We start from the raw sequence: 71010 nt of genomic DNA, 5'->3' as shown, positions 1-71010 counted from the left end.
GATATACTTGTGTGTGTGTGTATATATATATATAAGTACAATCATGAGGTACTTCCCTAGCGGTCCAGTGGTTAGGACTCCGTGCTTCCAATCATGACTTTGAAACCATAGTTCTGTCCAAGGGAAAAGAAGCCATAAGAAAGACATCATCAGCGTTTGGAAGCGGCTGCCTGGGCCTCTTCCCAAGCCCTCAGGCCTCCAGGTCCTTCTGTGGCTTTGGGAGGTCGCGGAACAAGATGGGGCTCCCAGGGTACCAGCGACCTCAGAACAGCCCTGGGAACCTCTCCTTAGACCCTCCTCCAACCTCCCCTAACAAAGCTTCCTTTTTTAAAAAAAACTTTTTAATTAATTAATTTTTATTTTTTTGTGATTGGCTGCGTTGGGTCTTTGTTGCTGCACGCGGGCTTTCTCTAGTTGCGGTGAGCAGGGGCTACTCTTCGTTGCAGTGCATGGGCTTCTCATTGTGGCTTCTCTTGTTGCGGAGCACAGGTTCTAGGTGCATGGGCTTCAGTAGTTGTGGCACTTGGGCTCAGTAGTTGTGGCTCTCAGGCTCTAGTGTGTAGGCTCAGTAGTTGTGGTGCACGGACTTAGTTTCTCCGTGGCATGTGGGGTCTTCCCAGACCAGGGATTGAACCCATGTCCCCTGCACTGGCAGGCGGATTCTTAACCACTGTGGCACCAGGGAAGGCCCCCTAACAAAGCTTCTTTGCTTTTAAGAAACTTAAGAGTTTCCTGACAAGGAAAGGCTCACCTGTGTCTTCTGGAAGCAGATATTTACTAGCCAGGCACAGGCTGCCCTGTATCTGGGCATAGACAGTTACCAGGGAACGTGTAAAGTTCCATCCCAAGTTCATTATTTTAGAGCCAGTCTTTGAACAAAAGAATTCCATTGGCTTCAGGTAATTTTATTTTCTATCTTCTGGGGGAAACTGTCAATAATTTACATTGTGCAGCTTTGGGTTATCTAATAACTCTGGATTTTCTGCTCTAAGGAAAGGGAGTAGCAAAGTGGCTTTTTTTTTTTTCTTAAAAGACAAAAAAATTCACTGTTTCTCTTGGTTGGAGGTAGAGGCATCGGATGCTGGCCTGGCCATCCCTGGGGGTTAGGTGGAGGGAGGGGTGGGTGGGTGAGCGGGCCTGATGTGCAGAAGTGCTGGAATTCTCCCTCTTCCGAGAGCGTTACTCCGTGCACAGACGGCCAGACAAAGGGAGGGCAGAGCCCACTGGTGGCTGAGGGGCAGACGTCCCGCCCCCTCCCAAAGGCAGGGGATTATACTTGTCTCTCAAAAGGAACTTAAAATGCTCCATTTTGAGTGACTCACACCAGCCTGGTGTATTTGTAAACATCTTTCCTTGGACAGATTTAAACAGGAGACATGGAAGGTCTGGTCGCCGGCACATGACTCTAGTGGTTGAATTCTGCTTTGGGGGCAAAGCAAAACAGGCACCGATTTCCAGTCTTATTCGAGGTGCTACCCCAAACCATCATGTTGGCTGTGAAGGAGGCCCCAAAGTGAAATTCGGAGAGCGGCCCTGCTTGACCGAGGTGAATTACAAAGAAAGCATTCTCGCCCAGGGGTCCATGACCACCTCCTGTGCAGCCCCTTTCCTTAGTCTTAACGCTACGCCTCATCCTATCCCGTGATGCTTGGGCCAGTTTTCAACCTCAGGGTACTTCTGGAGACCCTTTCATTGACAGAAATGAAATGTCAGTGAACAAAGCATCACCCCAAACACCCCAAATGGAGTCAGGCAGCCTTACTTTGCCTTCTCACCTTCTCTTTCAGGCTTGTCCTGTTAATCCCCCTTGTATATACTGTGCACAGGCGCTCATATTGTGTTTTTCTCCCTCTCTCTGATTCTTTAACACATTTTCCCTGTGAGTCATGTCGGTGGCAGGTAAGTCAGACCAGTCATCCTGCGGAGGGTCCAGCGGGCGGTGGTGGTCGGGGTGTGCCCAGGCCTGGAGAAGCCTCTAGTGGGGGGCGAGTCAGCCGGGTGGGTGGGAAGCAGACCCCAGCGGGCAACCCGCGCGAATGGCTTGGTTGCAGAATCTTTTCTTTCTCTCTCAGCTGTCTTTTCCCAAGTGCCAACATGGTTTAGGTTATACTGTGTGTCAGGCAAGGCTGTGGTTTCTCCCGATTCCTCTCGTGATTCCCAGGACAGGATGGTCCTTCTCATGGTGGCGCGGTGGTTTTCCTTCATGAGACTACTGGATTGAGTGAACTCCTACTTTCAAAGAGTGAGAAAGAAAGAAAGAAAGAAGGAAAGAGAAAGAAAGGAAGGAGGGAAGGAAGGAAGGACAGAGGGAAGAAAGAAAGAAAGAAAGAAAGAAAAGAGCAAGGAAGAAGAGGGAAAAACGAAGTTTGTGAGATGTGTGTATGATGCTTATCTGTGGAAATGCTCTGTTTCCATATGGAGTTGTTTTAAGTCAGAGAGGAAGCAAGGACAGTTTCTCTCCTCTTCCTCTCCTCTTCCACTTCTTCCTCCCCCTCTCTTCTCCTCTCCTCTCTTCTCCTCCCCTCCCCTCTTCTCTCTCCCTCTCTCTCCTCTTTCCACTTGAGAGAATTGGATGCGTGCCCATGCAGACGAAGCTGGCTTAGGGAGGGAGAGCTCAGGCAGGAAGCGATGTGAGGAGTGGAAACAGCAAGAATCCGCACGCACTTTGATTCCCTGCCCTAAAGTGGGAGAGGAAGAAGCTGTTTTCCTGCTCCTGGCCGGGGTCTGGTGGAAGGTGGTGCCCCCCGGCCCCTGGCTCTCGGGTGGCCCAGTAGGCGTGCAGGAGGCCGTGAGGGCCCTGCACACGGCAGCTGGCAGAGCCCGTGCCCCGCCTGCCTGCAGGAACACAGCCCTGCGCGGTTAGGGATTAGGTGGACCATATGCACGTAAGATGCTTAGGGCTTTTTCCAGACACAAGGCCACTTTCCAGCAGCAGCTTGGAGGAAACAGGGTAATTAGATGTCTCCTGCTGGGAGGGAGGGAAAGCCAAGTGCCCTACGGAAACTGAAGGTTTTAATCTCCTGCCCTTCCTCTGCCGTCTTCCTGCTTCTCAGCCTTTTCTTCTTCCTCTTTTCCTACTTTTACATTTCACCATCTACTTCCTACTCACGTTTTCCCTTCTTTATTTGCCCCAAATTTCTTTTCCTTATTCCTTTTCCCCGTTTGCTTTCCCACTTTTTGCGTTCCTCTCATCCCTTCTTTTCCTCCTCACCTTCTTCACTGTGCTCTCCCTGCTTGTTCAGGTTTATCACAACTTTGGGTTTTGACTCCTTTGTCAGCTGAAATGGATTAAAACTCTCAGGGAGAGAAAGTATAAGCGGTGTTATTGGAAACCAATGCCTGCCTTCCTGTGGCTACGAGAGGCGGTGGTGTTAGAACACAAAAGTAACGAGTACCACCGTGCAGCATCGGGTGCTGTTCAGTTTTGTAACAGCCCAGCTGAGCAGCCTGATGGTTTCTGGTTTACACATGGGGAGACCCAGCCCCAGACACCAGTCTTGCACAAGGTCATCCTACACGTTGGAGTGTGGAGTTGAACCCAACTCTGTCCAATTCTGCAGTCCGCCTTGCTCCATGCAGCCTTTAGGATGGTGGATACGAGTGCTGAGTGGGGGCAGGGCTTCTGGCTCAGGTCAAACGTCTAAAGCCACCCCCCCAGCTCTTGCCTGCAGCAGCGTCACCTGCTTGGCCCCATTCCCGACTTTCCAATTCAGACCCGGGAGGCGGCCTGAAAATGTGCATTTCTAACAAGTTCCCAGGTGGTGCTGATACCTGCAGGCTGACGACCACACTTGGAAAACTGGTGGTGTAAAAGGTATCAACTTTAGACCTAGGTGGCTGGTCAGAACTCTCCCCCAGGTGGCAGGAAGCACTTTCCAGACCCTGGCATGAGTCCAGGGTGGGTGTAGATGGAAGTACTTAAGTGGTTCGACCTGCCTCATTTCACAAAGGACTTGAGGTTGCCTTATAAAATAGAAAAATATAAATATGATAAACGGTAGAGGTAGTCAAATGAAGGGAAAATATAGGAGTTTAGTAAAAATGGTTGACGTCCAATAAGTATAATTTTCCTTCTTTGTTGCCAGAGTTACACGCACATCCCTTTCTTTTCCTGGTTGACCATGTCCTTTTCATTTTGGGAAGAAGTCCTTTGAATTTTTTAAGTTAATTAATTAATTCATTAATTGGCTGTGTTGGGTCTTCATTGCTGCACGCCTGCAGGCTTTCTGTAGTTGTGGCGAGTGGGGGCTACTCTTCGTTGAGGTACGTGGGTTTCTCATTGTGGTGGCTTCTCTTGTTGCAGAGCACCGGCTCTAGGTGCATGGGCTTCAGTAGTTGCGGCACACGGGCTCAGTAGTTGTGGCTCACGGGTTCTACAGCACAGGCTCAGTATTTGTGGTGCACGGGCTTAGTATCTCTGCGGCATGTGGGATCTTCCCGGCCCAGGGCTCGAACCTGTGTCCCCTGCATTGGCAGGAGGATTCTTAACCACTGTGCTACCAGGGAAGCCCAGGACCTTTGAATTTCATCTCTTGAATCCAATTCTCCTTTTCCAAACTGCCTTGCCAAGAATTGTTCTTACTTGGACAATTTAGAAGGTATGAGCAGGTTGATCTTTATCTTTTTTTATAACCTGTGAACTTTGGCAAAATGGCAGTTGTGCAAGGTGTGTTAATTGTGCAGCCGTATTTGTTAAATATCTTACTAGCTTGTAAGAGAAAAGAACCCTAAGAACCATAATAGGGAGACCACAAGAAAGCTAAAATAGGATTCCTGTCTTCAAGGCACTTACAACTTAGTCTGGAGAAAGAATGTGCATATGAACAGTAGGAGAATAATTACATCCTTTAACAGATTCCAGTGATTCTAAGTGTAGCAATTTGCAGAAAGGAGAGGTCAGAGCAGGTTGTGGAGGCACAAAAGAATGACATTTAATTTGATAGATAAAGAGGAAGAATAAATTGAGAAAATTTAAAAGAATTTTAGATATTAAAGTTAGTATAGCTTTGCAAAAACGAAAACCCAGCAACTTTATATGACACACACACAACTGTGGGGTGGTGAAAGAGAACTGAGTGTGTCATCAGAAAGCGCGTTGTGGATTTGCCACTTACGACGATGTGATCTGTGCCAGTCATTTGAGCTTCTTGAGTCTTGGTTTCTGCACATATAAAGTGGGCATTTCCTGTATCGATCTGTATCAAGTGAGTTTCAGTCAGGAAACAGAAGCCAGTATTTGAAGCGAAAGGGCATTTAAACTGGGAATTAGGTGCTTTAAAGACCGTAGGACAGACTAGGAGAACACAAGTTGGGAGACCTTCCACCAGCTCTCGAGTTTGCTGGTGCAGCTGTGAGGGTCGGCAGGTGCTGCTTCCACCCAGAGTCAGGGATGGGCTGGTGCTGGCTGGCCGCGCAGAGGCCCTGGGCCCGGCAGCGGCACACATGTACCGCAGCCCCTGCGTGATGGCTGCCGCTGCCAAGGAAGCATGCCTTCCGCCGCCTCCTGCTGTCCAAATCTTGCTCAAGGGCATGACATTGGTGGAAATTAGACTGGAACGCTGTCAGCCAGGCACTGGAGAGAGTGCGGTTTCTGGGCTTTTAGCCCTGAGAATTCAGAAAAGAGTGTAGAAAAAGGCGTGGAGAGGCGTGTAGGTGTCCACAGACCGCATTCAGCTCTGACGAAGAGGGCCACGGAAAGCTGCGGGTGGCAACCATTGGCAGGTTGTGAAATCAGTTTTGAAGGTGGTGCCCAGCATTAAAAAAATCAGATAAAGTGGAAAATAGCATTGCATTGTGTGGAGTCATAGTAGAGTGTGCGTGTGTGTGGGTGTGTGTGACATACATGCTGGGTCATGATGTATAAAGGTCCAAAAGGTTTGAAAAGCACAGAATAAAGAATCAACGACATGAAATGATTTGTGGGCTTTGAAACTTCTAAAGTGCAAAGCAAATTATGAGTTAATAGCACCTTTGCCTCTCCTGGGCCTCATGTTGCGTTTCTCCTCAACCTCGGCACCTCCCGCTGCCTGTCACGTGGAGACGCCAGCTGTCTGCCCAGGCAGGTGCATTCAGGAGCCCCCCACGCTCACAGAGGCTCACGCAGTAAACCCAGGGGGAACAGAAAATGGAGATGAGTGCGTTAAAGAGAAAAAGAGGAAACGCGTCCTTGGTGCTTGATTTCTTCAAGGCCCAGCCTGACTTTCTGATTGAAGACGTGCTTAGTCAGCAGACTTGGCTGCTGGCATTTAGTTGGGGAGAAAAGAAGCTGAGTGATACGCGAAACAGCTTTTAACAGATACACCAAGCACCTTGCTCACAATAGCAGTCCATTTCCAGACTGAAGGATGTCCTCCCTCAGACAGCAGCAGGTTCCTGGGGACCCTCATTACTGACACCTGGGAACTGAAAGGATACTCCAGCGTCAGTCTCACACTTCAGCGAAAGCCGGCTTTGACGTTTTATTAACTGAAAAACCATCGTGGGCTCCTTCCTCTAGGACCACATTATTTCAAAGGATTCGCACATCTTTGGGAACGGGTTGAATTTCGTTTTGCTCAAGGGTACCTGAAATTTTAAACTGGGTACAAACTTAATCATTTATTTTTCTCTAGTCCAGAAATTCCTCCTTATCTCGCCTTCCCTGTACTTCCTCCTTTTTAAATTGCTTGTCGGGGGGCAGCTCATGATATAATAACTGGTTTTTCCTGGAAGAGCAAATATATAATAAAAAAGAGTGCCATTCATTCCTAACAATTTACTGGTTGTTCTCCGAGGCCCCGGGGAGGTGGGTGAATGTTGTGATTTTTCTCTTGAGAGCAAAGGATGTGTGACAAGGTGATAGGATCCAGGTCAATGCCAAGTAGGAATTCAAAACCGAGACGTGTTTGCTCTGTAAAGAGCAGTATTTTCTGCCTGCCCCTGAACGCAGGTGAATGGGGAGCTGCTATCAGACCAGAGCTGTGCTTATCAAAATGTCCCTGTGCTTTATATGCTAGTGTTTGTCCCCAGGTGGCAGGGAGGTCAGGAAATGAGAAGGTGCTCTTGCCACCCAGGAGAGAATTAAGGGAGGTGTGGCTTGGGGAGCTGGGGGTGGTAGGATGGGCTTCTTTGGGGAGGGTGTGAGATGGGTAAGAATGATTGGGAGCATTGACAAAAGTGAGTTTAGGATGCAGGCGGAGAAACAAAAGAAGTCAGAAAACCTCCCTTGAATATTTGTGTGGGTTTAGAATATAGGCCAGGAAAGGGGGATTCTGATCAAATGAGAATATCCTGTGTCCTGCATAGTTTTCGGGGTTGTCCAAGAATGGATTTAAAGCGTTTGGGGATTAGAGAAAAAATGATCTTAAATCCAGAGGGCCTCAGAGAGCTGCCTTTTGAAGTGAGAGTAAAAGGAGACAGAGGAAGAAAGTTCCCATTTCTGACAGCACTTCAGAGACTGTGCTAGGTGCTCAGAAGGAAGGTGCATCCTTTCTTCCCTTCCTTCTTTCCCCTCCCTCCCTTCCTTTCTTTTCTTTTCTTTCTTTTTTCTTTTTTTTTTTTAAATAAATTTATTTATTTATTTATTGGCTGCATTGGGTCTTTGTTGCTGTGCATGGGCTTCCTCTAGTTACAGCAAGTGGGGGCTACTCTTCATTGCGGTGCTTGGGCTTCTCATTGCAGTGGCTTCTCTTGTTGCAGAGCACAGGCTCTAGGCGTGCGGGCTTCAGTAGTTGTGTCACGTGGGCTCAATAGTTGTGGCTCGCGGGCTTAGTTGCTCCACGGCACGTGGGATCTTCCCAGACCAAGGCTCGAACCCGTGTCCCCTGAATTGGCAGGCGGATTCTTAACCACTGTGCCACCAGGGAAGTCCTTCTCTTTTCCTTTCTCAAAAAAAAAAATCTCAAATTACTTCTCGCAGCACACTTATGATTGTTCCTACTTTAAAGATGAAATTTTAATGTTCCAAGAAATCAAGCGATGTGCCCAAATTTATACAACTAAATGAAAAAGGAAGATCCAAATTGAGCTGCACCTAACTCTCAAACCCACATGCTTTCCAAAACATTACACCAGTTCTCTTCCAGAGAAGGGGGTGGAAAATGTCTGCAGAGACCCAATGACTGTTCCAAGTTGTGTTGCACAGGGAGACTGCGCTCAGGTTATCTTCGTGCCTGAGGTCTGTGTCCAAAATTTCCGCAAAGTTTGCTCTCTGCACAGCTGGTTATGTGCTCCTAGCCGAGCGAGGACTTGGTGGAGTTGCAGAAGTGAAAAGGAGAGGCCATGATCCGAAGGGCACTGTCCTCGGAATAGAAATTCCTTGGCCACTAAAAGCTGTCATTGTGAATGCCGGCCATCCTGTAGGTCAGTGGTGAGATTTCAGTTTCTTTGCGTTTCTTGTAGGTATGTCCTGCATAATTGATGCTGGGGCTGGCCAGGACCAACGCACAATGAAAATGTGGGCCCTTTTGTTGAAACGTTATAAAGGAATTTCGAGATGGTGAAGGCAGAACGTTCACAAGTGCAGAGACCTCTGAGTGTGTGGGGCCTGCATGACCGCACGGGACAGTCGCCCACGAAGCTGACCCTGGAGGTAGCTGATCCACAGTGCTTTGGTCCAACAAAGATATTCACTGAAGGTCTGCAGTTCTCTGTGTGTTATGCCAAGGTTACTAACACAACATCTGGCAGGGTGGAAATGAGATTCTGTAAAAAAGCAAGTTGTCAATAGCAGCTTTCGTAAACTCAGTTATTTGTCTTTCCTTCATGAAGTCATCAATTCACAAGGCACTTGTCAACCTTACCGTGTGCAGGCACCCTGCTAGGTGTGGAGGATGTGAACGTCCCACGAAGCATGACCTATGTGTTCTTACCTCTCCCACATAGGCCACAGTCCTGGGGACAGAGCAGCTTAGACACTGGACGTGAAAGTAGGTGCCACTGAATCTCTCAGCCCAGGTGTCTGTTCACTGAGCAGGCTCTCCACCCTCCCCCAGGGACCCACTCGCTGAGGACTTATTGGGTTCTTCGGTGGCAAGTAACAGAAGCTGACTCTGCTGCCTTAATGGACAAAAATAGGTATTATTGGAAAGACATGGGGAGCTCCCAGAATTGGTGGAAATAGGGATAGCCACACCTTGGGGGGAACAGAAGCCAGGCAGGGTTAGGCAGTCTGGGCAGAATGCAGTAATGTCTCATCTGAATGCTGCTGCAGGAGTGAATCAACTTGGCTTTGAAAATTTAAAACATGATTTTTTTTGGTAAACTTGGATAGATGCAGAGAAAGCCTCCTCTGCCTGAGGCACCCTGACCCCACGGGTCTGGGCAAGGCCCCTGCCTTGTTTTTTTATACATTTTCCTTATTTGATCCGTGAGTCCCTCTCTCCTCCCCACAGACAGCTGCCCTGAATGTGCTCGATTTTTGTTCTGGATTTGTAGGTACATACGTGGACAGAAAACACACAGAGTCTTTGGTATGTGCGTGTATGCGTGTTGAAAATTTATGTAATGACTTTATGTGGCAGGCAGTGTTCTGATGCTTACATCTGATCAATAAAAGTGTTTCTCTAGGCCTCTCCCGGCTGTACCCTTGGTTCACGGTTCTAGGCTGCGTGTTGTGTTTCATAGAATCGTCCTCCAAGTTTCTCAGTCCATCTCCCTGGAGACGGTCCCCTGGCTTTGTCCCCAGCCTCCCACTTACGGGCCAGCTGTGATGAGCGGTCTCACGTGTGTCTCCTGTTGACATGGTGAGACTTCTTCGAGGACCGAAGACTTGCCTGGCTGTAAGAATCCCCTTGTGGGGACACACAGGGAGGGGTTGTTGCTTATTAAACATGCAGATTCTTGGACCTTCCTCTGCAGATTCTGATTCTGTAGGTTTAACAAGTGCCTCGGGTGGTTCTTATTATCGCACACCTTTTGGTGGAAGCTGATCGGCGATATACACCCGAGAACGGGATGCCTGCTGTAGGGTGTACACACTCTTCACTTCGCCATTCTCCTCGAGACCAGGCCCTTCGGCTCTTCACTCCATCTACTGCCTCCTTGTTTTTAACACCCAGTGTCTCTGCTTGCTTCCCTTTTATGCCGACAGTTGACCCTTGAACAACGCGGGGGTTAGGGGTGCCCACCCTTCCCCCATTTGAAAATCCACCTGGAGCTTTATAGTGGGTTCTCCTCCGTATCCGCGGTTCTGCATCCATGGAACGTGTAGTTCCGTAGAATTTACTCCTGAGAAAACATCCACATATATGTGGATCCTCACAGTTCAAACCCGTTTTGTTCAAGGGTCAACGGTACTTACTTACATGGCCAAATTCTCCGTTATCTATTTGAGGGAAAGCATGACGCTTATTTTTAGTTCTCTTTTCCCCGGCTCACTATTGTGAATTAAACTAGCATGGATATTTCCGTTTAGTGCAGTCATGTCCCCCTGTGACTGTTCCCTTCAAAACGGTACTTTTGCCTTTGCTGGTGACATGAACCTCAGGAGAGGGTCTTTAGCTCAGGCCCTAGAATGTGCCTTTCCTGGGGCTAGAGGAAATGGGCATGTGTGACTCTGGGGCGCGATGGAGTCCGGGGGAAGCCTCAGGGGGAGAGCAGGAGCCTCGGTGGTTAATTCGGGTTTATCCCTCTTAGACTCCTGCCTGGCTGTCTGCTTTCTAAGAAGCAGCTTGTCTCCCTTGGTTGCGACCCCTTAACGCTTGAGAAGTGACGAGAGGGGTGGAAAGAAGGACACTGGGTGACCAGAGGACCTGTCTGCCTCTGCTGTCCTTTCTGATGTAGTTCCGGCATCCTGTTGTCTGCAGCCAGGCCTGGGGTAGCTGGGTTTTTCCCCCGTGTGAACATGTAGGGGCAGGTAGGGATGGAAGGACACGTGAATAAAAACACGTGCCCATCCGTGTGCCCAGCCGACTTCTGCCTGTGGTGCTGTCCGCCCATCTCCCTCTGCTGCGTAGAACCTGACCAGGGGCGTCTCACCGATTTCATGTCAGTTTCTCGGGTCCTTCAAGCTCCCTGTGGCATCTCCAGGGCTGAGCTCCAGGCAGGAAGGGAGTAGCCAGTCACTGCGCCCTCTTTTCCAGCCTCAGTCAGTTTCCAAGCTCCTGCTTCTCTGTTCAGTATTCGCAGGAGAGGGTCGTCGGGGCCCGGTCCCTGTGGCTGCCCCGCAGCCCGGGCAGCACGTCTTGATGGATTGATGAGTACTCACGAGATTGTAGGGGGAGGGGAAACGCGGTAACGCTGAGACGATGCCACCGTCTAGACATTCGCCTGTTAGGGGGACGTCAGGGAAGGCTTGTGCCGCTCATTAGGCAAGGCTCAAAGCCAACCCACCGTGTCTGTGCTACACTTGGAGGGTGACTCTTTTTCGAGACAGTGATTCTCTCTGAGGGGCTGGTGCTCCCTCTCAGTCCCATGCGGAAAGCCCAGCCACCCCTTCCAGCCCCGGTGTGGTGGGTGATCCTTGCTCTGCCTGACCCTGCCTACGGCCGTGACAAGCTGACCTTCAGAGGCGTTATCACACACGTCCAAACAGCAGTTTCTCACGCGCGGCGGCTACGTTGCGTGAGCTCAGTTTAGGACTGCTGTTGACTCTGCAGTTCCATGAGGCGAGAAGGCCATGCGTTTAAAGTTTCCGATTTTGAATGAAATGTATTCAAATGTTCTACGTCTGATACCTACCAAAGATGAAGCGGTAGGAGACTCTTAGGAGGTGTGGCAATAGCAAGCAGTGCAGTGCAGTGGTTAAAGACACAGGCGCTGGGCGAGGCCTTCTTCGTGTTCAGGTCAAGGCTCCATCCGCATGTTTTATCTGTGTTACTTTGGGCAAGTTACTTGGGCTCTCTGTGCCAGGTAAATTCTTTAGGTCACACATTCAGAGTACTTATTCATTACACACCTGTAGAGTACTTAATCATCATATTATTAAATATTAATATTTGATGGAACTAAAAACAAAAAGAAACATCAAGTTGTTTTTCCTGCTCTCATCATCTTAAAAATGCCAATACTGGGACATCCCTGGTGGTCCAGTGGTTAAGACCCTGTGCTTCCAATGAAGGGGGTGTGGGTTCGACCCCTGGTTGGGAACTAAGATCCTGCATGCTGTGTGATGTGGCAAAAAAAAAAAATATGCCAATACCGCTGGTTTTCTCACTGCTTGAGGAAAGTGATGCAGTCCCAATATACCCGACGTACCTCCTCCAGGAAAATGAGCGTTGAGCCACAGACCTTCCTGGGGCTACTTGATTTCTTCCTCCCACTGCTTAAAATTGGCAGCTCTAACAAATCCACTCTGTCACCTGCTGCAGTGGAAACTTTACACTGAGCGCAAACATGTAAAATGCACAAAAGCCCTGCAATGAAAGATGCCCAGGTGGGTCAAATCATCACTGATTGTCAGAAGATACTTGTTTTTGTGGAATCATTGATATGCTTCCGCGGAGAACCAGACCTTTGGAACCCCATGTGAAAACCTCTACAGCGTAAGGCAGTCAGAAAACATTAGCTATAAGACACACACCCCCCCCACACGTACACACACACACGAGCCTCGCAAAGCGCTGGGGTGTGTGTTAAGGTTTTCTCCCCTTGATGACTGAGGCTCAGTGGAGCAGCCTGGAGCTTTTTTTCTTTTGTTGAATAACTCCAAGCCGTGTGTGAAGGCCTCTTCTGTCCCCCTCCTGTACTGACGGCACCTCTTCCTCCCCATGTTCCCATGCGATGCAGCCCTGGGACATCCTCTGGTGGCTCCTCGGAGGCCCCATTTCCTTCCTCCTGATGACAGAGAGAAACGAGTTAGGAAGCAGCAAAGCCATGGTTGCCGAGGAGGGTGGGGCGGCCCCCATGACGCCCCCTCCTGCACAACCACGGCTGTAGCAGAGGTTGTCAGGGCCCAGCCTCGCCCTGTAACCTCAGATACTTCGTTGTGCCTCCCAGGTAACCTCCTGGCCTGGTGACCCTTGTCTCAGCGCAGCTCCTGGGGGATCCCAGCAAGATGCCCCCTTGGCTTCATTCTCCTCCCTCTCTGCAGCCCCTCACCCTGTGTCCAAGCTCTGAGGCTGAGCGCTTGGTGCCAGGTCTGTGCCAGAGAAGCCTGTCCTGTCCTCCTGAACCTGATGGACCGGGGGAGAGACCAGCTGGGCCCGTCAGAGTCCCTTCCCTTGGCTGGGATGGACGATGGGTTGGAGGAGGGGAGAGGAGAAGAGAGAGGAGAGAGAGAGAGGAGAGAGAGAGAGAAGAGAGAGAGAGGAGAGGGAGAGAGAGGAGAGAAAGAGAGGAGAGAGAGGAGAGGGAGAGAGAGGAGAGAGAGAGAGGAGAGAGAGAGGAGAGGGAGAGGGAGGAGAGAGGAGAGAGAGGAGAGAGAGAGAGAGGAGAGAGAGAGGAGAGAGAGAGGAGAGAGAAGAGAGAGAGGAGAGAGAGAGGAGAGGGAGAGAGAGGAGAGAGAGAGAGAGGAGAGGGAGAGAGAGGAGAGAGAGAGGAGAGGGAGAGAGAGGAGAGAGAGAGAGGAGAGGGAGAGAGAGGAGAGAGAGAGAGGAGAGGGAGAGAGAGGAGAGAGAGATTCTTTCCCCAGCTGAGGACTGAGGCACATTCTCGGGAGCTCTGACACCTTCTGCCGTGTGTTCTGGGGAGCAGAGGCAGCTCAGCTAGTCTGCCGAGAGCAGAGGAAACCCGTGTGCGAGGCAAAGCGTTGGTGGGGGACCCAGAAATCCTACCGTGGCCTTGGCAGCCTTCCAAGACTTGTCCCAATCTTTTCGGAAGCCTGGCTCCATATTTTTGACAAGATACCCATTTTCTTAAGAAAAATGCCCACTTTGCGTTTAACCTAGGATGGCTTGGTTTCTTTTTCTCGAAGCCAAAACATCAACAAATACACACTTGATATCATACGTAATTCTTATAAAAAATAAATTGTGCTTTTTTAGGGCTGTTGCCTTCTCAGCGCTGGAGTGGAGATATTTCATTTTCTGTCGCCTTCTCCCCCTCAGGAGACGTGCTGGCATGACAGAGGTGGTTTCTCCTTCTCCGTAAGGAAAACCCGGGAGCCCTCCTTGTGCAGGTGTGTTCTCTGCGCTCTGGGTCCCTGAAGGCAGATCCCTCTCATGTCGTGAGGTCACGCAGGGGCAAGACGGTGGATTCCCTGGAGAGGTGTGGGCTGTGTGTGCAGGAGGCCGAGGAAACACCAGGGAGGAGGACGCCAGGATTCTCGGGTCCTGGGCCCGGGCGTCCCGTGCCTTGCTGGCCCTCATGAGGACCTTGGGTGGACGTGACAGCAAGTTTGGCCACCAGGCGCCCTGGCTTTGGGAACGTTGGCGAAGGCAAAGAGGGCTTAGGGGCATCTTTGCAGGTTGCCCAGGGAACAAGGCATGACGGAGGGGGAGCACCCGCCCCTGGGCAGCAGAGAAGGAACTGGGATCATTTAGGATTGAAGCACAGGTTCTTTCCCGTCTTCCTGAAGCCGGTGACCCCTGGGATTACTATGCACTATAGGGTGGTAGGGAGTGACTATTGTCCAACACTGGCCGTTCTAACCAGCCTTGGCAAGTGGGGTGTCTCATGTGTAACACACGTGCCAGAGACGGGGAGGGGGTGACTGCAACAACACAGTCATCCTTACGGTTCTGGAGGCTGGAAGTCCAAGATCAAGGTCCCATGGTCTGGTGATAACCTCTCTTCCTGGTGTGTAGACAGCCACTTTCTTGCTTTATCCTTACCTGGGGGGTGGGGGGTGAAGGGAGACAGAGAGAGGGGCCCTGCGGCGGGGGATGGGCAGCGGGCTCTCTGGAGCCCACGTCCCCTACTTCCCCATACTGCTCCCCTATGCAGGTGGTCTCCATGGGACCAGCACAGTCCCCTGAGGGTGTCGTGGGAGAACAACTTCCGAACTTCTGTTTCTGAGAGTAGCATAGACATACATACGCTACCAACTGTAAAATAGCCAGTGGGAAGTTGCTGTATAACAAAGGGAGATCAACTCGATGATGGGGGATGCCTTAGAGGGCCGGGACGGGGAGGGTGGGGGGAAGTCGAGGGAGGGAGGGAATATGGGGATATGTGTATAAATACAGCTGATTCACTTTGGTGTACCTCAAAAAAAATTAATAAATATGTTTAATTGGAAAATAAAAACTGCTATGTTTTCACAGGCAAAAAAAAAAAAGAACTTCTATTTCTATGTATTTTAAACTAAAATGATGCAATACGTTAGGACTGACTGATATGAAATACATGGAGCAGCACAGGCAGCCTCACTGGGTCTGTGAGCTGTCACGGCTGCGCACGGGACCCCAGGCACCTGCGAGGGGAGGGGAACGCGATGGTTCAACAGGTTGACAGTGACAGCTGCACTCATGTTTGCTGTCAGACATCAATGCAGCTAAATGCTAAGATTGGCTTCTAAAAAGCAGCATCTTTATGGTACTTTTAATGAAATGAGAACTGGATGTGAAATATTTATCCTAAAGAGGTTTGTTCAGGCGAAGAGCTGGCTGTTGATCCTGGAGATAAATGGTGCGAAATTTCCGACCTTTTGTGTCTGTAAGTGGCTCTGTTACAAGCTGTGTAGAAAATAATCTTGAGAAATTAAGAACATTCTAATCTGTACTTTCAAAATAAAAGGGACACTTTAACAACGAGGGAAAGCATAATTGATTTCCAAATGTTGTGGAGACAGCATGTTAAAAACAGATTTTTGAGAACAATTTCCAATACTTGCAGTTTTCTTTTTTCTTCTTTCCTCCCTCCCTCCCTTCCTCTTCTCTCCCTCCTTCCTTTTTTTCTTCTAGCTAGAAATGACATGTGTTAAATATAAAACCTCATACCTGCATTCTTTAAAAATATGGAAAAAGAATTTTTATTCTGCCCCATTTTTTTTCCAAATGAGAAATCTCAATGGGTTTTGAGGCCATTTGTTAAAAGTATAAAGTGCAATAACTTCTGATTAATTTCTAATAACAGTCAATCAGCATGAGGAAACACTGATGCTTACCAGCCGAATTTCAATAAAACCTTTGCCTAGGAGGTCGATAGGATTAAAAATGAGTACCGAGATCCCCATTTGGTCATTAAAATCAAGTGTCAAAAGAGGATATTCAAATTACTGTGTTATAAAATGCTAAGCCAAGGTGTCAAAGAAATTAAGATTATTCAATCACATTGCTCTCATAAAGAATATATGACTTATACAATTTTTAATATGGTTGATAAATAAAAAACATTTAATATGGTTGATTTTCTATTTTTAAATCTCATGTTTCTAATAAATTAATGTGGAGGCAAGTATATAAAATTTATCAACGCAGTATTATTCTACTTATTTAACATTTTTTTCTTGACAAAAAGTTTGGGGATTACTGCTCAATACTATGAATACTACCATATTTATTATTGTTATTTGCCACTTAGAATACTTTCAATTTGCAAAATGCTTATTTCTACTAACTTTCTGGAATAAAAAAAATATTGCTCTTATTGAATATTCTTGTTTTTTATTTCTTTTGCTCACACATATATGTGTGTGTGTGTATATGTATATTTTTTATTTTATGTATATATACACATACATATACACGTGTATATATGCAGATCTTCCTTGACTTGCAGTGGGGTTACATCCCGATAAACCCATTGTAAATTGAAAATATCGTTAAGTCAAAAATGCATTTAAATACCCCTAACCTACTGAAAATCATAGCTTAGCCTCACCTATCTTAAACGTGCTCAGAATACTTACATTAGCCTGCACTTTGGCAGAATCATCTAACACATAGCCAACTTGATAATACAGTGTTGAGTATCTCATGTAATTTGAGGAGAACAGCACTGGAGGTGAAGAGCCGAAGGGCTGTCTGGGTCCACAACGGTGGTCCGCGTCTCAGCTGTTTGCCCTCGTGACCGCGGGGCTGGCTGGTGGCCACGGCTGCCGCTGCCCAGCATCACAAGAGAGCATCCGATCGCATGTTGCTACCCGGTTTCTGTTGAATTCACATTGCGTTAGCACCATCACCAGGTCAAAAAATCGGTAAGGTGAACCATCAAAGGTTGGGGACTGTAAGGCCTTGTTCTCAACTGGCCCATTTCTTTTTCCTTCAGCTTTTCAATCTTTTCCCACTTTCTTCTAAATCTTTTTTTAAAATTGAGATTTATCCGACTTTGTGTTTTCTGTTGTTCCCTACGCACATCCCGATGGGCTCCTGCCTTGTGGCCACCCCCCCGCCTCCCCTCCAAGTCCCCGTTGTGCTGTCCTGTCTCCGGAGGCCCCCCTTTTCTCTCCCCTCTGTTATCCCAGCGCTCCTCTGCAGGGCCATCCGTTCTCAGGGGAGCATCGGGGGTGATGCGGGAATCACAGAGAAGTAGTGGGGGCCCACTGGCTTTCACTTCCGTGGTTGGAGCAGAAGTAGATGCTGCAGAGGGGAAATGAACTGCACATCAGGGCTCCCAGGACAACTTACAGGCAGGACCTTTGTGTGGGGGGGGGTTGTCTGTGGTGGGGGCGATTCCACCCACAGTGGCCTCTGGATCTCACCATCGGGGCTGGCTCTCATCCTCTGCTGAGAGCTTGTGAATTCCTACAAGTGATATCAGAGAAAAACAAAAATCATTAGTTATGTGGGAGGGTGCACAGCTGTCCTGGAACAGGCAGAAGAGGGTGGGCATTCGGGTCTCCCAGGTGAAGCCTGAGATTAGCGCCTCCCAGGGGAGTTGTACTCGGGTGGATTAGGAGGGATGTAGAGGCACCTACCTACAATGCCGCTTGTTATGGGGCAGAAGTCAGCGTACGTCAGGCCGGCCCTGGCTCTCGGCCAAAGGGTTTTATTTCCTGACTCACCAAAACCATTTCCCTTTGCAAGATGCCCCATGGCCCCAACCCCCAGCACAGAATTGCAAACAGTGAGGCTCCAAAGTCACTGCCCTTCTGGTCACCCTGGCCGGTGTGGACCGTGTCCCAGTTAGGGCCTTCCCGACGCCGGCTTCAGATCACCCCTGATTGCCCTGGACTAGCCTTCCCCAGTTAGCAGCAGCCTCCGGTGCTGCCGCATCAGCGCCTGTCCAGTGCCCGGCAGGTGGGGCCTGGAGTCACGTCCCAGGGCAGCTGGCTGCCCATGTGCTGCAAGGCCTACAGCCATGCAGCGTGGAGGCCGCCTCCTTGGGGACCCTGGGGGAGGACAGGGTGCCACGGTAGGTGGTGTGTCCCTTTGGAGATTTCCATCCTGCAGTCTCCGGAGCTCGCACTGTTGGATTCCTTGACCTGCTGCACCCCAAGTGGGTAACCCGAGTCTCTGCAGGGCTTGGGAGCTGCAGCCACTAAGCCAGGGCAGCTCTGTTTTTTCTCAACGGTGAACATGTCCCAGCTCTTCTTCAGTGTCAAATTGTTTGCCCATGAACCCCAGGGGCAGCGTTTCCCCACCTGCCTTACCAGTGCTAGCAGCCAGAAGCCTGGTTTCCAGGAAAGCCGCCGCTAGAGCCAACCTGGAGAAACCCACTCCCCAGCCTGGCCACGGCCATGGCATGCACGAGCCAGGACTCCACAGCAGGGGGTTGTTTTATCTGTGGCCACACGACATCACTTCCAACCAGCCAGCTTTCCTCCTCTTCCCCCACGCAGCCTCATCCCCAGCCCTTCTCCTCCCCAAGGTCCAGGCTGTCGTTTTTGGAGTGATGGGAATGCTTCAGGCTTTTGGTTGGGGTTGGGGGGGGGGGGCGGGCTTGGTGCTAATTCCTTTTGTTTCTGAAAATATCCCAGGCCCTGGCTGCTCCAACCGCTTCCCTGGGCGAGGTTCCGGGAATGCCACCTGCTCGCTGAGTGGCCGGACTGGGTGGCCCTGGGGAAGACCCTCCCCTTCAGTGGGGCACCTTCCTCCCTGGGGCCACATGGAACGCTGTGTCTCTGTACCCCACATCCTGTGAAGTACTTGTGAAAAATAACCATGATGCTGACATGCGATCAGTAGGTACTTCCTGAACCTGGCAACCGTCCTGAGTAAGTTCCGTGGTGCCTTGGTGAACTATGGAAAAGCAGGGCTGCTGTGTCTTATGATATGAATAGGTTCTTTTTCTAACCATGTGTGTCTCCCTGGGAGAACCAGTAAATAATGTGGTGACTCTGGCTGGGTTGTCATTCCATAGCTGCCCCGGGAGCCCTCTGGCCCTGCTAGCTGCGTCTCCTGTTTCACTTTCCATGTCCTCTCCGTTTTGTAACTCAAGGAGCATCTCGGGCTTAAGAACAGCTGACACCCCGGCAGGCAGCTCCCAGCCATGGCTCCTGGGGAAGGGGCGAGGGGCACTGGCTCGCAGCTGGGCTCCAGGTTAACCCGTCCCCGGGGCTGTGAGTCACTGGAAAGTGAACGAGGATGTGTGCTGGGGGGGTGGGGACCTGGCAAGGCCGCACGAGTGAGTAATGAGATGGGAGACATGGATGAGCGCTTCTCACGGGGTGGGGGGGAGACCCCACAGACGCCCTCGCGTCACATCCTCATCCTCCGCATCAGCGCCCACCAGAAAGGGGGCCCTCCGCTCCTTCGGGGGCGTGCGAGGCTAGACTCTGCCCACACTGCTGCATTGAGGAGCTCAAAGGACCTTTGCAAACCCATCCCACCGGAGCCTTGCGTTTTACAGATGAAGAAACTAAAGACATGACTTGTCCCAAGTTGGGACAGAGCAGGGCTTGAACCCAGAGACTTTAGTCCTCATACCGGGAAGCTCAGGGGCTGCCAGCTGCGCCCCCTGCCCCTGCCTTATGTGTTTGCTTTGCTCCCAGGGAGGTGAGTGCACCCCCGGGCAAGTGGAGAGGGGAGCTGGAAGAGCCATGGGCTCCATCCCTGAGTCTGGTCCCTGCACCCCTAGCTCTGCCGCTGGGCCTGCTCGCTGCGCCCCCAGACCCCCTCCAAAAGTGACGGCTTTTCCTTCTGCCTCAAAGTAAATCCTCCACCCCCATCGCCCCGGGGAAGGACAGGTGGAGTGCCAGGTTAGGGCGCCTGGGAAGAACACCCAGGGCCGGTCCCCGCCTCCGGCTGTTCTTTTACTATTGAGCACATGCAGCGAAGGAGCCAGGAGAGGGAAGCAAGTGGCGGAGGTGCTGGGACCGGAGGCTGCGCGCAGAGGCAGAGGGAAGTCCTGGGCTCTGGCTCACCCGGTCGCTGTGTGCTGGAGTGGGAGCTCCTGAGAACGGCCCTGAAGATGACAATGCGGACAGGGCCGCCGCGGGCTTGGAGGGCCGCCTTCCCTCAGAGCTCTGGAATGCCACGCATGTGTTTATCTGCACAGAGTCGTGCCCGCCCACTCTGTCCACCTCTGCTTTCTCCAGGGGTTCGCATGCCATTGGCCTTTAATAAATGTTAAAAAATAGCAGCATCTGAGCCGCTGACCTTCACGTAAAGGCCCTGGAGACCACGGACAGAGGGCTCTTCCTTCGTGGGACCAGGCAGCCAAGGCCCGGAAGGGGGAGAGAGAAACACAGCCCCAGCTCAGGGCCAGGGATGCCGGGGTCCAGGAGTGGCGTGGAGTTGGCCCCGAACCCAGCCGGGCTCCAAGGGCGTGCTAAGCGGGACAGGGCCAGAGGCTCTTCGGAGGTGCTGGGCCGTCTGGCCCACCTCACGCCAGCCCTGCAGACACTGCTGGCGGGGGTCTCAGACACTGCGCTGAGGCCGGGGGCACTTCTGCCAGCTCCCTCTGTCACCTGCCCCTCCCTCACAGAGTCCTTTCCACCACTGCTCGGCCGAGACTTCCTTGTCTGGTGGCGAAGGACAGCCGGGACTGGGGTTTTCCAGCCAGTCTGAGTCTTAGGTTCTCATCTCTTTCTTTAAAAAAAGAAAAAGGATGCAGCCTTTACCCGCAAGTCCTGGTCGGCAGAGTCCAGGCCAAGTCTTCTTTTTGGGCCAGCCCTCTCCTTCCTCTTTTTCTTCTTCCTTAAGACTGGGGAAATGTGAATGTGGAGAGGGGAGGGGAGCTGTGTCTCCCGAGGGCCTGGCCCTGGAAGGAAGGTTATGTCACTTACCTACCTCCCCGGTGAACCAAGTGCACAGGCAAGGCAGCGGGGGTTGGGGGAGGCAGTGAGGGGCTGGGTGGGCACCGGGGTAAGCAGCCGGCGTGGACAGCGCGGCATCTCAGGCCGGTGTGTGGAGCCTGGAGCCCCTCCAGGGCTTGAAGTCGACACCTGTGAGAGGCTCACGGTGTGACGGGCATGGCTCAAGGGGCGTGATACGTTTGATACCTTTTCTTCTCAATGATGGTCTTGTGAGGAGGTCTTTCCCATTTTACGGATGAGGAGAACAAGGCTCAGAGACATTAAGTACCTTCCAAAAATGGTCACTTTAGTTTCAGAGCCACTGTTACGGCAGCAGTAGGTTCCTCTGGGGTCCTGGACGCTATGGGTGACTGGACTGTTGGAGTGACCAGTGTTCCTGTTTGCCAGGGACTCTCCCAGGCTTAGCGATGAAAATGTCCCGGGAAGCCCTTAGTCTCGGTCAAGGTCACCCCATTAAATGCACATCCGTCTCCCCCTCTTTCTTTCCTGTGGCATATCTATTGCTTTTTTAAAAAAAATTTTTATCGCAGTCTAGTTGATTTACACTGTTGTGTTAGTTTTGCATGTACAGCAAAGTGGATCAGTTATACATCTACATACATCCACTCTTTTTTCTTTTTAAATTCTTTCCCCATATAGGTACATCTATTGCTTTTGATCTTCATAGCAACACACTATTAACTTCACCTGTTTCCTTGGGAAAGCCAGAGAGGGGCCCTGGGTGTAGAGAGCAGGTCCCACGTCCAGGGGTTGTTTGCAGATGACAGGGAGAGACGTTCTTAGCACAGAGCTGGGAAGCCAACGAATGCCCATTCAGTGGCCACTCTCGTTGTCCCCCTAACACGATGTGGGGGGCAGAAGAAGGGGGAGGGACAGTGGAGTGACAGCAAAACGGGGGAGTGTCCGAGTGCTGAGTTCCTGCCGGGCGGCATTTCCACCCTTCACCATGTCCTGGAGGCTGGGACTGGTCTGCGGGGCGCTCCCCGGGGGGCGGGTGAGGAAGTCAGGTGGAGGAAGGCCAGCACTGGCCAAGCAAGGATGTGGGGAGTGAGGATTTCATCCAAGCCCAGCAGCCTCCGAAGCCCCATCGTGAGGCGGGGCTCTCTTAGCAGGAAGGAGATGTGAGGGTGATGCTCTCACAGCGGGGTGAGGGGTGGGTGGGAGGCAGGAAGAAGCAGAGAAGCGGAATCTTGGGAAGCTGGGAGTGGAAGGGGTTTCCGGCCAGAGTCTGTAAGAGCGGTCTCAGTGTACCGGGCCTTCCTACGTGCCAGGCGGTTCTCTTTGCTTCCCCACATTTAGCCGGGTCAAGCCCCCCGAATCCTAGGAGGTCCGTGTCATCATCATCATCTCCGTTTTACACATGAGGAGAGTAAAGGCACAGAAGAGTAAAGAAACTTGCTCAAGGTCACACAGCTAGTAAGTGTCGTAGCTGGGATTCAAATTTGTCTGATGGTTAAAGAGGAGAGGAGTTTTTTCCTTCCTTTCTTTCCCTCCCTCCCTCTTTTCTTCCTTCCTTTCTCTCCTTCCTCTTCTTCTCCTTCTGCTTTCCTCTTCCTCCTCCTCCCCCTCCCCTCCTCCTGCTCCTTTTTCTTTTTAAATTATGCAGTCTTTTCTTTACCCACAAGGCCAGGTCGGTGGAGTCCAGGCAGTCTTTTTCAGCCAGCTTCACCCCCTTCCTCTTTTATTTTCTTCCCTAAAGGGTGGGAAAGGGGACTATTTTAGACCCCACCCCCTTTTCTGCCTCAGGCCCCATCAAGGAGTAGGGCTGACAGTGGAGGGAGTTGGTGATTGGTAATCGGGGTGTGTGTGAGTGCAGCGCAGAGTTGCTCCAGGGAAACATCTGGATCCTGGACCTTGCGGAGCCCCCTGCCCCCTGCTAGTTCACGCCTAAACCCTTATCAGGACTTCCTGCCTGGTCTCCTTTCAGGAGCTTGGGGAAAGCACCCGTCCTGAGATCACCTGTTGGGTTCGTCCCAATGTGCTGCTCGGGAAGCAGCCTCCGTGCACCCCTCGCACCTGTGTCTGATGGGAAATCGGGGGTGGGAGGAGCAGATCAGGAAAGGACATGTGCTGGGTGTGGGTTCCAAGCCCCGGGCAAGCTCTCCCTCCGCTCCACCCCTCTTGACAAAGGGAAGCCCGTGAGTCACTGGCTCAGGCACCACCTCACCTGTTCAGCCCTCTTCCCAGCACCAGCCCTGCCACCTCCTCACCCCTGACCATGACTCACCCATCTCCATCTGTTCCCCATCACTGAGTCTGCATGGGGCTTGTCCAGGGACAACCCCTGCTTGGGAACCACATAATTGTGACTGGCCTGCATGTCAATACGTTGAAATGAATGAACAATACAAGCCCAATACCAGTCATGGCAGATGGTCCTTGTAAGGAAATAGAGCATCCACTTCTGCATGGTGGGGAGTGTTGGTTCAGGTAGCTTTCACACTGGAAGTTCTCTTTTTGCCAATGAGCTAGGGAATTAGACATACCAGAGCTACAGAGAAGCCTTTTCTAGGTAGAAAGAATTTTGCAGAGCTACCAGTAGAACAGCAGGAAGTGCCTTAAACTACAGCGTTGCGGGGGTATCTGTGAATTATGGTTCACCACAGCTGGAGTATCGACAAGACTGAAATCAACCTTTCTGTGTCAACAGAGATTTTATTAAATACATGAATACAAACTCCATTTTTAGGTCTGATGTTTGAGCAAGTGTAGACTGAGAATTGTCTGTAATCAGAACATCAATACTGATACAAAAAATGTGATTATTCCAGTCTAATCTGGCTTGAAAGGTGGAGCAGGTTGAGACCAGAAATCGATCATGAAACCAGGATGATGAGAGAAAAGAATCAGTGACTGTGATACATCTCTTTGCAGTACTTGGCTAAAGGCAGGGTTGCACAGGTTGTGTACTGCACGGCTCTGGAAGGCATTCTTCCTAGCGACCACAATATGCAGTGTGTTTGGCAAAGTGATGGCCCTGGATGAGGGTTTTCCCAGTCCTTTAGTGAGGGGTATGTGAAAAAAGTTAGTATCAAAGCAAAACAGTGCATATTATTTGGAGTTCATCTATGCATCTATTTATGCTTGCCTTAACTGCTCAGCAAATTGCATATATAATTCACTCATGTGGACTCAGTCATTCAAGAAATGTTTGTTATGAAATAATTATAGGTTTATAGGAAGTTGTAAAACAATATACAAGAAGGTCCCGTGAACACATTATCCGATTTTGCTCAATGACAATGTCTTGCAGAACTAGATATAATATCAAGACCAGGAACTTGACAATGGTACAGTCCACAGAACTTATTCAGATTTCACATGCAATCGTGTGTGTGTGTGTGTGTGCTTCAATGCAGTGTGGGGTGTTTTTTTTTTTTTGGTTTTTTTTCGCTGCATTGGGTCTTTGTTGCTGCCCGCGGGCTTTCTCTACTTAAGGCAAGTGGGGGCTACTCTTCGTTGCAGTGTGGTGGCTTCTCTTGTTGCGGAGCACGGGCTCTAGGCTCATGGACTCAGTAGTTGTGGCTCTTGGGCTCTAGAGCACGGGCTTAGTTGCTCCACGGCATGTGGGATCTTCCTGGACCAGGGATCGAACCTGTGTCCCCTGCACTGGCAGGTGGATTCTTAACCACCGTGCCACCGGGGAAGTCCCTTCAATGCAGTTTTATCATAATAAACTGGCTGTAGATTCTTGCAACTATCTCCACAATGAAGATACAGAACTGTTCCATCCCCAAGGACATCTTCCATCTTCCACCTACTATACTCTGCTCCATCCCTAACCTCTGGTAACCACTAATCTGTCCTCTGGCTCTATAATTTCATTTCAAGATTATTATATACATGGGGATTTAACCTTTTTTTAAAAATTGCCAATCATTTTTAAACTAATTCTTTCACTGCAAAGTTCTGAGTTAAGGATTTCTACGTAAGTATTCTTCAGGGGAGGTGCTTGAACGAGGGAGCCCCAGCTAATGGGGGTCACCAGTATGGTGCCCGGAGGGACAGGCCAGGGAGCGGAGGAGCACTTGTACTTTTTACGCAGTTGCTGTGTGCCAGGCCCTGTGCTCAGGGTTTCCGTCAGCTGCTGACACACGGTGCTTCGAGAGGCGAACTTTATTATTTTTTTCCATCTGTTAGGTTTTTTATTTTAATAACTATAATGGCATTTCTAGAAAGTATATTTAATTCTGCCTTTTGATTTTGTCTGTATTTTTTAACAATTTTATTTATTTATTATTTTGGGGGGGTACACCAAGTTCAATCATCTGTTTTTACACACATATCCCCGTTATCCCTCCCTCCCTCGACTCCTCCCCCCCCCCCCCCCCCCCCCCGCCCCGTCCCAGTCCTCTAAGGCATCTTCCATCCTCGAGTTGAACTCCCTTTGTTATACAGCAAATTCCCACTGGCTATCTATTTAGCAGTTGGTAGTAATATATATATCTGTGCTACTCTCTCGCTTCGTCTCAGCTTCCCCTTCACCCCCCGCCCCCCGCAAACCTCAAGTTCTCCAGTCCATTCTCTGCATCTGCATCCTTGTTCTTGTCACTGAGTTCATCAGTACCATTTTTAGATTCCGTATATGTGAGTTAGCATACGATATTTGTCTTTCTCTTTCTGACTTACTTCACTCTGTATGATAGACTCTAGGTCTATCCACCTCATTACATATAGCTCCATCTCATCCCTTTTTATAGCTGAGTAATATTCCATTGTATATATATGCCACATCTTCTTTATCCATTCATTTGTTGATGGGCATTTCGGTTGCTTCCATGTCCTGGCTATTGTAAATAGTGCTGCAGTAAACATTATGGTACATGTTTCTTTGGGGATTATCCGGCACACACTCTTTACATCCTTTGCACACGAGCTTCTCATTGTGTCACCATCACCCCGAGAGCAGGGGTACCTCTCGCTCCTCAGGGAGTAGGTGTGAACCAGGGCCGCTGGCCACCGAGTGTTTCAGCTGGAGCCCCCTCCCCTTGGCGCGAGGGGCTCTGGCTGCCCAGGGGCCGCACGTGGCTCCTCAGTTGCCCTTGCCGCCACCTCCCAGCTGCTAGGACCAAACGTCACCTGGGAGCTGGATGCAGGTGGCCTTCACCGTTGGTATCACTTCCTGTAACCGTGTGGCTGCCTCAGGTTCTCAGTTCTGAAGATCTAGAGAGAAACCACTCGCAACCACTATTGCCAGCCTCAGCATTTTCGGGAATTAAACATTAATGGAGAGGAACTTATTGTCCTACATCCCCAGCTGCATATGACTTTAGGAAATTCCCTTCTTGAGGTTATTACGGCTCACTGGCCTGGTGAGGCCGGGTCTCCAGGGACATAATGTTATTGGCCCGGTATCTGGGCACTTTGGGCTGAATTGACACAAACTGGTGAACAGGGACTTTAAACCCAGGGGCGGATTACAGGTACCACCGAGCAGTGAACATGATGGGTCTGACCAGTTAGGCTCAGTGTTACCTGAAGTAAAGGCATCCGCTAACGATTATTTTAGAGCCTATGTTGCACTTTGGTTTTGTGAAATCTCTGCCTCTCTCTGTCGATGGAACTTGGCCTGATGCAGAAAAGATACAGTCTTGGTGTTTCAACTTTGCCCGAACATCAGTGAGTGTACTACAGCCAGTCTGCAGGCAGAATCTTCTGGCATGATATGCCGATGGTATAAAGATTGAATATTTATACCTGCCTTGAAGGTGGGACGCCTGGCGTTGTTTGATCAGCATTGTGGCCACGTAGGCCATGCTGCCGAACATGTATACTTCATTTATTAAAGCAAATAACCACCGTGTCGCTGGGATTTTGTTGGACTAAGAAAACTGGAGGCCCTTGAACATTGCGAGAGGAGATAATTTGCATTTAACCATTCCTTCTAAGTGAGAACCTGAGGCCATAAATCCAAAAGTCAGAAAGACTGATATTTGGTTCTGAGAAGCTCGTATAAGGAGAGAGACAGTCACCGTGTCATTGTCACTGGGCACGCGGACAACTATGCGATTACACTCACCCAGAATGGCAGATGCTTTGGTGACTGTAGAAGTTTACTGATGACTCATTAAACCTTTGTTCTTCAACCCTTTGTCTCGAGAACCCCATCTTTCTCAGGCCCCTCCTCACTACAGTTAAAATAGTCTAAAGTTCTTGTGAGTCCTTCAAGGGCAACAACGGATAGATTTCCCTTTAGTGGATTCCACATCAAAACAAACAACGTTAAAGCAAAGTCCAAAGTCAGTTGATCCTAAAAGAAACACTGGAAAATTTTTGTTCACAAATAAGAGCACCGTGGTGCACTGGAGATGGGGTTTTTCCGTAGAAAAGTTCTTAGATCTATCACACAGGCTCACTGCCCACCCTTTCCTCTTCGTAGCAAGCATCTTTCTGTGAGAGACACATTAAAGACGACCCTCTCTTATCTACAATCCTGACATCCAGAAAGCTGTGAAAACCAACAGAGCTTTGTATGTCTGATGCCACTTGGCAGCAAAATCTGACCTGAACTGACTTAAAACTATTTATAGGACTTATTTATCTCGCCTACCGTGAACCTGCATATTTCATTGCAAAAATGATAACGTTTGAATACGGGGCAGTGCCCCGGGTCCCCTGCGAGCTGTGTTACATACATTATGGTAGATGCACTGCATTATCTTTCTAAAACTCTGAAAAACTCTGAATCCTGTACCACAGCTGCCCCCAGGATTCTGGATAAGGGATTGTGGACCTAAAACACAACCTTTTTATTTTCCTGCTACACAAACACCCGATGCCTTTTTTGATAGGCGAGGGGACCCAACCAGATGGCTCGGCTTATCAAGGCTTTAGTCCCGTCCCTGACAAAGTCTAAGGCGACATGATCCCGCATTAAACCCCAGACTCCATTGCTTCCTCTGCTCTGCCCAGCGTCCGAGCAGCGCAGCCTTCAGGCTGGCTGAGCACACAGGTGACCGCAGCACTGACCCTCCTGTGGTTTCTCCACGTGGGCGAGGCAGGCAGGATGGCAAGCACTGAGCCCATCGGTGCCCAGGCTTCCGTTGGGTGTGTAAGACCTTATGGTAAATCCACTGAATCATTCACTCGTTAACTTGTCCACCTTTCATTTACTCAGTTACCACTTACGTGTACCCTTTGTGATCTAGGTATGTCTTATGGAAATCCTCGTACAAAGTGAGAGGGAAAGTGTCGAGCCTGGACTAAATCAGGATTTTTCCAGACAGTGTTTTATAGAATCCAAGAGAGGTTCATGGAATTTAGAGGAAAAAGATTTCCATGATCAAGTAAGTCTTGAAAATAACACATTAGAGTCCAACAGGTTTCTTCACTACAGCACATTTCTTTTTTTTTTCTTTTCTTTTTTAGAGTGTACATGACAGCACACTTCTGAGTCCTTAATAACGTAATATGCATGGCCGGCATCCAAAAGGGGGCATTAGCGTTGCCCAAGGAAGGCTTGCCCAAGGACCTCTGGGTCTCTTCCAGCTCACACGAGTTTCGTATTCTATGGCAGCGGTGCGAGTGAATTACGTGGAAGGTGGCAGGGCGGAATGACTCTAAGGCGAAGGGAACATGTCCACACAGCTCAGTCTCCTGTCGTCCAGGGCTGTAGGCTATTGCTGCCTCTTCCAGCTACCCTGAAACCATGTGCAAATGCAGGCGGCCACCCGGGGCTATGGGAGCGAAGAGAGTGCTCTTCCGGCTCCGCTCACCCTGGAAAGTAATAGCCCCTTGCGAGCAATTTCTAACCATGTTTCTTTGAAGCTCTTCTCCTCCCTGAACAGCTTGCCTTCCACAGCACTGTGCCAGACACAGCAGAGAACATCACTGTCCTCTGACCTGTTAGCATTTTAAGAACCAAGATTGGTCCTGAGCCAAGAATATGAGGAGGGTAAGAGGAGTCCTATTTTCATGACCGATTTTACAGTTAAGTTCTCACCTAGGAAAACCAACACACAGGGTCCAGTGTGGTAGTTAAATACACTTTTCCATAGTCAGAATGATTTACCTACAGAGATTCAACACCACTTTATGACTAATTCACGGGACAACGTTTTGTTGGAGATCTTGAACTAGGATGGGGGTAGATGGTGTCTTTAGTATTTGCTTCCTTAAATAATGATTTGAGTTCAATTTCTGAGTTGAACTTGGGTGGTTTTTTTTTTTAACTGCGTTTATGGTTGCAGCTGTTGTTGTTATAATTATTATTTCTACCATGGACTTGCTCTCTGACAGGAATTATGTCACTTGATTTCTATTTGATTTAGTAGTGTCTCAGTTTTACCAGAGGAAAATGGGAATTTGTAAGTATTTATGAAGAAACGCCTGTGAAACTGGGAACACTCCTGGAGAGAGAAATTGTAGGTGTTAAGAAATGACTTTATGTTTTTCCGTGATCGCTGTGTGGTAGGCGCTCAACGCAGGTATGATGAGGTGTGAAGGATGACAGCCCCGTGAGGGCAGGGCCTCTTCCGTCTCCTCGTCTGTGGACCCCCAGTGGCCAGTGGAGATGCCCAGGGCTTGCTGAGGGCACGAATGGCTGATTAATGACTGTCAGAAGGGAGGTGGGTGGAGGAAGGGAGGGACCCATCTTCTGAGCTAGCGAGTAACAGACCCTTGTTCTTTTCTTGTCTGGAGCCCAGGAGATGGGTTTTCTTCACATAATATTTTTCAATATTCCGAATTTCCTGAGATGTGTCCCTTCCCCTCCTCGTGTGGGCGAGTGAGTCATCTCATTGATCAGGACTTTGGAGATTGGTTAGTGGAGCAAGCGTGCTTCACTGCTTTTCCCTTTCTTCCATTTTTATGCGTCCATCCGTGAGGTGAGCCCACATTTGGACGATGTGCTAGCATGCTACTAATGTTTGAATCACTTGATGCTTTCAGAACAGTCTATGCAAACCCAAGGGACCCTCAGCCCAACAGACGTTTCTCTTCCCTAATTGTGGAAGAGTCCACTTTGCCCCTGGACCTTCCTCCCCATACCTGCGACGTTTCCTTCTTCCCAAGGTGCTGTGGCACACAAGGCCAAGGGCGCATGGTCCAGGGGATAGAACCCTGGGCCTGGAGCCAGGAGACCAGGATGGGGTCCCCACCTCGCTTCCCATCCATCATGGGGGCTTGGGCAAATCTCTCAGCTTTTCTAGCCTCACATTACCCTGCAGGGCTGTCCTGGAATGCCACAAGCTCAGTGTAGAACGCTTGCTTTTCCCTGGTCAATGCCGCAGCCGTGATTTTTTCTGGACTCCTTTCAATAACCTCATTATACTATCCTTGGAATCAGCCGAGGCCCATCTATCATCTATCTATCTATCTATCTATTATCAATCTATCATCTATCTGTCTTTCTATCATCTATCTATCTATCTGTCTATCTATCTATCTATCTATCTATCTATCATCTATCATCGATTATCAATCTATTACTTTCTATCTGTCTATCATTATCTATCTATCCATCTATATCTATCATTTATCACCTATTATCAATCAATCTATCCATCTGTCTATCTATCTACTACCTCTCTGTCATCTGTGTACTTAATTTTTGTGGCGAGGCATCTACTGTCCCCTTTCCTGAAGCTGTGAGATGGCGTGGCAGCGAGGACAGAGGATAGAGGGGTCACGTCTGTTGCTGGCAGGGGAGAGGGTGTTGGGCAGTGACGTCCCTGAACTGGGCAGTGCGTGCCAGGCAGCCTGACCCCAGGTCCTCTCCTGCCAGAAATCCCTGCACACCTTAACTGGGGAGAAGCTGCCTGGTTGCTGACCTACCAGTTAAGACCTCAGGGCCTACCAGTAGAGCCCCGTCTGCCTGGCGGGGCTTCTCCCACCCCTGGTTCCTGCACCAGCTCCTCCCCCACCTGCAGGCTCTCCCTGCCCCCGGCACCTCTCCCCCCTCACCTGGCCTTCCCGGGGACATGTGTTGATGATGTGTGTCTCTCCCGTCATCACAGAGAGAGCTGGCGTTCTCAGATGCTGCTTTCTTGTCAGTGTGTCTGTGAGAAATAGCTTTACTGAGTGATTTACACATCACACAATTCACCCACTTACAGTTTACAAATCCGTCTTTTTTAGTATATTCACAGAGTTGTACGACCACTGCTATGATCAATTTTAGAATATTTTTATTATGTCAAAAAGAAAAGAACCCTCTTTAACTTCCCTTTAGCTACCACTCTTCTGTCTCCTCGTCCCCCTCCCCACCAGCCATAAGCAACCGCGTATCTAAGTTCTGTTTTGATTTACCAAGCAGATGAGGGATTAAATAAAAACCTCTTCTCTCGCAGTGAAAACTGAGCTCATGAACTGCCAATAGGGTAGGGATTGTTCCCCAAAGAGTCGGCTCAGCAAGATGGGGGAGGCTCCAGTGTGTGAACACCGGCAGGTCAGAGGTCACCGAAGGCTGAGGGTCGTGCTTCCTTTCTCTGCCCGTGTGCTGGGGGACTCAGGAGACATTTCTTTCCCCAAACTACGCACCTCATCACTAAAGTGAAGGGCTGTTGCCAAGAAGCCAGTTACAGTGCAGACACAGGGACCTCCAGGCAGAAATGGAAACTACATTGTGTGATGCCAATGCTTGGAACTCCTGCAGTGCCCATCCAGGCCCCATTCTGTGGGTCTGGGAACGGAGGTTCAGACAGCCGAAGACAGGACTGGACTCCAGGAACCCGTAAATCCTGGATTTCCGTTCTCTCAGCAGAACAAAGAGCATTTTTTCAGAGTGTACAGCAAGTCGCCCCAGGCTAGAAGGGTCACAAGGGAACCTGCAGAAGATGCGAGCCAGCTAAGCATGAAGAAAAGGCACCGTTGTCTCCTGATTAGAACACAGAGCATCTTCTGGGAGCATCCCCCTGAAGCTGTGTTAGCAGTGGAGAGCGTGGCCTGATTTTCCCGTGGAGAAACCTGGCTGGTCACCTGGTCAGGTGACCAAGGGTAACAACCCCACAGCTGGGAGGTGTAGGCCCAGTGCCCCAGCGGTGGTGCGCTGAGCCTGGAATCACCCCTGAGTGCCCGGTCTGAGGGTGTGGCCTGAGACTGGGCTTGAGACAAGATTGGGCTGCCCAGCTGAGGGTCAGCTACAGAAGGAAAGGTCGTGCTCTTAAGATTGCCCAGGACACAGGAGACAAAGGAAGGCTGTGTAGCTTTGGTATTGAAGGAGACTAAATGCAAGGCATGATCCTGGATTGGGTTTTGGACCAGAAAGAAAAAGGTGACATTGATGGGACTGTGGGTGGGATTTGAATGGGGTTTCTGGTTTGGATGGTAGTGTTGTATCAGAGCCGTTTTCCTGATGTAGATGATTGTATTGTGGTTATGCAGGAGACTGTCTTTGTTTTTGAGAAATACATCCTGGAAAATGTACCCTGGAGTATGTAGGAGTGATGGGGCTTCAGGGTTACAACTTGCTCTCAAACAGCTCAGAAAAGAAGTGATGGGAATGAAAGAGAGACAGAGAGAGGGAGAGAGAGGGAGAGAGAGAGACGGGGGTGGGTGGGGAGAGAGAAGGGGGGAGGGGAAGCACACGGGGCAAAATTACTAAAAAAAGGAAAGAAAGGAAACCAACGAGTCTCTCCCTCACACCCCAGTCCAAAGCAAAGCACCTTCTCAGCAGGCCATCTAGTGCCTCCTCTTAGTCATTAGAAAGATTTCCAGAAAGGAATTTTTAAAAGTTCTTATTCCTTTTTATTCTCGTAATATAGTTCTTATTTGTATTACTTAAAAGTTCTTAGCATTAAAAATGTCTCGTATTTAAAGTCTCTGGAGGAAGAGGTTCTCTTGAATATTCTCGGAATGAAAAGAGTATTGGGACTTGTATTCCCTGGAATATACTGTCACTCAGATTGTGTTTAATATTAAAAACCTCGGGAACTGGGAGTGACATGTGGCCTGTTCACGTACTGGGAGCACACGGAGCCCTCACGCTTGACCTGCCACAAGCCGCTGGGGGGCCCAGGAAGGATCCGACCCCCATCCCCTCCCTGGGTCTCTTGTTAATGAGCAGTGATTGCTAGACGGAGGCCACAGCCTCCTGGCTGTTAAGGTGCTGTGATCTAGCCCAGTGGCCTCACTGAAGCCGTTGTTTTGAGATGTGTCAAGACTGAATGGGGGACATTTTACTTTAATGATAATCCCTTGCCTCTCAGATATAGGAGTGTGTGTGTGTGTGTGTGTGTGTATGTGTGTGTGTCCACCTTTACTTATGCCTGCAGACACCCATGCACGCACACCTGTGACTTAGAACACGACACGCCCACACGCTGGACGTGCCCCCCGTAACTGCCCAGCTCTCTCCGTTGCCACCCTTTCACGCTCTCTTCTGTTGAGCAAGGAGCTGCAAGTTTGCAAACTACATTGCCCAGAGTCCCTTGTCACTTCAGTGGTGGCCAATGGCAGGCACTCTCAGGGGATTGGAAGGAGACAGGAGTGGTCCTGTTTCCTCTGGAAGTGGCCGTGGCAGCAGTGGTAGCAAAGTTTGGCCTTTTCGGTCCCTGCTCAGGTGGCCTGGTTTCCACACTGCACTAGCAGAGGGCCTTCGGCAGCCTCAGGAGGTGAATAGGGGGCTCTGGCCTCCTGCGGCGTGATGCTAGCACCAGCAGCCTAGGGGCAGCCCTGGCGGGTGGGGCAGAGACAGTTCCTGTGTGGCAGCAGAGTCCTAACATTACTTAATCTCTGGATAATCTTACTGCCCACCCCCCTTCTCAGCCCTTCCAATAATTTGTGATCTACTCCCTGAATTAAATCCCCTCGGTCTGAAACACCTAGGGTGGTCTCTGACTCCTCAGGTTTTGAAGAATGGATGGGAAATCCAGGTAGGCTTCTTGTCCGACACCTTGGTGATTCCCAAAGAGTTCGTGGTTACAGGAGCAAGACAGGAAAGGAAATGGCCTGTTCTTGTGCTTAGTTTGAAAGTGAGAACTTCATGGGCACGTAGAGAAGGTCTACAGTATTTGTCTCCAATATTCTCGTGTCCTTAAGACATTTGATGCAATTAAACACTTTTGTTTCTCTTGTCACCCAAGTTCGTCCCAGTAGGGGTGCTACCCTGCAGGGCAGGAGGTGAATCCGGACCCTCCCAGAGTAACTTCGTTGGGATGACAGGCGATGGTGGCTTAGGATAGAGGCACTGTGATCTGCGTGCAGGAGTTTCTTTCAGAGTTTTCATAAATTTAGTTCTGATACTTTCAGTGTTGGAGAAGTCTTTTAATTTTCCTTGGACACTCAGATGAGCTTGCAAAACAACATTTTCAGTGTAAAAGAATCAGACACATGCAGGTCATTTCACTCCCCCCACTCCAAAAGAAGTGGGTTTACAATTTTTAGAAAACTGGTGCTTGGCAACCAGCCATACCCATATAAAATATCTCTGAAGAGTGAGTTGTTGGTGCTTTGACTCTCAAAACCAATTCTCAAAAGTTAAGAATAGGAAACATATTTGGGCTCAAATTCTACATGAAATGAAACAGCATGCTTGTTGAATGACTATCTTGCCCCCAGAAAAATCCTTGTGGGGAGGACAGGATGAAAATAAAAGTAAATGAGGCCTGGGCTTCCTAGGTGGTGCAGTGGTTAAGAATCTGCCTGCCAATGCAGGGGACACGGGTTCGATCCCTGCTCCAGGAAGATCCCACATGCCGCGGGGCAGCTAAGCCCGTGTGCCACAACTATTGAGCCTGCGCTTTAGAGCCCATGAGCCACAACTATTGAGCCCATGTGCTGCAACTACTGAAGCCCGTGCGCCTAGGGCCCGTGCTCCGCAACAAGAGAAGCCACGGTAATGAGGAGCCCGCGCCCCACGATGAAGAGTAGCCCCCACTCACTGCAACTAAAGAAAGCCTGCACACAGTAAAAAAAAAAAAAAAAAAAAAAAAAAAAAAGTAAATGAGGCCTGATTCCTGCCCTGTGCAATTTGTAATGAAGTTGGATAAGGAAATGACATACATTGTACTATTCATTATGCAATGAAGCGTTAGGGGTACTGTTCCTGGCTTGAAATAAAGTACTACTTTATGGCCAACCGGGAGCTGAGTAGCTTGGAGTTGGCTGGAGGAGGTGGGCTGGCAGTAGCTCGGAAGGGCTGCAGAGGTAGAGAATAGGGACGGGCAGGCCCGCCGACCACGGGCCGGGGGCACACAGGGCTGGGCGTGAGGGGACCACCCTGCAGGCTCTGGCCCAGCCCAGCGTTCGCTCCCAATAGAGCTGCAGTGCACAAAGATGTGCAAAGATTGCAGGCTTAACGGAGCCCCAAGTCCCTTTTCTTAAGCAAAGAGCTTGCTCTTTTGAGTGATGACTCTGCGTCCTTCTTGAAGTGTTTAATTCTCCTGGGCCCAGGCTTTGGCCCGGAAATGCAGCCCTGGTCTTGGCAGGCTTTCACAGAAAAAGGGAGGCTTGTGCGGGGGCTCGCCTGCTCCCCAAGGAGGAGGAGCCCCTCTTCCCATCCTCATGGGCGTCCAGAGCCACTGCAAAGGGACCTATTCTTTTCCCACGAGCTGTGCTGCTTCCAGACGGGCTGAGGATGTTAAGGAGGAATGGATTTGTTTCCCTTTTCCCAGCTCTCTCCACCCACGGGTGCGTGTGGGGTGGGGTTTCCTCGTGGAGTTGGAGGACAGCACGAGATGTGGTCATTGCCTTTATTGGATCCCTTGTCTCTTCCTAAGTATAAAACTATGAATTCCCTATAGGTTAAAAAAAAAATCTTTTCAAACCCATTTTGATGCGTCTGAATGTCTAACTGACTGTCACTTGGGGCCCTGGAAAGGGCCATGTGACAGCCTGGAAACTACTTGGCACGGGACTATAAGCCCGGAAACGAAGCGCACCCTTGGCTTTAATCTCGAAGCCTTTTCGGAACCCTCGCTGTGAGGCTTCAGTCAAGTAGACACACCCTTCCCCAGGGTCTCTGGGTTGTCAGAATTTGAGAAGATCTCTGATATTTAATAAAACTGCCTTCCATTTGTCTCCTTTGAAAACAAATCAAAATAAGCCCAAATCTCTGAACCCGACTTGCCCATTGAATGCGTGTTAGTCAAGATGGGCTGGGTTATCCTGCGGTAAACAAACACCCCCAAGTCTCAGTGGCTCAAAACCCAAAAGGTTTACTTCTCTTTCTCGCTACACATCCACTATGAGTGGACCGGGGCCCCTCTCCATGCCAGCCTCACCCCAGGACTGGGGCAGCCAGACCAAGCACCATCCCCAGGTCTGCTGGTCCCCAGGTCAGATGTAAAGAGATGCCTGGTGAATCACCACTGCTTTCTAAAGCTCCTCTCAGGACACACATCACCTCTGTGTGCGCTGCTTTGATCTCAGCTGGATCCCAGACCACTTCTAACTTTAAAGAGGCAGGAGAGGCGGTCCCTGGTGTAAGGAGAGCTGGAAATTCAGTGCCTCCCAAACCTTGTGACCTCTGAAGGGTGGGGATGAGGTGATGACGCCATCTGATTTCACGGCCTGGAAGCCAGAAGGCCAGTGATTTTCTCTCATTAGCTCCTGCTTGTAGACAAATCACGTAACTTGCAAGCAATCTCATTTCCTTGTCCTTTAAACAAGGAATTGGGTAGGAAGGGGCGGAGAAGGGAAAGCAATAGTCACACCTGTCTGACCTGCCTCGTAGGAATGCCGTGTGCATGAAAATCAGGCAACACCAGTGAAAGTGAAATGGGAAGGAAAAGGATTAGATGGGCCAGAGAAGGAAGGCCCCAGGGAACTGCAGCCCAGAGGTGGTCCCCACATGCAGCTGCGTGTCTTAGGAGAAGCTTGCAGGCAGCAGAAAATCCAAAAGAGCTGTGGCTTAAATAGACTAGACATTGGTTTCTCACATACGAAGCTGAGGGACACGTGGTCCAGGATGGGTGTGACCTCCAGATTCTCAGGGCTCTGGCTCCCCCCACCTTGTCTCTTTGCCATCCTCCAAGTGTCTCCTTGTTTCAGCCCAGGTTCCCTGGAAACCAGAGCTTGAGGCCAAAGCTCTGATTTAGTGGCGAGTGTGACCCCAGGAAGCAAGAGGGAGCTGAGGCCAAGGAGGAGTGAGGGAGACATGAAGAGCTGGTGGCGGTGCTGGCCCAGCTTTCAACAGACACCGCCAGTGGTTTCCTTCAGTGGGGGCTTTCCAGAAAGGCCCCCTGGGACTTGGACCAGCGTAAGAGGAGAGAAGAATCTGCCCGGCTCCCATTGGTCTACGTGGGCTTCACAGGGCAGTCAGGCACCCACCTTCCAGGCAAATTCCTTCCAGGGTCTTAAGATGGGGATTCACCCCATAAGCCTGGCCTCAACTCCCGATCCTCTGTGGCCCCCCTGTACCCCAAAATGGCCCTTTCTCTGTCTAAGAAGCTTCTGGGGAGATCATAGGAGTATCAGATCTGCTGGAAATTACCGCCAAACCATGAATCCCCACCCACTTCGGGCCATTAGAGCTCCTACGCAAGCAGACCCTTCAGAGACACGGTTTCATCGGGGTGGCCTGGCTTCAGCCTCCCCTACGTGCATCATGACCAAGGGGCCTGTGAAGAGAAGCCCCCTGCCTACCTGGCAGCTCCTGACCTGAAACTGCCCCAGACCTGCCTGAACCGAAACCGCCCGATTTCCTGCCAGCCCAGCCTCTGCTGGTCTTGGGACGTCTTCCTTCCTCCCTGGGAGGATCAGGCTCCGCGAGAGCCTCGGCACCAGGGCGGTGGGATGCTTTCACAAAAGAGGCACCCACTCAGCCCCAGGCCCTGTGGTGGGGCGTGTCCTGAACCAGGAAAGGATTCTGCACTTTCTGGGTTCCCTGCCCGAGGTGCTGGGAATCGGGGAGGGGCTTGGAGGAAGTGACTTTAGGTACCTAGTCATTGAATCACCCCGGGGCCGCCTGCTCAGCTCCTGGAGGGCAGCGCCGGCAGCATGATGAGGAGGGGTTCAGATTGGGCTGCCCTGGTTACTGCGCAGCCTCCACGCGTCACAGCCTCTCTGAGCCTCGGTTTCCACGTCTGCAAAAGAAGGATGTGGCCCTGGCTTGTCCTGAGTAACTGGTTCTTGCCGTCCCCTCGGCTGATTCCTGGCGGCCAGGTGGCTTGCTGTGCACGGACCCCAGCGACCCCCGCACGGGCTGCCCCTGGAGCTGTGGTCCATGAGCTGCCAGCGGGCAGGGCCACAGGCCTTCCAGGCGCTCCGCAGGGCCGGCGGCTGGCAGCATCCTTCTGTTTGTCCACGTGGCCCCAGGCCCCAGCGGCTGGGTGGGCAGGCATGCTGGACAGGAGAAGGGGGCTTGGTACGGCTGTCCCTGTCCAGGGCCTTTGCTCCTCTTCAGATGCTGTGGGACCTTGGCTGGTGCCTGAGAGGCTGCCTGCTTCCACAGCGGAAAAGGGCTGCTCTGACCTCCCCCTGTGTCCCCATCCTCATGTACCACCCCCTCCCTTGGCATTCCCTCAAATCTTTTCCCTTTAAACTTTTCATTAAAGAATAATATCCCTCAACCATTTCCCCAGCGAAGACCGAGCTCATGGCCAGTAGAAAGGGCACCCCGAGCCTGTAGGTAGTGATGACAGCTCTGTCGCCAGCTTGCTGGTGGCCCTGAGGACCTCGCGGCCTCCCGGGGTGGCTTCCCTACTCATCCTGGGAGGTGGCAGGGCGGCTGTCCTGAGGGGAGGGCGTGTGTGGCGCTGTGGCGCTGGAGGGGGAGGAAGGAGAGGGGGAGGAAGGAGAGGTGGGGGAGCACAGCAGTTTGATGCCGGCTGGGCTGCGTGGAGAAGGGCTTACAGAGGGAGCGATGGGGTGAGGAGAGACAGTGAAGTCACCCCATCCCAGGTGTGTGTGTGGGGGGGGGGGGCGGGGTAATGAGGCTGCGGTTGAGTCAGTCTGCTGGGAGTAGGAGGGGACCCGAGTAGGTGGCCGGAAGGGCTGTGAGACGCAGGGAGGGGCTCTGTGGTCGAGTCTGGGCCGCCTGGACCTGGCCAGTCACGTCTGTGTGGTGTGTGCACGGCCGCAGCCTCAGCTCATGCACGGCCCCACCCACCTGCACGACACACTTCATCCCATAGTTTTCAGATGGATAAACGGAGGCAGGAGGCACCCAGGCCGAGGGGGCAGGACGCCGGGATTGTAACCCCCCCCAGTCATTCATTCATTCGTTCACACCTACCCTGTGGTTGGCTGGGTCCTGGTGGCAGCTGTGTGCTGATGCTTTTCTAGTTCCTTCCCTGACCCTTCCTGGCCCCTCATCGTGCTCAGACCCGTCCTGGCCCCACTACATCCTCACTGCCCCGCCTGGACTGCAGGAACACACTGGTGCCTTTGTGCAGCGTATCTTCTTTTCTTTTTTCCTGTGCTGCTCCTGGCCAGATGCTGGGAGGAGGCAGCAGCCGCTGTCTTGTGGAGCCAGACCAGAGGCATCAAACGGCCTCTTTCCCTTTCTCTGCCCTGGAGAGCAGGGATCTCCCATGTGTCGTGACTGAGCACAGCTCAGCTGTCCAAACTGCGGACAGGATTGAAAGCAGCAGACCTGAGGGTGGGGGACAGGCCAGAGCAGCACCCCCATCCTGCCAAGGCCCAGGGTCTCGGAGCTCACCGGTGTCAGAGGGAAGTGATGCTACCCTGTTCTGATCTCTTTTTCCTGTTATACTAGTTGAATCTTGAGACTGGACAGGACCGGAAAACTTGAAATATTCACTTCTGCTTTTTAAATGGAAAACCCAACAGAAACCATTGTCCAGTGAACTCCCAGCCAATCAGAGAGCAAAGCCAGGGCCTGGGCCCAAGTCCTGGCCTGGCCACCAACAGGCTGAGTGGCCACGGTCAGGTCACCGCATCTTTCACGGCCTCGGTTTCCACACTTGTAAACTGGTCGGGGTGGATGACGTTTCTCCAAGGCTCCTCTGGTTTTCAACGTGATGCTGCCCAGTCCCCGGAACATTACTGTGAGCAAGTTATGTGGTTGTAAATTGCCAAAGGTGCAGCTGTGCTGATCTTTTTAATGCAAGTGTTTTATTCTCAAAGGTGACTTGGGGAATGCAGTTGTCCCAAAGGGGAGGAATATTTTGTGCCATAAAAGGGGTCAGGACCAGTGTGGCTTAAACTCATTTATATTTCAGATCAAATTGGAAACTCGCTCTCCCCTTTAAGCACTGGAGGGAATTAGTCACACTTCCTTGTGGAAGTGGAGGACAGATCCTCTGTGCTACTCAAAGGGTCTTTCAGAAATTTCTGGGGACAAGCACTGCTGTGTGTGTGAGAGAGAGAGAGACAGAGACAAAGAGATGGAGAGACAGAGAGAAATGGGGAGGCAGAGAGAGGGACAGAGAGAGAGACTGGAGAGGGTGAAGGTGTGTGGATGGGGAAGAAGAAACAAAGTGATGAAGACATAGTCACTGACCTGAAGGGTTTGCTGTCCATGATGACATGATGACAAATATAACAAAATGCAGAGTAGAATGGAGTACTAGGGAGAATGATGGGAAGCGTGGTTAATTCTTGCTGGAAGAGTCCATGGAAGACCTCCCGGAGGAGGTGGCATGGGCATGTGAGTTTTCTCTTAAGGGTAAGCTGCATATCTGTGGGTTCAGAGACTGGGGAGGCATCTGGGCAGAGGAAACAGCAGCTGCAGAGGCAGGTTGGTGGCTCCTGTCTCCCTCTCCAAGCCCTGGGGCTCCATCCCTGGCCCTTTTCACACCACCATGCCTTTTACCCTGGGTGGGGCAAAATGCACAGCAGGTCAGTGCCCTGGTGCTGGGCTGGGGCTCCTCCTCCTCTCTCGGGGCGGCACAGGGGAAGTTGTTGGCAGTCTGCAGGCAGCGGTGAGAGGGCTTTCACTTTGCTGCAAAATGTTTCCTTAGAATCACAGTTGGTTCTTGCAAAACTTTCCTGTCACATGAAAGCCAAGGAGCCGGTTTTTGAAAAGCTTTACATGCAGGAAAGGAATATCCAAGGGAAAATGCTGTATTATTGATGAGACTATTCCTGTCTCCATGTCCCTGTAGAGTTGGAATGGCGAGGGGACAGGTAAAGATGAGGCCATGGAACGGCTGTGAGCAGAGCCACGTCCTTGAGTGAACAAACGTTTTCACCAATGGTGAGCTCTGCCATGCAGCCAGCCCTTATCCGTCTGTCCAGCTTCCAGGATCTTCTCTGACCAGCCTCAGTGCTGTGAGTTTTGAATGACAGGGTGGGGAGAGGGTGAGGATTCCAAGGAGGAATAAAGTGAATTCTCTTTTTTTAAAAAGTCGCGAGTGAACGATTATACAACAACCCAGGCTGTTCCAAGATACAGCGAGTTAGTCCTGTGTCTTGGGGACTTGAGGAGGATTTCTTTGTGCCTGATCTGGAGGGTCAATACTTCACCCCCCAGAGACAAGCAAGAAGGATGTTTGAAAAAGTGAAGCACTAGAAGCCCCAGGTCCTAGCATGTTCCAGCTGCTGACTCCGCCTCCTGGGACCAAGCAGAGCTCTGGCTGCTACACTGTGTCAGGTGGAAAGGAGCACAGTGCTCTGCTCAGAACAGATGCTCTACATCTATTACTACTGTGTCCGTGAGCTTTTACTCTTCTAAATAAATATGCATTAAATACATCTTAACTATAATGTTTGAATGTTAGTAAGCCTTCAGTGCATAGAACTGAACACATTTTTAAAATTAGGCATAGTTACCATGATTTTAGTGGCTGTTTATTGAGTCGGGATAAGGGAATTTGCACACTAGTTTTTCTAACTGTTCTCAGTTGCTTTAATTTTTCCTCCCAACCTCCCGTGTCATCTCTGGAGGCTTTCTGGGGTGGAATCCCTGGACTTGAAGCAAACATCTAGAAGAGCAATGTGGGGCTCCGGGCCTGCACACAGTGAAGGAAAGCAAGCCAGCTGGGTGCAAAAAGGGGCAGGAATGGCGGGGGGAGAGTGAGCCTGGTGGGGATGAGTCTGGGGGGGCGGGGGGAGGCTGAGCAGCCAGGAGCAGCCAGGAGACAGAGAGGAAGGGGTGAAATTGACTAGAGAGCAAACCCGGGAGTGAGGCACCCTGTGGGTTTCATGCTTAGTCTTCATTTTTTTCCCTTCTAGAAATGAGACCAAAAGGGAAGGCTGTGGACCCTTTCAGGCCAGATCGGCCCCCAAATGATGGTATCTGGGGGGACCTTCTGTTGCTAGAGAGGCCCACTGGGGTAGTGATAAGGCAGGTGGGTCCTAGAGTCTGCCCGCCTGGGAGCAAATCCTGCTGTTCGCCCTGACGGCTGTGTGACCTTGGGAATTGATTTTACTTCTCAGTGCATTAGTTTCCTCTCCTGTAGAAGCCTCAGGAAGACCTCCTGTCCCATAGAATGCTGTGAGGACCACGGGAGGTTAAGCACATACAGGGGTTAGCATAGTGCCTGATGCACACACACTAGTGAGCATCACTGATGTCCTGTGGCTCCTACATCTCACCTTCTCCCACATCTCACCATCCAAAACACACTCTGGACTTCCCTGGCGGTCCAGTGGTTAAGCCCCCAGGCTTCCACTGCCGGGGGCCTGGGTTCAATCCCTGGTCGGGGAACTAAGATCCCACATGCTGCGTGGTGCGGCCAGAAACAAAAAACAAAACAAACAACAAAACAGACTCTGTGGCCTCAGCCTGACTTCCAGTTATAAAACTACCTGGTGTTGTGTCTGTTAGGATGTTTCCAGCTGCAAATAATAAAAAGTGGCTTCTCTTGTAAGAATGCCTATTTTCACCTAACAGGAAGTTCAGCGATAGATGTCCATCCTGATGTTTCTGTATCTCCCAACCCTTTTGCCTGATTTTGAGTCACTAAGGTGAGCCAGCCTGCCAAGGTTGAGCAGAGAACAGAGAGATGGTCAAAACCAAATGGGTCCACTTATGAGCGTTGGCCACAAAAGGGAGGAACCACATTAAAAAAAAACAAAACATTTCAGGGCATATGTTTCCACGTGAGCGCTCAAATGTTTTTGAATCCTTCTACTGGAATCTTCCTCAGAGATGAATTATTGAGACAGGCTGGGACCTGGGACCTGGGACCCTTTGCTGCAGTGCTTACATCTGGACAAATGTTTCCTTCTCCAGCAATAGAATAAAAGAAACTATAAGGGACTAAAAATAAATGCACGCACTGCTCAGTTGGGGCAAATTATGAACGACAGGATACAAAAAGGCCAAAACCCAGCTACCACTTCTCAGGTGCAGGGGAAAAAAGCAGGGTCCTGGGCATGACCCCTGCACACAGCACCACTGAGGAGGTGGGCAGACCACCTAAGCCATCCCTCCAGCCGGACCCACGGATCCACCCCCACCCTTACCCCATGTAAGAGACAGCTCCCCTGGGGAGGAAGCAAGGGCACCTGTTACTAGTTTTCCCTCCCTTGTGCTGCAGCACCAGCCCTAGTACAGCATTGTCTGAATTTCTTGGCTGGCCTCTTATCAATTTCTATTGATTAAAGAGTCCAGAAACCCAGGCTGGTAACCTTATGAATCACATACAGATATTAATTTTATAGTGAGATCCCATGTTGGGCCCCCAAAACTCACTCGTGAGGTTCTCCGTTGGACAGATGTTTGGTGAGTGTCCACAGTGTGCCAGCAATGAAGGAAATGACCACTTTGTCGATCAATGACCACAGCCCAGGGACTTTGCACGCCTGATCTCGCTCACCTCCCCACAGCCCCGAGCAGCCGGTACTGTGTTCTCCAGTTTAGAGAGGAATGCGTGAAGTTTTCCTAGAGTCACACGGAAGAGAACCATGCTTGAGTCCTGTGTTACGTGACTCCATCTTTACCCACTTGCTCCATAGGCAAGGTGGTTGCTCTTAAGGGTTTGTAATTAGGGGGGTATATAGGACATGCACAAAATACCACGTGATGATACAGATGGTAGTAAGTGTCCTGAGAATGTTTAAATGTTTCAATAAAAGGATTTCAGAGTCAGGAGAGAGTCATCCTAGCTGAGAGCACTGGAAGGCTTCTCGGAGGTGGGCTGGAACGTATGGGCACAGCATGGGGGGGTGGGGTTAACAGGGTGAGGGGCCTTGTGTGGGATGCACGGTGGGTGTGGGTGGGGCCGTGGGAAAGGGCTGGGAGCGCAGGTCGAAGCTGGTCTTCAGAAGTCAAAGACTGCCTATTGTATTTCATTGTCATTGCAAAGTCCTTGAAGATTTCAACAAGGAAATAATATGTTCAAAAACATTCTAGAGAGATTAACTTGACAGCGGTGTCCAAGATAGATGGGGAAGAGATCTTGAAAGTAGAGAGACCATTTTGGAAGCTATTAAAATAGCCAAGACGTGGTATAATGTTTCTATGACATTTGGATTTTTATGGACCAGCGAAGTTTGCCCTCGAATTTAAGGGACTGACATAGGTGTCCCAACATTGTATTTTGCTAAATAATGGTACAAACAACAACAGCCATTTAAGCCACTATCATTTCATAAGTGAAAAGACAAGTCATCCTCCCTAAGCAGAAAGGTCATTGTCTCTGTGTCTTTCCCACAAAGGACATCAGGCACCTTGTATCAAGATACGATCCTTCCTCCCAACACACACACACGCACACACACACACACACGCACACGCGCACACACGCACGCACACGCATGCACACACACACGCACACAACACACACGCGCACATGCGTGCACACACACACACACGCACATGCACATGCACACACGCACACACACCCCTGTTATTTTCCTCGTTTCGTAACAGGTAAAACCTGCTTCTGGACATGCCACTAGCACTCCCCCCACTTCTAGGAACGGCTGCTGTAGAATATTGGGGGGTGCCTCCCTCACAGCCCTGCTGTCTGGGGATGAAGGAGCATGCCCGGGGTCTCTGTTAACACCCACGACTCCACCTGGACTAACCCAGATGCTGGCACCAAAGCTGGCTTCCTGGCAAGGCTGGTCCAAGCTACCAGCTGGCCGGCGGTCCGTCAAGCCTCTCTCTCCAGACTTTAAACCAAATAAGAGGCTGTGTTTAGACTGCAGAGCATATGAGGGGTTGGGATAATCATTTTGAAACATAAACAGTCGAGGTAGAGAAGAGCAGGAGGACGGGACCAAGACGAAAGCCCAGATGGCCCCAGAGCGGGGAAACTGAGCTGCAGCCTTATCCCCAAAGCCTTTTCAGGTCTAACCTCATTTCCCAGGAGGCGCGGCTGCATTTCCATTTCTGTGTCAGTGACACACCCTCGAGCCTTTGAGGAACCCCCTCAGGTTGATGGGTCATTTCTTTCCCGCAACCAAAGAGCCTTAGCTAGGACTGAAGTCAAGACGAAAACAAAGATCATGATGTCCATGAAAGGGACAGGTAGAGAGAAGCAGACAAGGGGCAGGGAGTAAAATGTGGTAAGGGATTGAGTGTGGGAGGAGGAGGATGTCAGAGGTCTTGATCCAGGGAGGAGAGGCGTGCCAGGGACAGAGGGCAGGGGCACACAGGGGCAGGGGAGCTGCTGGCGAGGGTGAGTCGTGTCTCCGTGAGCTGAGTTTGAGGTGCTGGTGGAGCCACTCACACCACAGGGTCTGAGGCAGGAGGCAAGGGGAGCTTTGGCAAAGGGCCTCCCCCTCCTGCACCTCTCGCATCAGGGAAAGAGATCTTTCTTGGAGGCGGGCCCTGGTCACATGTAAAGCCCTGGACCACCACTGCACAGGGGAGATGCCCACCGACGAGGAGCAGCCACCACCAGACACAAGGGCTCTGCTAGCCACTGCGGGGCTGGCGTGGACAGACGTCACATGGTAGGTTCCCTGTGGGGAATGAGCCTTAACAGATACCCACTTCAAAGGGCTTTGTTTTCTCCAATTGCAGCACGGCATCTAGTGGAGGAGCCTGTGTAGCCAGAGAGCAGCACGGGGTGAAATCAGAACCTTCCCTTCTCCACGTCACCCGGGTCTTCAATCCTGCCGACACCACCTGGAAAAGCACGTGCTGTGAAGCCCCTGGTAGAGCATTGTCAATAGAGCCTTTCCAATGGACCTTCCTGCCCTGAAGGTCTATTCCCACTTGGTTCCTGACCATCACAAAAGAGTCTGCAAAGTGGTGAGTGCAGAGAACTTTGTATTCAGGCTGGGGTGAGGCTTCAAGGTGAAGGGTGGGTCCCAGAAGCTCCACATGCAAAACAGGATTAAGAAGGCCTGCGAGCAGCCTCAGGGATGGGGAGGTGGGGGCTGCAGGGAGGGAGCTGGAAAGAGCTGGGCAGGGAGTCTGACTGCAAGGTCCAGGTCAAGGTGAAACCTTGAGAAACAAATCACAGGCCCTTGAATTTGTCCTGTTCCATCAAACAAGGAGAGAGGCAGAAAGCACCCCCTCCCATCCACCGAATTCTCATGGACACCAGACTGTGTTAGATGCTGAGGGTTCAGGAGAAGCTATCTAACACAGACTTTTATAAAGATATTTGCTGCCTTTTATCGGCTTTAAGACTCTCTCCCTCTCTCTACATCTCTGTGTGTCCCTTCCTCGTGAGCTGGGGGCTCCACCAAATGCTTCCTGCTCATCAGCTCATTCAAATCTCCCCCCCCCCCCCCACCCTGAGGCGGGATGATTATCTTGTTTTACAGCTGAGACAGTTGAAACCCAGAGAGGTGACAGGACTTGTCCCATAGCTAGATTCAAATGGTAAAGCTGGTGCATTTTTCTTCGCCCTTATGCCTACTTTTATTTTTGTGTATGTGTGTGTTTTCAATATTTTATTCATTTTTATATCTTAATCAAGTAATATAAACAAATATTTTAAAAGTCTAATGCGTCTTAGAGAACAAACGTATGGACACCAAGGGGTGAAAGGGGGTGGGATGAACTGGGAGACTGGGATCGACATATCCACACTATTGATACTATGTATAAAATAGATGACAAATGAGAACCTACTGTACAGCACAGGGAACTCTACTCAGTGCTCTGTGGTGACCTAAATAGGAAGGAAACCCAAAAAAGAGGGGATGTATGTATATGTATAGCTGATTCACTTTGCTGTACAGCAGAAACTAACACAACACTGTAAAGCAACTGTGCTCCAATAAAGATTAATTAAAAGAAAAGTTGAATGCTTCTAAGCTTGAACATGAAAACAGTGTTGTCTGGTACACCTTCTGCCATCTCTTCCTGCTTTCCAGAGGCAATAGCTTTCAAACACTGGCTACCTCAGTTCTAAAAAATAGACTAGTGGTGCTATTTTTCAGTGGTGCTATTTTTTGATGGGTTAATTTTAGGCATCATTACTGTCTTCCAGTCGTGACGTTTTAGCTCTCTCTGCTGGACGCTGTGTATCTGCAGCTTCCAGATGTTTTCTCCTTAACCCTGGGTGTTCCTGGGGAGGCTGACCTTCGTGGAGAAGGTGGATGGGCTCCCTTATCCCCGGCTTTGCGTTGGGTCTGGTGAGTGGAGGCATCAGCGAGAGACTGGCTTGGAGAGGGCTGGAAGGGGTGTTTATCCTCCTAGATGGGACCCCTTCTCCTCTCCTGGTAGGCTGCCCTATCAGCTGCTCTCTGAGGTCTGATAATTGCTCCTCTCCCTGTGCTTGAACTATCAGGTCTGGAGGTGGCAATGACTCCCTGCTATTCTTAGCTCTGCTACTTCACTGTTTTCCTGAACCCTGTTCACACTTTTGTAAATAGTTCCTGTATTGCATTTTTTTTTTTTCTCATTAAACTTTTTTTAATGGGTCTCAAATTCTGTGACAGAGTTTTGGTCAAGTTGTTTCCATTAAAAAGTACTGATTTTAAAAACTAATAACTTAAAACTGCCACACACAAAACAAATGGTCCACAAAACATTCTCCTTTCCTTCTGAAGGTTTTACGATGCATTGTTATCATTAACCAGTCTTTTACTATTAAACTTAAATGGCCAATTGAGACAAACAGTTCTGAGACCGTTCTTCCACCACTGATTAAGACTGGGGTGGCAGGTATTGGGGGGAATATTCATTTAGCCTTCTGAGCTTTCTGGGCAGACTTGGTGACCTTGCCAGCTCCAGCTGCCTTCTTGTCCACTGCTTTGATGACACCCACAGCAACTGTCTGTCTCATGTCACGAACAGCAAAACGGCCCAGAGGAGGATAGTCGGAGAAGCTCTCAACACACATGGGCTTGCCAGGAACCATGTCAACGATGGCAGCATCACCCGATTTCAAGAATTTGGGGCCATCTTCCAGCTTTTTCCCAGAACGACGATCAATCTTTTCCTTCAGCTCAGCAAATTTGCAAGCAATGTGAGCTGTGTGACAATCCAACACAGGTGCATACCCAGCACTGATTTGGCCTGGATGGTTCAAGATAATCACCTGAGCTGTGAAGCCAGCTGCTTCCATCGGTGGGTCATTTTTGCTGTCACCAGCCACATTGCCACGACGAACATCTTTGACAGACACGTTCTTGACATTGAAGCCTACATTATCCCCAGGAAGAGCTTCACTCAAAGCTTCGTGGTGCATTTCAACAGACTTCACTTCAGTTGTTACGTTGACAGGCGCAAAGGTGACCACCCTGCCAGGTTTGAGAACACCAGTCTCCACTCGACCCACAGGGACAGTACCAATACCACCAATTTTGTAGACGTCCTGGAGGGGCAAACACAAGGGCTTGTCAGTTGGACGAGTTGGTGGCAGGATGCAATCCAGAGCTTCAAGCAGCGTGGTTCCACTGGCATTGCCATCTTTACGGGTAACTTTCCATCCCTTGAACCAGGGCATGTTAGCACTCGGCTCCAACATGTTGTCACCATTCCAGCCAGAAATTGGCACAAATGCTACTGTGTCAGGGTTGTAGCCAATTTTCTTAATGTAGGTGCTGACTTCTTTAACAATTTCCTCGTATCTCTTCTGGCTGTAGGGTGGCTCCGTGGAATCCATTTTGTTAACTCCAACAATTAGTTGTTTCACACCCAGAGTGTAAGCCAGAAGGGCATGCTCACGGGTCTGCCCGTTCTTGGAGATACCTGCTTCAAATTCACCAACACCAGCAGCAACAATCAGGACAGCACAGTCGGCCTGGGATGTGCCTGTAATCATGTTTTTGATGAAGTCTCTGTGTCCTGGGGCATCAATGATGGTCACATAGTATTTGCTGGTCTCGAATTTCCACAGGGAGATATCAAGGGTGATACCACGCTCACGTTCAGCTTTCAGTTTGTCCAAGACCCAGGCATACTTGAAGGAGCCCTTTCCCATCTCGGCAGCCTCCTTCTTGAATTTTTCAATGGTTCTCTTGTCGATCCCACCACATTTGTAGATCAAATGGCCAGTAGTGGTTGACTTCCCCGAATCTACATGTCCAATGACAACGATGTTGATGTGGGTCTTCTCCTTTCCCATTTTTGCTTAGGATTAGCGGTGGTTTTCACGACACCTGTGTCCTGGCGGCAAACCCGTTGCGAAAAAGCTGTGTTGCATTTTAATACCATTTACTCCTACCTAACCCCCATACAATATATTGTTTGTGTTGTTAGTGAGTACAATGCTTACATTACCAAACTAACTAAATATTGCTGACTGCATAGCCAAGTAGTCAATTATGGTTATATTTTCTTTCCTGAACAAATTTTTGTTTTTTACTGCATTTAACTGTCTACTTTTAAAAAATGCCTGTTTCCTATATATCTGCCTTTAATTCTTTTCACATGCTTCATCAGATCTGTTAAATGCCTTTAAATATTGTCTTCCACAGGCTCAAACGTTATCAGTTCTCTATATCTTTTTCTTGGAGGGTGGAGATCCCACATCAGTTTGCATAATAAATCAGTCTACATAATGAACAGAACTTGTTGCCACACATTCTCAAATTGGAATCATAACTAACAAACCAACAAAGCGAGGAAAACAGGAGTTTAATTCCCCAGGATCCCTTCATTGGTTTTAAAGATTTTACTCTCCTTGGCAAATATGGTGACCATTTATAAACCCGAAGTGTGTTACTCAACAAATACCATGACCTCTTTCAAATGTGTCTTATCCTCACCTCTTGCAAATAGCACATTTTAAGTTTGCTAACTTTTAGTAATAGGGTCTCCTTTCTCCTTTCTCGCTAAGGACCAAGCGTTTCATCTTCAGTGCTCAATCATCTCAAGATCCAGTGAGCCCACAAGGCAATTTTTAGATGTACTTGCCTGTAAAAGAAAGTCAGGAGATTTTATGTGTTCAGGAATTGGTGTGTAACAAGCCCCAGTCTCTGACTGATGAACACATTCTTTTTGCAACGTAGTTCTTATAAACAGAAGATCTCTATTTGAAATTCTGAGACTGTGGTTTTATCCTTCACAACCCTTTCCTAGAGACTCTTGCCTGGAGCCCTCTGCCATGTGCTGGGACTTTCTTTCAACACCAGCTGGTACTTCCCTTAGTCCCTTCTGAGCTGGACTTCCTGTTTCCTGGGGTTCATGCCTTCCAAATTCTTGACTTACTCCCTTGTTTTGCTGCAGCGTCATAAGAAAGAATACATAGAAGGTAAATTTTCTTGTGTTCTTACATGTCTAACAATGTATTTATCCTACTTTTCACTTGATTTGTAGTTGGACAAGTATAAAATCTTAGATGACAGATTATTTTTCCTCAGAAATGAGAAAGCATTGCTCCATGGTCTTCTCGCATCCGGTGTTGCCGGAGAGATGTCTGAAGCCATTTGATCCCTGTTGCTTGGTTTGTGATGTGTTCCCTTTTAGAATTTTCTTTTTAACCTGGCTTTCTGAAATTTTATGACGTGACTTTGTTTTGGGTCATTTTTAATTTATTGTGCTGGGCATGCAGTGGTCTTTTTCAACTTGGAGGATGTTAGCTTTCAGCTATAGGAACTTTTCTTGTATAGTTCAAGTCCCTATAGTCTGGTGTATACATACACACATATACACATGTACATTTCTTTCCTTCCAATGTACATTTTGCCTCAGGAATTCCTACAATTTTGTTTGAAACTTGTGGACTGTCCTTAAGTCTTTTATCTCTTTCCTGTCTCTCTTGTTCTGTCTCCTGGGACATTTCTTTGACTTTATCTTCTAATTGTTTACTACAATTGTAATGATCATATTTCTTGTTTTCTGATTGTTTCATCTTAAAAACACTTCGTTCTGGTTTTACATATTTAACAGCCTCTCTTTTTCTAAGGAGATGATCAGTTTTTAAAAAATTTTTTTAAAAATTATTTAAAAAGTTTTCATCTGTTTCCTGCATTGTCTCTGTTTCTTTGGGGTTCCTATTTTGTGTGTGTGTGTGTGTGTTTCAGTTTCTCACACCTTGGAGGCTGACCTCAAATGCCTGGAACCCCTAGCTGACTGGAGCCTCTGTTTTTAAGGTTGGGTTTTTAACGGATGGGCATTCAGAGCAGCGTGGGTGGTGAGCTGGACATTTTTCCTGGGGACGTCTTGTTTCAATATCTAAAGATTTTTTTCTTCTAGTTTCTGCAGAAAATGTTGTTACCTGCTGGAAAAGCGCTTGCAGTGGTGGGGTGGCTGCGTGGGGATGCCCGACGTGGCTCCGTGGGCCTGTGGGCACGTACCCCCACCCCTGATTTTCATTTTCCCTGCCTTGCACGGTGCCTGCTGTCCCCAGGTCTGGAGAATCTCAGGTTAATTTTCTCCAGAGCATAGCCTCCCTGACAGGGTTGGGGTGAGAGTGCAGTAGTGGGACTGGGGTCGGGGGGACTTGCTGGCAGGAAGAGGTAGGAAAGGGCACGTGGAGATCCAGCCCGCCTATATTCAAACTTCAGCCAGCCCTGCTGTTTCAGGCCTGAGAGTCACAACTGTCTTTCTGGGTGTCTGTGCCTGAAAAGCTGAAAGGTCTGTGGGTTCTGGAGGAGAACTGGTCGCATTTTTTCCTCTTTTTACCTTTTCACTCCCTTGCTTGCAGATTACTGCTAAATCTTTACCATTTTTCTGTCTGCATTCCATCTTCCAAAAAACTGGTAAAACCTTTCATTTGCTGGAGTTTCCTTTTCTGATCTCTTTTAATCCCTTCCTTGTCATTTTAGTGGAGTCTCTGGAGGGCAGGGGTTTAGTGAGAAGTCCCATAAGCCACACCTTGAACCGTAAGGTGGTCCTGCTGGCTGGGAGGTAACCTCCGTATCTGCTTTGAGGGTTTTTTCCTCCAGGTGTCATAACAAAATGATCTCTGTCTTTCTGTTGACCACAGCTGGTGACAAGGACTCTTTCCTTGACCAAACTTTAGTCGGGCTCCCCTGAGCCCTCTTCTTAGTGAGGTCTCCACCTTGGCCCTGTCCTGTCCTTGGCCTGCCTGACCCCGTCTTTAGCAAGAATTCTGCTAAACCCGTTTAGTGAGAATCTCCTCCTTTGGTGTCTGATCAAGTTTCTCACCCCCACCGTCGATGTCCGTGTCCTTGGCCTTCAGCAAGAACCCTGTTAGGTCAGACTAGCGAGAGCCTCCACCCCTGGTGACCCGCCTAGTGATTTTCCATCCACGGACTCCTTCGCTCTGCTCCTTGGCTGTAAATCCCCACGTGTCCTGATTGTACGTGGAGCTGAGCTCCATTTTCTCCTCTGTTGTGTTACTCCTATTACAAGAGTCTTGAATAAAGTCTCCTTTACCGTTTTAACAAGTGTCAGCATAATTTTTTCTTTGACACTGTCCTTTGGGAGATGGTGTTCAACCAGTGGCTGAAGTTGGCATAAGAAAGCTGGCCTGTGCCTCAAGAACGCTTTGTGTGACCTACGTAGCACAGAAGGTGCTTTTCTAGGGCATGGTTTTTTAAACTGTGAGCTGCAACCCATTTGCTTAGTCACAGCCAACATTTAAAACACGAACTCAGGTAGGTTAGAAAACACCACTGTGCGTTGCCTGTAGGTGGGGCGAGAGCTGACTCATGAGACCTTTGTTTCAGTTTATGTGTCTGGGTACTGGGTCAAGGTGTAAATATATTTCTTACTGTGGAAACTGGTAAAATCTGAAAAGTGCTGGTCTAGGAAGTAGGTTTGGACGCTTTGATTTCTTTTTCTAAGAATAGTTCTACTAGTCAGACTGATACTGTCATATCTATCTTAGAGAAGATGGATTTGGTTAGGTAAGTTTTCAGCTACTGAGCCCTAAGACATTGATTTCTCAGTTTCTATTTTACCATAACCTTTTCAGCATTCTCTCTTTTTTTCTATATAGCATCTCCATTTTTATTTTTTATTTTTTAAAAATTTTTATTGGAGTATGGTTGATTTACAATGTTGTTTGTGTTAGTTTCTGCTGTACAGCAAAGTGAATCAGTTATACGTATACATATACCCACTCTTTTTTAGATTCCTTTCCTGTTACAGAGGATTGAGTGGAGTTCCCTGTGCCACCCAGTAGGTCCTTGTTGGTTGTCTGTTTTATATAGTAGTGTGTGTATGTCAATCCCAATCTCCCAATTTATCCCTCCTCCCCTCAGAGTACTCCTTTGCTTAAAGCATTTCCTTAATTTCATCTTGCTTAAGAAAGTCAGGATGCATAAGAACTTTGTTTCTGAGTTTGATGAGAAGATGAGGAGGAAAACTCATGTATCGGTATTAGGAGTTAGATCGAAAGCAACAACGAAACCCACCCACACGTTTCTGTCTGGGGTAAAACTAAGCCTTTGTGAGTAATATGTTATTAGCTCTTGGAAACCTAAAGAAGGAGAACCTGACTCAACATTTTATTACCTCTTGGTAGGAGGTAGGAATTGTGCAGTAAAGGATTAGTGGCAAGATTTAATGCCTGGAATCACAATATATGTAAAACTGATTCTATAGGTGATTCTACAGAAAAAGGATAAGAATTCAAAAGGCCATTGGAGGCTCTGTGACCGGCATATCTGCAGGGCTTTCGGTGGCTGTGATTTAAACAGGTCCACACCCCAGAGCCTTCATAGCTTTGTCTCATGTAGGAGGAGAACTCAAGCTCTGATGACTCTGGAGTGCTGGGAGAATGTAAACCTGAGAGGCAGGGCAGGCAAAACTCAGACGAGCCTTTACTGGAACTCAGAAACCCCTGGGACTTTTGGGGATGCCTGAGATAGTTGGTAAGGAAAGGAGGGTCCACCGTGAGCCTGGTTCTCTACCAACAGCTGAAAGTAGTTGATTTTGCTAATGAATAGGAGGGTTTGTTTTCTTGGGATTTGTTTTAACTTTGTCCTTTTGTCTAAGCCAACTAGTCATTTGGTGAATTTATGTATATAGATAAAGAATCAGATCTTGAAGTCCTTTTGCCTTAACCATGGCAAAAAAAGCATATTAAGCCCGCAACTATAACCTAAAATACTTTACTTAAAAAAAAAAAAAACTTGAATAAACCAACAAATAAAAAAATCCAGTACACAAAACAGACAAATTTAAGTAAGAATTGGACCAGCAGACTTATTTTTAATATAAGAATGCTCCCTACTTTCTAACGAGCCTCGGGCCTTTCCTTCTTTTCTTTCCTTCAACTGAATTAAATTTGGGTTGCAGGGAAACCATGATTGGTTAAAAAGGTTGGAAAGTAAGTGACTCTAAACAGCTAAGTGTCAGGGGACACTTTCATTAATTAGAAGAACGTGGTTCTGTATTTGGTTACCCGTTGTGTAAACATCCATATTCTTTTAAAATTGTTACTTATTTATTATTCAATATTTGTTTTGCAGCCAAAGCTTCCTGGAGAAGGAGATTCCTTCCCTCCAGAGCTATCCAGGAGAAGCCAGGAAGATCTAACTGCTCAGAGGTTAGCTGGGATCTCTCGGGTGTGTGGTGACGGCCATGTAGCAATAATAAGAGCAAACAGTTATCATTTGCTCTCAGGCAAAGCGCCAAACCCTCTACCTGGACTGTTTGTTGATCCACACAACAACATGCGAGACAGGTGCTTTAATGGTCCCTATTTTACAGAAACTGAGGTAGAGTTTGGTTAAACCACTCACCTAGGTCAGCACCAGCACTGAATCCCGGCAGCCTGACCTGGGGTCTTAGCTATGGCCAACTTTGCGACCTTGCCTCCGCCTGGAAGTTCTTTACCATCAGTTGTAAACTGGTACTCAGGCCTCTTTATGCCAAAGGTATAAACAAAGGAAGATGCAGATAGTCTTCTTTTTTTTTTTTTTTTAACTTTCAAAGTAAGCAGAAAAGTTAGAAGCAGAAACAGAAGGAAAAAAAAAAAAAGACTTAGATGAAGCAGTAATTGTTCAATAGCTCAAGTTTAGAAAGGTAAAAGCTAGTACGTGAATTTTTGCATTTCTTTAAATCTTGCTCTAAATGGCTTGCAGTTTCTCTGCTTTTTGTGCTAACATTTATAATTCTCGTAGTGGTTGCCTGGTGGGCACTTTTGCCCTCTTTCTTTTGTCAGAATATCTTGCTAGGCTGACCTGCACACCCTCCCACGCGCCCACGCTTCTCCTAGCGGAGAAGAAGGCAACTAACTGACAGCCACTGACCAGTGGCCAGCCTCGCTGCCTTGGCCCCTCTTGCAAGCTGTCCTCTCCCTGTTTTTACTATAAGTTTAATTGGCAGCATCTCCGTTAGATCTCCTGTGCTTGGTGGTCCAAGGTACCAGCGTGACTGCTCTTCAGATGGCCGGCCCCTGTTGCATTCAGAGGCAAAGAGGAACAGAAACGACCTTCTGCTTTTTAAAAAAAATTAATTAGTTAACTAGTTAATTAACTTATTTGCTGCATTGGGTCTTCATTGTTGCACGCGGGTTTTCTCTAGTTGTGGCAAGAAGAGCCTACTCTTCGTTGTGGTGCTCAGGCTTCTCATTGTGGGGGCTTCTCTTGTTGAGGAGCACGGGCTCTAGGTGCGTGGGCTTCAGTAGTTGTGGCACGTGGGCTCAGTAGTTGCAGCTCAAGGGCTCTTAGAGCTCAGGCTCAGTAGTTGCGGCGCACGGGCTTAGTAGCTCCGCGGCATGTGGGATCTTCCTGGACCAGGGCTCGAACCCGTGTCCCCTGCATTGGCAGGTGGATTCTTAACCACTGCGCCACCTGGGAAGTCCTGGGAATGACCTTCTTTACGGCAAGAGTGTTTCAAGGCGAGCTGGAAGGAAACCCATTTGTCCCATCGCACTTGTGTTGTGGACAAGGAACTTCACCATTCTGTTTATGCAGTTCTGTTTCAGCAGCCAGGATAGGACATCCACATCCCATTGCTCCCTGGTCACATGTCATATATCACAGGAAATGGCACAGGTTGGTTTTTTGTTTGATGATGAGAAGGAAGAGAAAAGGAGAAGGTGGTTGAAGGGAAGGAATAGAACCTTCAAACAGAATCTTCCATCCCTCACATAAGGGAAGTTTTTCTAGACTGAAACTTCTTTAAAGAGAGGACAACGCCACTTTCCTTTATTATCGGAAATATTATGAGTTGTGTCTGTTAGAAAAAAAACTGCATGATTATAAAATGCCTCAGAACCATCGTTCTGACGGTTCTCCCCCTGAGTTTTATTTTTAAAGTCAGAATTTACTTCCAGCACCTGCAGGGCAGCGCCGCTGACACGGATAATGAGAGGGTGTAATTGGCAGTAACGTTCTCACATGATGAGTTTCGTGCCAGCGCTCTTTGGAATAGTTAGGATGTTTGGTTTAGTTGGGTTTTCTGTGCCATTGTCAAGTTAGTCTCTGGCAAACGTGTAGTCACTTCTGGAGGAGGAAAATGTAAAGATTGTGTGATATTAGTTTGTTGGTGACGGGTAGCATACAAGACATCACCCAAGAGATGGTAGGGACCCAGGAGGCTGGACGGCCAGGTGGGGCGAAAGTACTGACAAGAGAGACTATGTTCCTTCTTGAAAAAAAGCATCTGAAGAATTTGTCTATTCATCCTTAATCTAGCAGCTGCTGTCAGGAACAAGGATTCCAAATTCCCAGCCCATTAGGTCCTGAAGGGCCCTGTCGCTGTTTGCTTGACAATATAATTCCTTTCTCTCCCTCATCTTAAGAAATCATGCATGTGTTAAAATAAAGCTAAAGTGAGTTTAAGATACGTATTTTAAAACTATACGGTTTAAACAAATTTTCCCCTTGAAATAGTTATAGTCTTCTCCAGGGAGCCATGAAACCATACCTTGTCTAGAGCAGTGTACATTCAGACTGTCATAATTACCTGGTGAATCAGCACTGGCTGAGTTCCCAGGAGTTGGTTCCCACTGCGGGGAATAATTTTCCATTCCTGGGGGAGGCCCCTGGGAGACACCTTCTCGGATCCCTCAAGTGCTCTGTGAGCCTCCTTGGCTGCCCTGTGCCACTTCCAACTGCATCTCCTGCTCTGCCGTCGGTGACAGACTGTCTATATGACTTACCTCTCCTATTAGATGTCAAACTCTTTGCCAAAGGGTCTATGCTTGCTTCTTGTGTTTGCCGAAGGAAAATCTGATTCCTGTTTTGGGGGGTTCGGGTTCTTGCTTGTCAGAACCAGAGTCAGAATGCCCCAGAATCAGAACGAAGTTTTCAGTGCTGGATGTCTTAGGACAGACGTGTGTCGGGAGATAAACTGCAATGATTTAAATGTCTGAGTAGATGTGAGATATTCTTTGATGCAAGCATTCACCAAAACTCTTTGTAGAGAAAAACAATTTCCGAAAGTCTGAAAGAGAGTCATTTACCTAAGACCGGGCATGTATTCAACAGGTCGGCACAGGGACCACTTGTTTCTTTCAAAGAAACCTGTTTTGAGATAGTGCAGCAAGTATTGTTTAGAAAGAAGTAAAGATTTGGAACGGAGAGTTCTGGATAAATGGCTACTGTTGAGTGTGTCCTGTAAACCAGCCTGGGAGGAAGAGGTCCAGGGTGCCCTGAGCTGGCATCGCCTCTTCCTGGTCAAATGGAAATCCGTGGCCCAAACACCTGGTTTGGGGTACGGCTGCATGCTTCCTCTTCATTCATTAGCGCTTTCTTGGTTAAGGTTGGGGCTGAAGTTCAAAAACAATGTAGATGCCTAGACCCTCTGAAATGCGTTCCCTTCTTACCACGTTTCAGCACCTCGCTCAGGGCTCTCTTTCCCAGCATTTCCGTAAAGGGCTTATGAATGTAAGTTGGGAAGGGTCTTGGCAAAGCTTTTGGAATTATTTGCCACTTTTCCAGCTTTCTAGCGCCTGTTTACCTTGTTCTCTGTTTCTTCCTTCAACACTCCTTTCTTTTCTTCCCAATCACCCTTTAGGCATTTCATAATTGATGGGCTGTTTGTGCAATAATTATCAGCAAGGATCATCAGTAGATGCTAAACCATTGGATGGAAGGTTGTTGGGGACAGGACACGTGCCAAAATATTGCTCCAGAGTTACCTAGTAACTGTGCAGGGGAAAGGAAACTTCCCGATGGGAAGAGCTGACGGCCACCGCTTTTCTCCAGTGATCAGATCTGATGGAGCAATGGCAGCGAGGCAGCCTCCCGACAGGATGCACTGTGAGCCACACAACATCACCTGCTCCGCGTCCTTGCCAGAAATGTTTAACCTGAACCTAATTCAGCCTCTAGACCTAGACTTCAGTTGACAGGAAATACAGGGCAGGGATGAGGGACAAGGTAGACAGCAGTAGGACGAACCATCCGCCACACCAGAATACAGGAAATTGTACAGAACTATCCTGGACTCTTGAAAAAATCAGTATCATGAATAAAAAAGAGGGGCGGGGGGCTGTTCTAGATTACAAGATTTAAAAGAGTCTAAAGAGACATAACAATAAAATGTGATGTGTTTACCTTGATCAGATCGTGGTTCAAAATGACAACAAAAACAAAGAGAATTTAGTGATAAAGAACAGGAGAAACCATGAAGCGCCATTGGGGGAAAGTTGAGTGTGAACTGGGTGTTAGATGAGCACAGGGATTCGTGTTAATTTTCTTAGATGCGGTGCTTACCTCGTGGCTTTTTAGAAGAACATCTCTATTCCTGGGCAATGCTTGTTGAAGCATTTAGGGACGAAAGATCACAGTGCCTGAACCCTCCATCTGAATGGTTCCGGGAGGGCTGTGATGTAGCAGAATACTGACAGTCCTTGATTCGAGGTGGCTTGAATGAGTGTTCACGGAACCATCCTTCTAACTCCTATAGTTTGAATTTTTTAAAAAGCTGAGGCGAAATAAAAATTAAGTGATGGGCTCCTTGGTGAGGCTGGGGAGATTTTTTTAATACCTGTGTCAGTTGAAGGCAGCTCTGAAAAAAGAATTGGATTAGTTACTCTTAGAACCTGGAGTAGGGGAGAGGAGGAAGGGATTTCCCTCACTGGCTACTTTCTGCTTCCTGAGTTAATGGTCCTTTTTTCTGTCTGGTGTTTAGGGCAGTTTCCATTCTGTTTTCCTCTCTCCGAGTAGCCTTCCTGGACCATGGGGCATCTGACTAGCCCAGCCTCCTCCTAGCTTCTCTTCTCTTCCCAGCTGGGTGGACTCTGTACCTCTTAGCTTTCGCCCTCACATGCTCCCAAGATCCTTTTCATTTTTGGCTCAGTCCAAACCATTTTCTTCACCTAACTCGTGGGAGCCACTGTCCTTCACCCATCATTCTCTTTCTTCCCAGTCATCTCTTCCTCATTCTGAAAGTGAGTTCAGAGGCATTTGAGTTTTGATGAAACCTACCTGAGGGGATTTTCTGTCTACAGGACAAGAGGCACTGAGAGTGTCATCAACAACTGTGGGTGTGTACATTTGGTGATGATGGAGGCAGTGGTTGAGGGGACCCATTTACCTCCAGTGTGCTTCTTTATATCCAAGGGGCTTCGTATTCAAAAATCAGTGTTTGTTGAGGGAAGGACTCTCTGGTTCCTGTGTTGAGTATTGACTGCTCCATCCTGTAGTCAGGATCTGTGAACCATCTCATCCTTGTCTACAGGCCTGAACGCCTAAGACTATTCTAGCAGGACTGTGACTTGAGCTCAGGACCATGTATGTGTGGACCCCGGGGTTGAGGTAATCTGGTTGACTCAGGAGCCCACTGTAGGTCTTTCAGGATTGTGGAAGTATCCTTCGGTTCCAAGAATGAAGTAACAGACACAAAACTGGCAACTCCAGTGTGTCAGAGACAGAACCCTGCCAACCTGATTACCCACCCACACCGAGGAAGCTGACCTTCAGGCAGCTGGGCAAATCCTGAGGAATCTTGTGAAACAGGCCAAGGGGACCAGTCTTCTGTGAAGGGGGGCCACGCAGAGCAAGGGGAAAGCCAGCCAGTCCAACACGTGACGTTGTGAGATTTTGGTGTCTCTTTTTTTTTAGTCCTTGGTGTGAGAGTGTGTAATTGCCTCATGGGAGTGACTCAGCTCCCCGAACCTTGTTCCGCCTGCGCAACATTCAACCTGTGCACCTTTGACTGGCTCTGTTTCTGGGGCTTAGAAATACATGATTGGAAATTCAGGGCTAAGATGGCAGAGCAAACCCACCCATTTATAACACTTTCCCCACATGTACTAAAGGAAAATAAACCATTGACCCACTAGAAAAACATGAAAGCTCTTCATAATGAAAGTTCCAGAGCATGTAAGTCGGATTTTACTCTAAACATCTCAGACAAAACTCTTCCTTACACCGGCCCATTGGGCAATGCCCTCTATGGGGGAGGAGGAAGCTCCCTCCTGAGTCCTGCCAAAGACATCAGCATAGGCCTGGGATGGAGATCTGGTCACCCTGTGCAGACCTGGTAACAGAGAGGCGTTTGAGGAAGAGCAATATTGAGTTTAAGGATCAAAATGAACTGACCCTGTTTGGATCCTACCTTGACCATGGCTTTCCTTGGCTGGTATTCTATGCCCAGAGGGGAAAACAGGAGGCCCTGTACCTTCCCCAAATAGTCTCTTCTTATCTGAGTCCCATTCATTAAAAGGTAAACTTAAAAAAAAATCTCCTACATAGACATATATGAGTGGGTGGCAAAGATTTTTGCAAAACACCCTCCCCTAACGATTATACCTCCTGGTGCAGTTGTTTTTGTGTGTCTATTAAAATATACACTGCATAAAATTTACTATTTTAATCATTTTTCAATTATAGTGCAGTGGCCATTGGTACATTCATATTATTGTAGAACCATCACTACCATCCATCTCTAGAACTTTTTGGAGCATCTCAAACTGAAACTCTGTCCCCATTAAACATTAATTCCCCATTCCCCATCCCTCAGCCCCTGGCAACCACCATCCTACTTTCTGTCTCTGTGAACGTGACCACTCCAGGGACCTCATATAAGTGGACTCATGAAGTTTTTGTCCTTTTGTGTCAGAATTTCCTTCCTTGAAGGCTGAATAATATTCCCCTGCGTGTGTATGACACATATGTTTATCCACTCATCCATTGATGGACACTTGGGTTACTTCCACCATCAGGCTATTGTGAATAGTGCTGCTGTAAACATGCACGTTCAATCCTTAGTGCAGTTTTGCTTTTACTTTTCCAGGCAAACTGAGAGCCTGACGGAATTTGTGCTTGGATTTTCTTGCTTTAGACTAGATAGATTTAAGTTCATATTTAAAAAACAAAACAAAACCAAACAAAACCCAAGCAGTGGCCTTTTCTTTGACTAAACATCATAGAAAGTCATTTTGTTTCTGGTACACAGTGCATCACTCCTCTGAAAAAATAACTCATTTTTAAGACTTGAATGGATGTGATAAATGGATACACATGAAGAGAACAAGTCAGGAAAAAAGGGTGGTGTGACCACCCTGATCCAGATTGGAGCTGTTTAGATGGACACCAAGAGATCCAGTGAGGATAAGCTGCTATTCAGCTGTAAGTGCGCGAAAACACACCCAAGGACTGTTTAGAAGCCAGGAAAGCCTAGAATTCCAGCTGCGTTTCCTTGAGTAACTCGGGGCTCAGACTTTTAACACATGATGACACGGTATGAATGAGTTGCTAGTAAGTATCCGAAGGGTTCACCCTAGCTGTGCTCTCTCATCTTGTTGTAACCTCACGCATCTGAGATGGTTCATGGCAAGGTTTCACCTGAGCCAGATGATGTCAAGAGAACTTTGCACCTGCCAGTAAGACAGCCCTGTGGACCCAGCCAGCAGTGCCACAGAGGAATGTCACTGGAAGGAGAGGACACCCAGCAGCTGTGAGTACTTAGGGCACTGGGAACCAGTACCTCCACACGGGCCAGCTGACCCCGGGCCAGCTGGCCTTCCACTCTCTCTCAGGAGCCGCAGGGCCCCTCATCTCTGCTCTTGCTTACACACCTGCTATCCTTTTTCTTACAACAACCTGCTTCCTTTGTGTACTCACTGTGGACATGGCTCTATAACGCCGCCAGTCTTGACTTTGTGGCGTTACTTCCATCAGCCGCAGGGGTCATCCTCATCTGTCTGCTGGGTCTGCGTCTCTCAGTTCACAAATTTGAGGGAGACTCTAATTGGCAAGCTTTTGAACTCACTGCCCAACGCAAGGCGTCCAGTAGCCGGGGTGGTGGGTGGGGCAGGGAAGTGGGAGGCTGGCGGTGGGAATCCTGGGTTTATGGAGCTGCCCTTTTGAGAGGCTGCAGTGGGCAGCCCATAAAACAAGTCGAGCGCATGGGTGGAGAGCAGGTTGGATGGAAGAACAAATTGGTTGAAATGAAGGGAGAAATACCCTTCCCCACAGCTCATGACCCTGGACCCGTTTAGCCGCCATTCTTCCTTGTGCAATATGTGGTCTTCTAGACAAGACTTATTCACGGGACAGGCTGTAAAACCTCTGCAGAAATGAAGCATTGTGATGTTGTTGTTCTTTTATGGAAAGTCCTTGGTTATATTAATTAATTAGCCAGTTAATCAACGCATCAGCCTCCAGATGTTTATTGCGTGCCGTCTACATGCCAGGCACTCTGCTTTGTCTCTCCCCTCAATGGACAGAGGGTATTAGAGCCTGGACCACGTGTAGCGGAGGGATCTGACAAGAGTCCAAACATCTGGTGAGAATTTTCCAATCTCCCAGGCACCGTCTAGGAACTTCTCATATATTATCTCATTTAACCCCCCAAGTGTTAGGTATTACAATTTCCCTGTTGTAGGGATTAAACCAAGGCTCAGAAGGGTAAGCAGCGTGCCTAAGTCACACAGCTAGTACATGGAGTGGCCAGGAATTACACCTGAGATGGTCATTTGCAAAGCTTGTGCTTTTAACAGTATTTTTTAAGAATAAATTTATTTATTTACTGGCTGCATTGGGTCTTCATTGCTGCACAAAGGCTTTGTCTAGTTGCAGCGAGTGGGGGCTACTCTCTGTTGTGGTGTGTGGGCTCCTCATTGCCGAGGCTTCTCTTGTTTCAGAGCATGGGCTTTAGGTGTGCGGACTTCAGTAGTTGTGGCACATGGGCTCAGTAGTTGTAGCACACGGGCTTAGTTGCTCCGAGGCACGTGGGATCTTCCCGGAGCAGGGTTCAAACCCATGTCCCCTGCATTGGCAGGAGGATTCTTAAGCACTGGGCCACCAGGGAAGTCCCTACACTACTTTTTTTAAAATTGAAATACACGTGATTTACAAAGTTGTGTTAGCGTCAGGTGTACAGCGAAGTGATTCCGTTATACATATATATCTATTTTTCAGATTCTTTTCAGTTATAGGTTATTTCTAGATATTGAATACAGTTCCCTGTGCTATAGTACAGTAGGTTCTCATTGTTTATCTGTTTTATGTACAGTAGTGGGTATCTGTTAATCCCAAACTTCTAACTTGGGGTAAATTAGGAGTTTAGCGCTACTTCTAATTGCCTCATACAGAAGCATGAACTCTCCCTGCTCTTAATTCCTATCCCAGTGAGGACTCTTCAGCCCTTGGCACAGCCATGAAAACAGGTAAGCATGCAGGGGATACTTAATTAAAATACACAGTGCATAGGCAGATGTCTACCTTCCTGCCAGAAATATAGTCCAGATGCACCTATTTTAAAGTAAATTTAACAATAATTGTGCCATTCTGATGATTAAGACATCCTTGAAATATTTAATTTTATAAACAGTTAGTGGCTAGAAAGAAACTAAAACATGGAAATGCATCTGGAAAAATACAAACAATAGTCCATCTTTAGAAAAAAATGGGAGTTTACAGCGGTTAAAAAAATCAAATCACTATTTTAAACATTCTTTTAAAATTCTTACAGATGGACATTATGTTAAATTTGTTTTGGTCCTATAATTAAATATATAGTCATTATTAACTCCTTTATTCTTGAAGGAAATGACATTCTCCATGATTTTCTTATGGAGAAACCTCTAGTTCTAGAAATCTCTAGAATAAATCTCTAGTTCTAGATTCCATCCATTTATTTAAATCTGTTTTCATATTCTTCCTCGCATACAAAGAGACACAAAACTTAAAAAATTATTTAAAGTTTTTTTAAAAAATTGAAGGGTAAATTAAAATATTCAAAAGAATTTTATCACTCCAGTCTTTTCAATTCAATTAATGAAATATACTGGTAATGTTGCTTAATCCAAAATAGCTATAAAATAACCATCTTGGAATTTCAGCATGGGGACTGGAATGGCTTCGGAACCCGAAGAGATCAAATGTTGCAGAGCAGGTGCATGAAAGCTCTGCGGGGCTTCAGTTCTCCTGAGCACCTGGGTCGGCAGGGCCCACAGTACAACAGGGCAGTAATTATTTCTCTCTCCTGCAAGATGCACGGGACCTTTTAATGCTAGAAACAGCATGTGCTTTGAAAAGAAAAGTTGGACAATACGAGTTGAAAGAAGAAGAAATCATTGTCAGCCGGCAGGAGATTAAACGATGCTGGGACCATTCCCCAGGCGGCTGAGGGGCCGCACATCTCCGCTGGCCCTGCTGCCTCAAGCCAAGAGCAGTGCCCCGCGGAGGCATCCCCGTGTGCCCCTTCAGCCAATGGTAGACTTTCCTCTAACACGAGGGTCATGGCCCGCCAGCCAGATCTGGCCCACCCCTGCTTTTGTATGGTCGAACAAGCAAGAATGGTTTTTCCTTTTTTTTTTTTTTCTCCCATTTATAATGGTTGGAAAAGTCAAAAGGGGAAGACCATTTCATAAACATGAAAACGATATCAAATTTGAAGTCCATGTCCATAATAAGGTGTTAGTGGAGCACGGCCACCCTCGTCCATGTGTGTATAGGCTGAGGCTGCTCTCGCGCTGCAGGGCCGGAGCTGAGCGCCCTCCACTGACAATCTGGTCTTGTGATGCATGGAGAAAATGGAAACGCAGAACGGAACCCCTTACCCTGTCCCCCCCAAATCTCCTATTCTACGGGCATCTCTGCCAGTCCTTCCTGTCTTCTCTCCTGCTACAAGGGATGAAGTTTCCCTGTTCCCATCAAAGCTGAAACCCTGCCTTCTCTAGAAGACCCCTCCTGCTTTTCAGTAACCTGTTATCTTTCTCTTTCCTCCACCCTCTCTTTTCTCCTTTTTGACTAGATCATTCTAATTAGGACACAAACAAGCTCTAAAATCATTCCCTAAAACGGCACCCCTCCCCCTGCAGCTCCTCACTGCTCTGCTCCCCTCCCCAGGGAGCCTCGTTTTGTCAGTGGGCCACCAGCCCACCTCCTGTCCTTCCTGTCCTCACCCCTCCCCTGAATCTGAGCTTGTAAGGGCCACCTTGTCACCAAAACAGAGGTGACTTCTCTTTACTAATTCTCGACCTTACAGCAGCACTAGCTATAGCTGATCATCCCTTCTTCCTCAAAACAGGAATTTTTCTCTCGGTTCCAGCACACGATACCCACCTCGCCTCCCTTCTCACTCGCTGGCCGCCTCTTTTCTTGCTCTCCTCCTGAGCCCAGTCTCCAGCTCAGTCCTGGGCTGTCTTTCCTCTCCACATGCTCTCTCTAGATCACCCCATCCAGGCCCATTGCTCTTACACCATCACGTTCAAAAAACCCCCAAACTGATATCTCCATCCTGACCTTCCTGAGCAACTTGACTGCTTAACTGACATCTTCGTGGGGATATCGAGTAGGCATTTCAGCTGTAAAATGACCAAAATACAACTCTCGATTTTCCACCACAAGCCTGTTCCCCCACTTTCTCAGCTCATTAAGTGGTCCCCCAGTTGTTGAGGCCAAAACCTAGGAATCATGTGAGCGTCTTCTCTTTTTACTCAGTATCTCTTTCCCCACCCTTCCCCACCCTGAATCAGATTTATGTCAGTTGATGCCCACTCCCCCGTCACAGTGTATTTCCTGACTCCATCCCTCCCTCCCATCTCCACGGTTGCCACTCCAGCCCATGCCCGCCTCTCACACCTGGGCCCCTGCAGTAACATCTACCTGACCGCTCTCTTCCCACCCTGTCCTTTCCTCAGCACCACCAGGCTCCTGTCGGCTCTCCAAACTCACCCTCTACTGCTCTCTCCCTTGCTCTGACCTGCTGCCTGTTCCTTGGCCGTGACCCTGCCAAGCCCACCCCACTCTCAGAACCTTCATTGGGGCTCCTCATTGTTTGGGTTTTCTCTTCAGTTTCCTCCTTCATGACCCACGTGAAAGCAGACCTTCTGGTCCCTCTCCCCCACAACTCTTTGTGCGTTGTCTTAGGACATCACTCTGTGAATGTATCTTGTTTATTGGTTCTTTACCCGGATTTGTCTGTCTTTCTTCTCCAAAGTATAAACTCCAAATGTAAGTTCCGTGAAACGTGCGCTCCGTGAAAACAGGAATGCATGTGTTCCCAGTCCCTAGAATTATCCTTGCTCACAGTCCTCTAGATAGCGGTTGATTATAGTTCCAAGACTATCATATATTCTTTGCCTTTTTCTGTGCAAAATTTCCCCTCCTATTTATTATCGTACAGTAGTTTTGCATAGTACTCTTTTCACTCAGCATCAATAGGTAGATTCTTTTTACACGTTATTTAACCATATTCCTAAGCATCCCTTTAACGCTTGTATAATACTGTGTGCCATGGTTGTTTACTTTGGCTTATTTCACTGTCATCTGACATTGAAGTAGTTCCTGATGTTTCACAGTTATAAGCCACACGTTCATGCGTGTGGTGTGTGCGTGTGTGTGTGTGTGTGTGTGTGTGTGTGTGTGTGTGTGTGTTGCCCTGCCTCCTCTGTGCCTCCACGAGTGAACAGACGGAGGCCTGTGATCATGTAGCATCGTTCAGAGGGCTGCGCACCTGGTCTGGCTTGATGGGGAAAATAAGCCAGTGTCTGGAGTGCAATTAGCATTTGAATTAGTGACATGAGGATAAACAGGTGATTATCTCATTTGACAGCTGTCGAGCAGTGTTAAAGAGACACTCTCTGACAGCTTCAGCCTCAAATGAAGGGCTTATTAACAAATGGTTAAGAAAAAAAGGTAAAGAACTATTGGGTTTTTTTAAAACATAGATGAAAATAGGCTTTCAAAAGTTAAGACCTTTCAATGCACTTTAAACAAAACTAAATCGATCAACTCCTAAAACAAGTGGCTTGTTTAAAAAGTGAACAGCACAAAGAACAAAAATAAAAATCTAATTTTAGTTCATATCACTATTACTAACACCAAATTTAATCCTACCCTACATATCCTGTTCACATTGTAATTCTAAGATGGTTCTTCTAAATACAAAATGAGAAAAGAATGGAGGTAATTTTCTGGAACATGTATGCAAACCCATAATTCTTTCACTTTTCCAGATATTTTGATATAAGAAATACATATGCAAAATTATTAAAATCTTTGTGAATGTCTTAAAAAAAAGTAAAGAGCACAAATAATCACATTTCATACTTCCTGCCTTTTGTCTGAAGAGCTCAGAATGATTTATGGATATTCTCACAACACCCCTTCAGTTAGACAAGGACCACTCAATACTGACCCAGGTTCTGCATTTTGCCTATGGGAGGCTTAGTCCTAGGCTGTCCACAGACGTTCACGGGGCCACATTCAGAAGAAGAGACAGCCAGGTCATGGAAGCAACCTAAATGTCCATCAATAGATGAATGGATAAAAGAAGTGGTGCATACATACAACGGAATATTACTGAGCTGTAAAAAGGAATGAAATTGGGACATTTGTAGAGACATGGATGGACCTAGAGACTGTCATGCAGAGTGAAGTGAGTCAGAAAGAGAAAAACAAATATCGTATATTAACACATATATGCAGAATATAGAAGAATGGTACAGATCAACCAGTTTTCAAGGCAGAAATAGAGACAGGTGTAGAGAACTAACATATGGACACCAAGGGGGGGAGAGTGGGGCAGGGGTTGGGGTGGGATGAACTGGGACATTGGGATTGCCATATATACATTACTAATAAGAAAAAAATTTCAAATTGTACACTTTAAATATATGTAGTTTATTGTATGTCAATTATATCAATAAAAGTTCTTTAAAAAAAAAAAGCGGAGACAGATTTAGAACTCACCTGAAGTATCCGCATTTTTAGTCTTGGGGAAAATTGTATTGAGATTTTTTAGAGTTGGTAACAGGTGAGAACATTTTTATTGTCCATGATGTTTATCTTGACAGTTTTCCTCTAATTACTCATTTTGGATTTGAGCTGTGGGAACCTTGCAGTCTGACTTGGCAGGGGCCTCACGGAACATATCATTGCCACTATTTGCTTTGTTTTCATGTCAGTTTATGCTTGTTGACTTATTTGCCTTAAGTTTTAGGTTCATAAAAACAGATGCAAAACTTCCACAGGCACAGCGTTACAACTAGTGATCTAGGTTTTCCAGAAGTTCTATAGAAGTCAGCACAACTTTCATCGGGCCAGCCTTCCCTTGGTGAAAAAACAACGACACCTTAGCAGAAGGTGTGCTGGGCAGAGGGTGACTTTGATAAAGCCCGTGTCACTTTCTCCCCGTGGACACGGGTGCCCAGGCACTAAAACCGCAGAGGACCAAGTGGACAGAGACAGCATACAGGCTCTGAGGGCATCTTCTCCTCTCAAACTTTCCCAGGGTAACCCTTGGAAACCAATGTCATTTATTCCTGAAAAAATGGGGCATTAAAAATGTTTTCCTGTCACAGAAATAAAAATCACTATTCTCTAGAAAGCTGACTTTTACTCTTTGTGAAAAAGTCCACGTGACATCTTGCAAAGACCAGCACCGGCTTCTCTTCTCTTTAACCATCCAGCCCTTCTGCTGGTGTTTGGATCTGATGGATGGTTAGGGGCCTCGGCTGCCTCTCGGTGAGTTGACTTGACTTTGCTTTACCAACGGCACACGTGGAAGTCACTCCCTTTCCCTTTCTCACGATCAGCAAGATAGTCCAAGGGTCCAAGCATCCTGACACGTGACCGGGCACAGGATTCGTTGTAGAGAGAGAGCCCCTCTGTTGTGCTTTGTTTCGGAGGTGGCAGTGGAGAGGAGGAGGGTTCGAATAAAGTTGGTTTAAGTTCTACCTACTCGGTGGATGTCCCAAAGATTGTGTGGGATAGGGTTATAGAAATCCATTCATTGTTTATCTGAAAATCAGATTTAATTGGGCAACCTGTACTTTTTAATTTGCTCAATCAGGTTGGCTAGTCAGGTTAGTGCTGGAAAGTCTTCACTGGGTGGCATCCTGGGAGATTCCCAGCATTCTCCCTGTGGGCGGAGAGGCTCTGTTTTGTTCTGCTTGGACCTTGAGATGGGCACGCAGAGCGGCTGCTGCCTCCCTCCCCATGAGAAAGATGGAATAATAACAGTTTGTGAAGATCTTTCTGATCCTCAGTGAATACACGGTGTGAATGAAGTCATCACTTTAAATGAACCCTGGCAGCTGCACTTGGGTTCTCTTGACTCCTGACCACTGCCCTCAGGCCGTGGAGGCAAGGCGGAGGGGTGAATGGAGGGGAAGAGGAAAATCTGGAAGATGAAACTGATAAGACCTCTATGCTCCTATCAACTGTTCTAGAGCAGCTCTTTCAGCGAAGGAGAAACATGGCATCCCTGAGTGAAGTTTTAAGCTCTAAATGATGCTTCTGCTTATAGGAAACTTTTCAATGTGTTTCCTCCCTGGATGTCTGGGTCTTTTGTTTTCAGCTGTGCTCCACACAGGAGCTGGAAAGCTAACTCCCCAAAAGTGAACTTCCTCTCCTTCTATAAACTGACCCCTGGTGGTTGCTATAGCAACTGCAAAGCCCGCGTAATGAGCAGTGTAAACAAGGCTGATTCCCAGCGCTGGGGCAGGGCAGCCTGGGAGAGGGATGGGGAGGGATTTGATGTGCCTGAAAAGCGGCTCTTGGGGAGAGTTGGAAATGCTGCAAAACATCCAGCCCTTGCTCCCTGCTCCCCTCCCCTCCTCCCACCTTCCTTCCTCTCCCATCTCCTTCCTCCCTTCTCGCCTCTCCTCCCCCCACCCCCCCACTCCTCTCCTCCACTCCGCTCCTCTGCTTTCACCTCCTGCCTTCCCAACCGGCCAGGAGAGGAGACAGGCTGTAGGCGGGCAGTGTGCAGGGGCCTGCCTTGGACGCTGAGGAGCTGAACACCATATGACCGAAAAATGAAATCTAAACATTTACCGGGCGCCCTAGGCAAGAAATGTACCAATCTGACCCTGAAAAACAAACCACCTGTATCGCTGCCACACCTGCTTCAGGCCGGAGCTGCCACGGGTGCTGGGGGAAGGGGCTCCATGGCCTCAGCTGCACTTTGGTGTAAGGACTCAGGCCGAACCTGACACAGAAGCCCGGAGGTTTCCAAGACCCGTGCTGCCTGCGCTGTTGCTTTTTCCTTTTCTGGAAGGAAGGATGGTGAAGGCATGTGGTACCTAAGAGGACTGTGATTATGAAGCTAAGCACACACACGCACATACAGACACACATATATACACTATGCATACACACATATACACACACACACAACATACTCACACACACATACACAGACACACACATATACACGCATACGTACACACACACACGTATACACACACACATATACACGCATATATATACACACACATACACACATACATATACACACATATGTATACACACATACACACACATACATATACACACATACTTATACACACACACACACATACACACACACACACACACACACAAACTGTTTTTTTTCCATCCAGGAACTTGGCTACTATTGGCAGGAAACTTTCTGCACATAATAGCGAGGTTACAGTCTTATTTTCAGTTTTCCTTGGTTAACTCTCTCCCACCCTCATCTAGTTTACTTCAATTTTTGTACGTTACACCACAACTTCCCGATAGGCCTCCTAAAAAGATGACCCACGTTGGTGGATTGACTGGGAAATCCCGTGTTTTAT

General features: G+C 48.5%; 1 protein-coding gene and 1 long non-coding RNA gene across 4 annotated transcripts; one reads left to right on the top strand and one right to left on the bottom strand.

Annotated features, from left to right (window-relative positions):
• Window positions 1-45208: 45208 nt before the first annotated feature.
• Window positions 45209-65398, top strand: LOC130831365 (uncharacterized). 3 transcript variants are annotated; one of them, XR_009048041.1, is made up of 4 exons: window positions 45209-45992; window positions 54527-54603; window positions 63587-63624; window positions 64300-65398. It is a non-coding gene; the product is annotated as an uncharacterized LOC130831365 (long non-coding RNA). The 3 variants fall into 3 exon arrangements; XR_009048042.1 differs by lacking the exon at window positions 45209-45992 and adding an exon at window positions 52834-52957; XR_009048043.1 differs by lacking the exons at window positions 63587-63624; window positions 64300-65398 and adding an exon at window positions 58023-58980.
• Window positions 47588-49328, bottom strand: LOC130831364 (elongation factor 1-alpha 1-like). Its single transcript, XM_057699400.1, has one exon. The coding sequence runs from the start codon at window positions 49264-49266 to the stop codon at window positions 47878-47880; it is 1389 nt and encodes a 462-aa protein (XP_057555383.1). The 5' UTR covers window positions 49267-49328; the 3' UTR covers window positions 47588-47877.
• Window positions 65399-71010: the final 5612 nt, after the last annotated feature.

The sequence above is a fragment of the Hippopotamus amphibius genome, chromosome 11 (genome assembly GCF_030028045.1).
Source record: "Hippopotamus amphibius kiboko isolate mHipAmp2 chromosome 11, mHipAmp2.hap2, whole genome shotgun sequence".
NCBI classification, from domain to species: Eukaryota; Metazoa; Chordata; class Mammalia; order Artiodactyla; family Hippopotamidae; genus Hippopotamus; species Hippopotamus amphibius.
The sequence above is the reverse complement of the archived record's forward strand: the minus strand, read 5'-3'. Positions and strand labels throughout refer to the sequence as shown.

What these genes read in the sequence shown, in the direction of transcription:
- LOC130831364 (XM_057699400.1), bottom strand. Translation starts at nt 49,266, where the DNA reads ATGGGAAAGGAGAAGACCCACATCAACATCGTTGTCATTGGACATGTA.